This window comes from Pseudophryne corroboree, chromosome 4 (genome assembly GCF_028390025.1).
Source record: "Pseudophryne corroboree isolate aPseCor3 chromosome 4, aPseCor3.hap2, whole genome shotgun sequence".
NCBI classification, from domain to species: Eukaryota; Metazoa; Chordata; class Amphibia; order Anura; family Myobatrachidae; genus Pseudophryne; species Pseudophryne corroboree.
The window spans coordinates 663,338,535-663,410,623 of NC_086447.1; the positions used below are offsets into that span (position 1 = coordinate 663,338,535).

The window sequence follows — 72,089 nt, forward strand, 5'->3', positions numbered from 1 at the left end:
CGGTCCAGCAGGTTCCACTGAAACACCCTGGCATGGAACCTGCCATACGGAATGGCCTCGTAGGCCGCCACCATCTTCCCCAGCAACCGAGTGCAGTGAAGAACGGACACCTTTGCCGGTTTCAGAATCTGTTTTACCATGTTCTGTATTTCCAAAGCCTTTTCCACTGGAAGAAAAACGCTCTGTAATTCTGTATCCAGAATCATACCCAGGAACGACAGCCGTGTCATTGGATCCAACTATGATTTTGGCATATTTAGGAGCCAACCGTGTTGTTGCAGAATCGTCAGTGAAAGGTCAACATTCTTCAACAATTGCTCCTTGGACCTCGCCTTATGAGGAGATCGTCCAAGTACGGGATAATTGTGATTCCCTGCTTGCGCAGGAGAACCATAATTTCCGCCATTACTTTGGTCTGTCCACGGCTCCGAGGATTTTCACCAAACGGCAACGTCTGAAATTGGTAATGACAATCCTGCACAGCAAATCTCAGGTAAGCCTGATATGGAGGATATATGGGGACATGTAAGTAGGCATCTTTTATGTCGACAGACACCATAAAATCCCCCTCCTCCAGACTGGAGATCACTGCTCGTAGGGACTCCATCTTGAACTTGAATTTTTTTAGAAAGAAATTAAGGGATTTTAGGTTTAGAATCGGTCTGACTGAGCCATCCGGCTTCGGGACCATGAACAGGCTCGAATAAAACCCTTCCCCCTGGTGAGACGGGGTACAGTGACAATTACTTGATTTTGACACAACTTTAGTATCGCAACGCTTACTATCTCCCTGTCCGGAAGAGAAGCTGGTAAGGCTGATTTGAAAAACCGGTGAGGGGGCACATCTTGAAACTCTAACTTGTACCCTTGGGATACTATGTCTACTATCCAAGGATCCAGGTCCGAGTGCACCCAGACCTGACTGAAGAGCTTGAGACGTGCCCCGACTGGTGCGGACTCCCGCAACGGAGCCCCAGCATCATGCGGTGGATTTGGTAGAAGCCCGAGAGGACTTCTGCTCCTGGGAACTTGCCACAGCTTGTGACCTTTTTCCTCTTCCTCTCCCCCTCGCAGCAAGGAAGGAGGCCCCACGTCCTTTAATTTGTTGAGCCGAAAGGACTGCATCTGATAGTGAGACGATTTCTTCTGCTGTGCAGGAACCTAAGGTAAAAAAGATGACTTACCCGCTGTAGCCACAGAGACCAGGTCAGTGAGTCCGTCACCAAATAAGACCTTACCGTTAAACGGTAAAGACTCCATCGCCTTCTTAGAATCTGCATCAGTATTCCATTGATGAATCCACAATGCTCTCCTAACAGAGACTGCCATGGAATTGGCCCTTGATCCCAAAAGGCCAATATCCCTTACTGCTTCTTTTAAATACGCTGCAGCGTCCTTGATATGACCCAAGGTCAAAAGCACACTATCCCTGTCTAGGGAATCTACCTCCGATGACAAGTTATCTGCCCACTTTTCAATAGCGCTACTCACCCATGCCGCAGCAACAGCGGGTCTGAGTAGCGACCCTGTAGTGACATAAATGGACTTCAGGGTATTTTCCTGCTTACGATTCGCAGGATCCTTCAGGGCTGCCGTGTCGGGACGAAAGCGCTACCTTTTTGGATAAACGCGACAAAGCTTTATCTACCGTGGGGATTGACTCCCAGCTGTCCCTGTCCCCAGAGGGAAACGGATAAGCCATTGGAATTCTTTTGGGAACATGTACCCTTTTGTTGGGATTTTCCCAAACTTTTTCAAAAAGTGCATTCAGTTCATGAGAGGGAGGAAACGTTACCGTAGGTTTCTTGCCTTTAAACACACAGACCCTCGTATCAGGAACAGCAGGGTCCTCAGTGATACGCCACAATCATGTACTGAATACTCTTAGCCAGTTTTGGATGTAATCTGGCATCACCATAGTCGACACTAGAATCAGAATCCGTGTCGGTATCCGTATCTGCCATTTGGGCAAATGCACGTTTCTGAGACCCCAAAGGGGTCTGGACCTGTGATAAAGCATCCTCCATGACTGGTTCTTAGACTCAGATTCATCAAACCTCTTAGCCAACTTAGTTACATTCGTATTTAAAACACTCAGCATATTGACCCAATTATCTGTCGGCGGTGCCGACACTGTCACAGAACTGTCAGTCCCCACGCCAGCCTCCTCCTGGGAAGAGCATTCAGCCTCAGACATGTCAACACACACACGTACCGACAGCCACAAACACACTGGGCTATAGGGGACAGACCCACAGCACAGCCTGTTAGAGAGACACAGAGAGAGTTCTGCCAGCTCACACCCAGCGCCTATCCCGGTTCTGAATAATACTGTCCAGACCTGCTAGCGCTTTTATCAATATATATAATTCACCAATTATGAGTGCCCCCCCCCCCCCCCCCCTGCACAGCAGTGTGGAGGATCAGGGCCAGCGTCTCTGCAGCCTTCTGTGACGAGAAAAAATGGAGCTGGTGAGAGCTATGCGGCTAAGTAAGCCCCGCCCCCGACATGGCGCGCTTAGGTCCTGCTCAAAAATCTTTATACTGGCGGGGGTCCCTAACAAGTGCCTGCGGAACTGTTATATTGCTTGCCAGTGTATTTGCGGCCCCCCCATGCTGCCCGCCCTGCACCGCCGTGAACTGTGTGGGAGCATGGCGCGCAGCACGGCCGCTGCGTGGTACCTCAAGCCGTCTTCTGCTGTCACTGAAGTCTTCTGATCTTCTCATACTCACCCGGCTTCTATCTTCAGGCTTTGTGAGGGGGGTGACGGCGTGGCTCCGGGAACAAGCAGCTAGGCGTACCATAGTGATCGAACCCTCTGGAGCTAATGGTGTCTAGTAGCCTAAGAAGCAGAGCCCTTGAACTCTAAAGAAGTAGGTCTGCTTCTCTCCCCTCACTCCCACGCTGCAGTGAGCCTGTAGCCAGCAGGTCTCCCTAAAAATAAAAACCTAAATAAAGTATTTTTCTGAGAAACTCAGAAGAGCTCCTCAGCGTGCCTCTAGTCTCACTGGGCACAGAATCTAACTGGAGTCTGGAGGAGAGGCATAGAGGGAGGAGCCAGTTCACACCCATTCAAAGTCTTATAGTGTGCCCATGTCTCCTGCAGATCCCGTCTATACCCCATGGTTCTTGAAGCATCCCCAGCATCCTCTAGGACGTATGAGAAAATAGCATTAACGTGTCAGGAGTTTGAGGTGTGGACAAAGTGGAAGGAATAGATTGGACATAAATGGCTAATTCGAAGATATGAAAGCATGTTTTGGGAAGGTCAAATGTTTCCTGCAAAGTCAAAACTGTAGACCCCCTAGATAAAATACATCAGCAGTAGATTGAATCCCTTTTAGATTTTAATCTAATGTATTATTTTTCAGAGCTGGATATAAAAAGGATTCCCCCCAGAATGTAATATGTGAAGGTTTGGGATTCCAATCTTTTATTAATAGCCCACCAAGCAAAATAAGTGTTTTGAAACAAGATCCAAAATATGTGTTTGCATCATTTTTCAGGGCGTGTTACAGAACCCTAGGAGAGTACGGGATTAACAATTTACAATCAAGCTCATAGTTCGTATACATACTGCGAGAGAAACCAGTCTGCTATGTAGCAAAAGTGTACTTTCTGTGTAAAACTTGTCAGGTCTGGAAGGCGAAAGACCCCCCCCCCCCCATCTTCCCGGAGCTGTGATTTTGACTTGAACAATACGAGGTTGACAGCAAAACTACATCAGAAGTTACCAACATTTGAATTGTGTAAGAGCTTGGGAAAAATAAAAAGGATGGCTTAAGATAAGTAGCAAAAACAACAATGCAGCAATTCTATTTCTTCAGCTATAACTTGGCTACATTGACCTAAAGCACTGCTTTGTCAGCTCCTACCTGCATGTAGTGCAAGTATCACAACTGTTATTGCACCCGTAATGTATACTGTTATAACATGGAAACTACTAACAAGGGGACTTATGGAATAGGAGAGTTGGTTAAAAAACGAAAAACAAACCAAACCCTTACACCAAAGCTACTTACTGCCTGAAACATCAATAAAAATGGTAAGCATGCCAAACATTAGTAGCAATGAGTCATGAGTAACCGAATAGAATGCTAAAATATAACTTAAGCTGCTGATGTTTTCCATTTTATTAACTAGAAACAATTCAATTCTTGACTCTTAATGTAGTAAAAATAAAGTAAGATTTTATAGAAGTCATTTAGACTATATATTATAATTATACTCTTGGATATCGTTCTCCTTTATAAAGCCACTTGCTTGTGTATTCATCTGAAAGGGATGAAATGCACAGCAGAAAGTCCCATGTTCCTTTTCCTCTTCACTAGAAACTATTTTAGTATAGCCAGGTCAAAAAGTCAGATTTAAAAATGATCTCTGTGCAAGTTGCTTGCAGTCCATGAATGTGATTGCTGGATTATGACTGATCACTTTTGTAGCCGTCTTGTGTAACAGGTTTAATATCTGTTCCTTCATAGAGGATCTGCTTTTTAATACCATCTTGTAATATTCGTTGTTGAATCCTCATCTTTGCATGGTTGTATCTACAGTATATCCTAAAAAAAGTTACAGAGAAAGTAAAACCACTATTTGAGATTAGTTTTAATCAAAGCATATGCATTCAGTAGGTAATAATATAGAAACATGCTAAAAGATTGCTGTTGCAAGATATAGATCTCGCTGTTACTGCTTGAATGTGAGAGCAGAAATCAGCCTACTGTAATTGTGATTACTGCAGCACGATCTATCATGTAATTGAATCTTACCCATAGTGTGAGAAAACTGGGCTACTGGTTTGTCTTGTGCATATGTATTCCCTGCCCACGCAGTCACTAAATGACTTGATCAGCTTTGCCGTTTTAAGTTTTCCTAAACAAGTGTTATTGCTCTTTCCCATTGCAGTGAAAGGTCAGGATAAAACGTTCAGTAAAACGTTAAGTGCTCCAAACTTAGCACTTCTTTGAAAGACATGAATCACAAAATGTAAATATAAAAGTGTAATTTGCCTGTTAGAGGGTCAATGGAGCAGTACAATTTTGTGCTTCCCTGTCATTTTAAAGGGAATGTGTTTAAGTTTTTATTTGTGAATAAATAAGGTTCACAAATCAATTACCTACATGGAAGGTGTACATAAAATAAATAAGTAATGGGCCCTACACATTGACAGATCCGCTGCCCGACGGTGGATACGGCAGCAGGGGGAGTGAAGTTTCTTCACTCCCCCCGTCACCCGGCTCCATAGCACTGCATGCTAATATGGACAATCTTGTCCATATTGGCCTGCATGCATAAGCGACGGGGTACCAACGATTAACGAGCGCGGGGCCACACATCGTTAATCGTTGGTGCCTACACACTGCACGATATGAACGAATTCTCGTTCATTAATGAACAAGAATGTTCATATCGTGCATGTTATCTGCCAGTGTGTAGGGCCCTTAAGGGGAAACACCCAGCAACAGTCTTGTAGCATGCAATATCCATGCACCTTTAGATGTTCTTCAAACAAAGCCAACTAATAAGACTTAAAGGGGTTTTATTTAGGAAGAGTTGGGTTGTAAGAGCCGTCACTTCGGATTGTGTTGCTGCCCGGTATTTAAAACGGTATTGTTTCTACTAGCAAGACATGGCTAGTAGAAGCATTCCCCTTTTAAATATCCGGTACAATCTATCTGAAATGATGGATTTTACAACCCGACTCTTCACAAATAAACCCAAAGTTCTTGGATAAAAAAAAACTGATTGGAATTACAGAATTGTGTCTGGCAGCACAATGGTACTGTACTGACATATACTAATTGAACAGCATAAATAAATACGGGAATACCTGTAAATGTTTTACAAACTCAGCTAAGAATTTCTACTTAAAATAACTTTAGCTCTTATGTCACTATTAGTCTTTACGAAAGAACCTTACCAACTGCCCAGTGTACTAAGAATGAATCCTCCAAAAGCCAAGTCGCAAGAACGTCTGACTCTGCCTGCAATCGCAAAAAAAAGTATTCAGATTAATAACTTCCATACCAGCACAATATCAGCATTAACAGTAAAAAAAGCAAATGAATAAAAATAATCAAAAGTATATAAAATTGGAGATGGCAATACTTTTAATAAGTTATATGTACAATGTATAGTAGAAATACAGGCTAACACTATGGTGAATTAACTGTTCAATAAATAAATAAATAAAAAAAAGAGTCCTATGGGGAGTTTTGTGACTACACCTTCATGTACCCACACAATATATCACATTTTGGATGTAAGTACATTAAAAGGAAATGCGATATTTCTTGCCATTAGGGATGACAACATATCTGAGCTCATCTTCTATTGTATCCAAGAACATTTAAAACAGCTGGCTACACAGGCTGATCCTGTTGCTCGACTCTCTACTATACATATATTATTCACATAAATGTATACCTATATTGGCCTCACTTGTGTACTACAGTATATGGTAATGAATGAGAAACCACTACACATTTTGGGGTCGATTGTATTTATACTCGCCTCGGGAGCCTGTGCGGCTGTAATAGCCATAAATCTGACTAGGCTGAAGCCTATGAGCTCCACAATGACATGGGGCCCGTATATTGTTTTTGCTGAGACATTGTTACCCGTGCCCTGGAGCAATGGTTAAAGCGTAGCAAGACACTCCCTTAGTCAGCTGAGGTTTGTCTTGACACCATGGGAGAAAGGGGTGGGGGGTGCGGGTTTGGGGCACGACACAACGGACTAATAGCACACTAACGCTATTTCAAAAGAGTAAACACCTGAAAGCCTAGGGGCCCAGCCAAGGGTTAATACAGCCCTGTATATGCCGCTCTTAAGGTAGCTCCGGACTCCGATTTTTTTTCCCCCAACCCCCATTAGTCATGAGTCTAGGCCATTAGGGGGAGAGATGAGGTATTTTTGCTATAGAATTAGGAAAGCGTGAGTAGGATAATAGCTCATAAAATTGGAAACAACTAAAAAAGAAAATATGTGTGCAGTCTGGGAAGTTTAAAGTGCAGCTTTAGCTCCATCTAAAACGACAAAACTGCTTTTAAAATGGATCTGTAATTTATTTTCTTTCTGTAGGAAAATAACTTCGCACAAGGTGGAAAGCTGCTCAATCAGATTGTAATGTCACTCAGGTGCTAAAAGGGGAGGGGTAATTCTGTGTAGGAAAAAAACTGTGTTCCCTAATGCACACCGAGTGAATAATATTGCTATATAATAATGGTCCCATACCTAGTATTAGAGACCCCCAGTGACGGAGAAGCCTTGTCGATCGGCCTGGGGGCTTAACCCTATATCTGCAGATATACGCAACTAAGATCTCCGTATTATCTGACCATTATTATATAGCAATATTATTCACTCGGTGTGCATTAGGGAACACAGTTTTTTTCCTACACAGAATTACCCCTCCCCTTTTAGCACCTGAGTGACATTACAATCTGATTGAGCAGCTTTCCACCTTGTGTATTGTATATAGAGAGGCACAAATGGGTCAGCATTAGGAGGGATTGCTGACTCTAGTAGTGCCATAGGGGAAGCCAGGGGTATCCCCAGGTAAGCTGGCTCTCAGATGCTGTAGGTGCCATTACCATGTGGCCTTACACTGGGAATTTAACCCAGATATATATATGTAATTATTTATGGGGTGGGTGTGGGGTGCAGTGGCCCCTGTGTCGGTATGGGTGGGCTGCTGCAGGTCGGCACACCCTAACACTTTATTAACACTTATTATTTTTCCTATCACTTTGTATATATTATTTTAATCACACCACTTACACAGCACTTCTGTGCTTCTTATTAACCCCTATTAATTTTCACCTGTGTGCTGACCTGGGGTGGCCGACCTGTGCCGACATTGTGGGGTCCTGCGCCCCGGGCCCATACCTAGTATTAGAGACCCCCAGTGACGGAGAAGCCTTGTCGATCGGCCTGGGGGCTTAACCCTATATCTGCAGATATACGCAACTAAGATCTCCGTATTATCTGACCATTATTATATAGCAATATTATTCACTCGGTGTGCATTAGGGAACACAGTTTTTTTCCTACACGGAAAATAACTTCGGTAAGCTTATTTGTCATTTCATTTCTGCACAAAATACTCTGTGAATTGTAATAATATTAGCCAAAAATTAGTGAGTAGGCCAAAGAATAGTGTAAAGGGGGGGTACACAAGTAGAGATGTGTGCTGAGCAATCTATCACAGACCGCTCAGCAATCATCTCTCCCACCACTCAGCGCGATGTGTGCTGAGCGCAGGGGATGGGTGGGGGGCTTGGGGGGGGGGGGGACGCTCACTTCACACAGCGGTGAAGTGAGCGACCTACTAGGTTGCATAGGCACAATCGAGAACCGGCGATAGCGACGCGCGGGGCTACGCATCGCTATCGGCATACACACGGAGAGATCTGTGCTTAATTTCTAAGCAATCTAGTCAGGGGTGTGGTATGGTATGCCGGCGGTCGGGCTCCTGGCGACCAGCATACCGGCGCCGGGAGCCCGAACGCCGGCTTACCGAGAGTGTGGCGAGCGCAAATGAGACCCTTGCGGGCTCGCTGCGCTCGCCACACTGCAGGCACGGTGGCGCGCTACGTTATTTTATTCTCCCTCCAGGGGGGTCGTGGACCCCCACGAGGGAGAATAAGTGTCGGTATGCCGGCTGTCGGGATTCCGGCGCCGGTATACTGTGCGCCGGGATCCCGACAGCCGGCATACTGAAAACCACCCCTAGTCAGATTGCTTAGAAATTAAGCAAGGATCTCTCCGTGTGTACCCACCTTAAGATTTTTGCATATTATCACTTACTTGTTGCTAAAAAATGGCTGATACCAATCACTAAAGACCCAACAGACCCATAAAGAACAGATTCACGTGCACATGGAGTCTTTTTTACATCAAGAATCCACAACAACTTGAAAGACTAAAAGGGACAAAACAACAGAATGCAAGGATTAATATAATTTATCACAAAAAAAAAAAATCTAAATGATCTACCTATATACATTATTAGACACACACTGACTCAACACTGCATTAAAACTTGCCTATATAAAAGATGTTAATATAAAAATGACCTTCATAATGTGATATTTATTATTGTATTTTAAGTTTAGTGGTTCTTTACCTCAATAGATATTATAAGGTGATGTCCAATTAGCCATGGTAATTTACCACAGCTACAGTGCCTTTCTAAAGTATTCACCCCCCTTGGCTTTTTACCTATTTTGTTACATTACAACCTGTAATGTATTTTATTTTTTAATCTGAATTTTGTGTGATAGATATGCAAGAGGGGCCAGAAAATATACTTTATGGTAAGAACTTACAGTTGATAACAGTATTTCTCCTACGTCCACAGGATAACAATGGGATATGATGAAGCAACAGCGGATTTGCACCAATCGGTCAAAGCTTTTCCAGCCTCCCAGCATGCAACGGGCCCATCCATATATTCCCGGCTCCTGGCTCAGGCAAATCAGTTGTATTCCAAAGCTCAAGGCAGGAGCATCATAGATAGCCCTAATCAGGCGATAAGAACACACATGCAAACCAGATGTTAGTGAGTAAAAGGATCCCTCAAATCTGGTGCGTCAAGGTGGGATCGCTGTGGACTTAGGAGAAATACCGTTAGCAACGGTAAGTGCTAACCATAACATATATTTCTCCGGCTGGGTCCACGGGTTATCCACAGGATAACAATGGGATTTCCCAAAGCAATTTTGTGGTGGGTACGCTCCTGACTGGACAGGAGAATCCTTCGCCTGAATTCAGCCTCATGAGAGGCAAAGGTTTCCAAGGCATAATGTCTAATGAATGTGTTAATGGAAGACCATGTGGCTGCCTTACATATCTGTTCTGCTGAAGCACCACGTTGTGCTGCCCATGATGGACCTACCTTACGAGTAGAGTGAGCAGAGACTTTAGCCGGAACAGGGAGATCAGCCTGAGAATATGCTTCTGAAATAGTCATCCGAAGCCATCTTGCCAGTGTCTGCTTATCAGCAGGCCATCCTCTCTTGTGAAATCCGTAGAGAATGAAGAGAGAATCTGTCTTTCTGATGGCACTGGTACGATCCACGTAGATCCTTAATGCATGGACCACGTCCAGCGATGCATCTCCCGCAGAAAGTCCCGGTACCTGAAAAGCCGGGACTACAATTTCTTCATTAAGATGGAATTTAGACACCACCTTTGAAAGATACCCAGCTCTAGTTCTGAGAACTGCTTTATCTGGATTAAAAATAAAAAAAATCAGAAATGGGGAATGACACGATAATGCCCCTAAATCGGATACTCTTCTAGCGGACGCCATAGCCAGTAGAAAGAGAACTTTAGCTGTCAACCATTTAAGATCCACTTTATTAAGTGGTTCAAACGGAGCAAGTTGAAGGGCTTTCAGGACTAGAATTAAGTCCCAAGGCACTGTAGGAGGAAGAAAAGGAGGTTGAATGCGTAGCATTCCCTGGAAAAAATAAGCACATCCTGTAAATTGGCAATTTTCTTTTGGAACTACACAGTCAATGCCAACACTTGCACTCTCAAGGAAGCCACCCTCAAACCTTTATCCATTCCTGCCTGAAGGAATGCTAAGACCCTGGAAACTCTGTAAGACTTGGGGTCCATTTTCCGTTCACTGCACCAATGAATATAGGTTTGCCATATTCGTTGATAAATGCGAGCTGTGGAAGGTTTCCTTGCTCTGATCATAGTTTGAATTACCTATTGCGAGAATCCTCTTGACTTCAGGATAGAGGTTTCAAGAGCCACGCCGTCAAAGACAGTCGATCCAGATGTCTGTGATAACAAGGACCCTGCATTAGTAGATCTGGACGTTGAGGGAGCAGAAGTGGAACATCGATCGACATCCTCTGCAGATCTGTGTACCAATGCCTTCTGGGCCAAGCCGGAGCTATTAGTATCACGGCACCTTTTCCTTGCTTTATCTTTCTCACCCTATTACCCAGGGTGGTGATTAGGGGAAACACGTAAGCCAGATGAAAGTCCCATCTCACCGACAGGGCATCCTCAAAGATCACTCTGGGATCCTTTGTTCGTATGTGAGCACTTTGTTGTTCAGACGGGACGCCATGAGATCTATCTCTGGCAAACCCCACTTGTCTACTAGAGTCTGGAAGACCTCCAGGTGTAGAGCCCATTCGCTTGCCTGAATGGCATGTCGACTGAGAAAGTCCGCTTCCTAGTTTAGGACTCCCGGAACGAACACTGCGGACAAGGCTAGATGATGAAGTTCTGCCCACTTTAGTATGCGACTTACCTCCTTCATCGCTTTTCGGTTGTGAGTTCGTCCCTGATGGTTGAGGTACGCTACTGCAGTCGCATTGTCCGAGCGGATCTGGACTGGTTTTCCCCGAAGAATGTCCTTTGCCCGAATCAGTTCCATGTATATGGCCCGAAGATCCAATATACACTGCTCAAAAAAATTAAGGGAACACTTAAACAACACAATGTAACTCCAAGTCAATCACACTTCTGTGAAATCAAACTGTCCACTTAGGAAGCAACACTGATTGACAATCAATTTCACATGCTGTTGTGCAAATGGAATAGACAACAGGTGGAAATTATAGGCAATTAGCAAGACACCCCCAATAAAGGAGTTGTTCTGCAGGTGGTGACCACAGACCACTTCTCAGCTCCTATGCGCTCTGGCTGATGTTTTGGTCACTTTTGAAAGCTGGCGGTGCTTTCACTCTAGTGGTAGCATGAGACGGAGTCTACAACCCACACAAGTGGCTCAGGTAGTGCAGCTCATCCAGGATGGCACATCAATGCGAGCTGTGGCAAGAAGGTTTGCTGTGTCTGTCAGCGTAGTGTCCGGAGCATGGAGGCGCTACCAGGAGACAGGCCAGTACATCAGCAGACGTGGAGGAGGCCGTAGGAGGGCAACAACCCAGCAGCAGGACCGCTACCTCCGCCTTTGTGCAAGGAGGAACACTGCCAGAGCCCTGCAAAATGACCTCCAGCAAGCCACAAATGTGCATGTGTCTACTCAAACGATCAGAAACAGACTCCATGAGGGTGGTATGAGGGCCCAACGTCCACAGGTGGGGGTTGTGCTTACAGCCCAACACCGTGTAGGACGTTTGGCATTTGCCAGAGAACACCAAGATTGTCAAATTCGCCACTGGCGCCCTGTGCTCTTCACAGATGAAAGCAGGTTCTCACTGAGCACATGTGACAGACGTGAGTCTGGAGATGCCAAGGAGAACGTTCTGCTGCCTGCAACATCCTCCAGCATGACCGATTTGGCAGTGGGTCCGTAATGGTGTGGGGTGGCATTTCTTTGGGGGGCCGCACAGCCCTCAATGTGCTCGCCAGAGGTAGCCTGACTGCCATTAGGTACCGAGATGAGATCCTCAGACCCCTTGTGAGACCATATGCTGGTGCGGTCGGCCCTGGGTTCCTCCTAATGCAAGACAATGCTAGACCTCATGTGGCTGGAGTGTGTCAGCAGTTCCTGCAAGACGAAGGCATTGATGCTATGGACTGGCCCGCCCGTTCCCCAGACCTGAATCCAATTGAGCACATCTAGGACATCATGTCTCGCTCCATCCACTACAGACTGTCCAGGAGTTGGCGTATGCTTTAGTCGAGGTCTGGGAGGAGATCCCTCAGGAGACCATCCGCCACCTCATCAGGAGCATGCCCAGGCGTTGTAGGGAGGTCATACAGGCACGTGGAGGCCACACACACTACTGAGCCTCATTTTGACTTGTTTTAAGGACATTACATCAAAGTTGGATCAGCCTGTAGTGTGTTTTTCCACTTTAATTTTGAGTGACTCCAAATCCAGACCTCCATGGGTTAATAAATTTGATTTCCATTGATAATGTTTGTGTGATTTTGTTGTCAGCACATTCAACTATGTAATGAACAAAGTATTTAATAAGAATATTTCATTCATTCAGATCTAGGATGTGTTATTTTAGTGTTCCCTTTATTTTTTTGAGCAATGTATTTATTGGCAGGCAACTTTCTTCCTTGGTTCATTGCCCCTGAAAACACAACCTTGCTGACACTGCTCCCCAGCCCTGGAGACTGGCATCTGTCGTCAGAATTTCCCAATCTGATATCCAAAAGGGCATCCCCTTGTCCAGATGGGATGTCTGTAGCCACCAGGCTAATGACCTTCTTACTTCTAACGTAAGAACCATAGTCTGTGTTTTTATCGTCTGATGCAACGCATTCCATTTGGCAAGAATCAGACGATGCAAAGGCCTTGAATGTAATTGTGCATACTCCACCATGTCGAATGTTGACACCATCAAACCCGTCACGCGCATTGCTGCGTGAATGGATACCTTTTGACTGTGTAACAAGTCCTGAATCCTTGACTGAACCTTGGATATCTTGTTCAGAGGTAAAATTACTCTCTGAAACCTTGAATCCAGTACAGCCCCCAAATGAGTCCTCCGCTGTGACGGAACCAGAGACGATTTTGCCCAATTTATGAGCCACCCGTGGTTCTGCAGACACGTTATTGTCTGTTGCAGATGACATAAGATCAATTCCTGCATCAGATCGTTGAGGTATGGAAATATTCTTATCCCCTGCTGGCGGAGATAAGCTGCCATTACCACCATAATCTTGGTAAATACTCTGGGGGCTATGGCTAACCCAAAAGGTAGGGCCTGGAACTGAAAATGCTGTTGGAGGATAGCAAACCTGAGATAGCACTGATGGGACAGTACTATCGGAACATGTAAGTAAACATCCTGTATATCCAGGGATACCATATAATCCCCTGGCTCCATGGCCAAAATGATGGAACGTAATGTCTCCATGTGAAACCGAGGTACCCAAATGTATTTGTTCAGCATTTTGAGATTGAGAATGGGCCAAAAAAAAGACCCATTTGGCTTCTGAACTAAAAACAGATTGGAGTAAAAACCCTTTCCTCATTGTGCAGGAGGAACTGGAAAGAGTACTCCTGACTGAAGCAATCTCTGGACTGCCTCTAACAAAGCCCTGGCCTTCGTCTCTACCCGAGATGGGCTGGTACAAAAAAAAACCTTTCAGGAGGGTGCTTTTTGAAGGCAAACGCATAACCTAGAGATACCGCTTCCTGCACTGAGGCATCTGTTGTAGACTGCTGCCAGATCTGGGCAAAGTGAAGAAGTCGGCACCCCACCGTGGGGTCCCCCAGGTGGAGGCCTGCACCATCTGGCTGACAGCTTATTATGTTATGTTTTCTCAACTGGTCATCTGGTAGCCCAATGCTTTTTAGTCTTACCAGACTTGTTGTATTGAGGCTGCTTGCCATCACTTTTTCCTTTAGCTTTTCCTGGAGACCAAAAGGGCTGAAAAGCTGGAACATTAGGTTTGAAATTTTATGTGGAAGGAAACTTGACCTTCTTGGAGTCTGCTTCTGATTCCAGAATATCTGTCAATTCTTAACCAAAAAGAATATCTCCAGAAAAGGGCAAAGATTCCAAAACCTTCTTAGATTCTGAATCAGCTTTCCACGTACGTAGCCAAACTGCTCTGCGAGCAGCTATTGTTGAAGCTATTGTTGGAGGCAATAGTACCCATATCCAATCTGCTTCTTCCAAGAACATTGCAGCCTGTTTTATATGTGCCATACGGGGATTTTTGTTCTCTAGAAGCTATTGAAAAATCTCCCTACAATGCATCAGCCCAGGCAGCCACTACCTTTGCCATCCAAGCTGAAGCCATGGCTGGTCTTATGACTGCCCCAGACAGGGAAAAAATGTTTTTTAGAAAACCATCCACTCTCCTATCCTTGACATCATTTAACGATGTTGAAGGCAAAGTTAATGTAGATTTTCGCACTAATCGAATTACATGCGTATCTACTTTAGGAGCCGCCTCTCTTTTTAAACAATCCTCAGCTGGAAGAGGATAATTGGAATCCCATTTCTTAGGAATTCTAAACTTCTTATTGGGCATAGCCCAAGCCTCTTTCATGATTTACCTCAGCTGAACTGACCCTGGAAACTCAGTCTTAACTGTTTTGGGACGTTTAAAAACACAGGTGCCTTGGTTTTTTAACACAGGCTCTGCTGAATCCTCTACCTTTAATTAACTTAGCTATATCCACTGAGCTGAGACCTTCCTCCTCTTCGTATGCCGAAGTAGAATGAATTGAGCTTTCATTTTCTAATGAATAATCATCTAAATCATGTGTAGCCTGTGAGGGTGAAGATTTACTTACCACCGGCATATCAGCTTGTTTCTTTTGAAAGTCTGCTGCTGGAAGTGATACACCATAGGTGGGGAGCTGCATGTAAGGGTTAATAGTGTAACCTCTCTCTGGTACAGGAGTTGGAGGAATTATCCGTTCACCTATACTGGATAAAGTCTGTGCAAACACAGCCCAAGGTGGATCCATCTGCACCTACCTTGTATTTTTCAATAACCCCTGGTGAAAGCCAAAACAATTTGCACACAAACCATCCTGAACCAGATCCTGAGAGGATAACACAGCTTTGCAAGAAAAACATGATATGAGTGTTGCTGTGAGTGTACCTTCCTCACCTTTGCCGCTCTTAGACATGATAAATAATCAACACTTCCACAATGTGCTACGCAATTTGTGACTGTAATCACTTTAAGTTCTTAATGTGACATACAATCCGACCCTACCCATGCACCAGCATTGAGGATCGGAATAAACACAACTGACAGAAATATAGTAAAGTCAGCAATCACACTAGCAGTCAGTCACATATTATACATTCGTATAATAAGCACTATGAGCACATCATCATCTACAACTACATTTTAAATATGTAGGAGAACATATTACTCCATCATGTTTAAACAGATCCAACGTATTCTGATGCATTGCTAAAGAAACAACAGTAAATGTATACAGACTCATATGCAATAGGCACTTATCTAACTATTCGTACTCAAAAGGGTAGAGACTTAGTGCTGTATTACCCGTACTCAGTAGAGTGGGATACAGGGAAACTCACCTCGCTTCTAGGACCGATCAATACATTAGCGAACGCCGAGTGGATCCAAATGCTACTAGTGTACATTGCCGCTCCATGAAAATATAGTGAACACAGGCAGTCACACAGCCGCCAATGCTGCAACTGGGTCCCCTTCGTGTACAGCATCTGAGACAGAAGCAGGAAAGAGTTCATGGCGGGAGACTTGGAGGAAACTGGTCATGAACCAGGGGGGAGGGGTGACCAGGAGAGCGTCTGACTTCCCACTGCTGACATCAACCCTAGGGATCGCGGCCTCATACTATTCCTGGAGCCTCTGATCGTTAAGGCCTAGCGCTGGTGCACCTGGGGTGGCAGCAGCGTCAGCGACTGTTTCGTAGTCTCCTCCCAAAAGAGTGCGGCTGTGTCTGTATTCCCCCACTAAGCGGAGCCAATAGCTTGCCTTCTCCCCGTGCTCCGGCCGCAGCCTGGTAACATCTGCTGGACCTTCTAGTATATCCGACACAGACGCCCGCCGAAAACAGCACTGTAAGCGTTGTCATGACCCGGCGGGGAGTTGTTGGAGTGACTCTTTCTAAGGTACGTATAAGACACTGTTTAAAAAGATCACTCAAGAAAAAATAGTAAGACTATAAAAATAAAATAAGAAAGCTTAGGGCTGCTAAAAACCATGGTCCGGATCCTGCGGCACCAAACAAAAAACTGTTTTGCCTGAGCCAGGAGGCAGGGCTATATGGACGGGCCCGTTGCATGCTGGGAGGCCGGAAAAGACTTGACCAATTGGTGCAAATCCGCTGTCGCTTAATCATATCCCATTGTCATCCCTTGAAAAACCTGTGGACCCTGCCGGAGAAAAAGCAATTACTTAGTGTTAAAAATAAGAAGGCACGTTTTGAGTTTGCCAAAAGGTATGCGGATAACTGCCCAAATGTATGGAGGAAGGTGCTCTAGTCAGAGGAGACTAAAATTTTACTTTTCGGCCACCAAGGAAAACGCTATGTCTGGCGCAAACCCAACACATCCCTTCACCCCAAGAACACCATCCCCACAGTGAAACATGGTGGTGGCAGCATCATGCTGTGGGGATGTTTTTCAGCAGCAGGGACTGGTAAACGTTTTCGAGTCGAGGGAAAGATGGTGATATACAGGGATATTCTTGAGCAAAACCTGTTTCAGTCTGCCTGTGATTTGTGACTGGGACGGAGGTTCACCTTCCAGCAGGACAATAATCCGAAGCATACTGCTAAAGCAACACTCGAGTAGTTTAAGGGGAAACATTTAAATGTGTTGGAATGGCTTAGTTAAAACCCAGATCTCAATCCAATTGAAAATCTGTGGTTAGACTTGAAGATTGCTGTTCAGAAGCGGAAACCATCCAACATGAAGGAGCTGGAGCAGTTTTGCCTTGAGGAATGGGCAAAAATCCCAGCGGCAAGATGTGTCAAGCTCATAGAGACTTATCCAAAGCAACATGCAGCTGTAATTGCTGCAAAAGCTGGCTCTACAAAGTACTGACTTTAGGGGGGTGAATAGTTATGCACGCTGACGTTTTCTGTTATTTTGTCCTATTTGTTGTTTGCTTCACAATTAAAAAAAAATAAAAAATCTTCAAAGTTGTAGGCATGTTCTGTGAATAAAATGATACAAACCTTCAAACAATCCATTTTAATTCCAGGTTGTGAAGCATCAAAACATGAAAAATGCAAAGGAGGGGGAGGAGGGTGCATACTTTAGCAAGGCACTGTAATTTACCCGCCTGGGCTATACAATTAGCGCCGAAGTAATAAAGCATGCATTTATTCCCGATCGCGCTGTTTTTGCACGAAAATGTAACATTGTTTGGACAGAAAAATTAGGGGCTAATGGAATAGCCAGAAAATGGGATTTTAAATTACCTATGGGTAAATCCTTTTCTCGTAGTCCGTAGAGGATGCTGGGGTCCACATTAGTACCATGGGGTATAGACGGGTCCCTTGGGAGCCATGGGCACTTTAAGAGGTTAAGTGTGTGGGCTGGCTCCTACCAGACTCAGTATAGAAACCGTGCCCGAGGAGACAGACAACTTCGAGAGAAGGAATTTACACAGATAGTGGTGAGATTCACACCAGCTCACACATACACGGCAAACCAAGCGAAACAGCTTGAATACTCAGCAACGGCTGAACAACATTACTTAACCAAGTAACAACACAGTACTAAACCAAGAACAAAGCAGTACTGAAGTAACCACTGCAGGGTAACGAAGCGCTGGGCGGGGGCCCAGCATCCTCTACAGACTACGAAAAAGGATTTACCGATAGGTAATTAAAATCCTATTTTCTCTTACGTCCTAGAGAATGCTGGGGTCCACATTAGTACCATGGGGATGTACCAAAGCTCCCAGAACGGGAGGGAGAGCGCTGAGGCTCCTGCAGAACCAATTGACCAAACCTTAGGTCCTCAGAGGCCAAAGTATCGAACTTGTAGAACTTAGCAAATGCGTTCAACCCTGACCAAGTAGCCGCTCAGCAAAGTTGTAAAGCCGAGACACCCCGGGCAGCCGCCCAGAAAGAACCCACCTTACGAGTAGAATGGGCCTGAACAGATTTTGGACACGGCAAGCCTGCCGTAGAATAAGCATGCTGAATAGTAAACCTGATCCAGCGAGAAATCGTCTGCTTAGAAGCAGGATACCCAACCTTGGGGGTCATTCGGAGTTGTTCACTCGTTGCCGATTTTCGCTATACTGCGATTAGTCGCTTACTGCGCATGCGCGAGGTTCACAGAGCGCATGCGCTTAGTTATTTTACACAGAAGTTAGGTATTTTACTCACGGCATAACAAGGATTTTTCATCGTTCTGGTGATCGGAGTGTGATTGACAGGAAGTGGGTGTTTCCGGGCGGAAACTGGCAGTTTTCTGGGAGTGGGCGAAAAAACGCTGGCGTTTCTGGGAAAAACGAGGGAGTGTCTGAAGAAACGGGGGGAGTGTCTGGGCGAACGCTGGATGTGTTGGTGACGTCAAACCAGGAACGAAACTGACTGAACTGATCGCAATGTAGGAGTAAGTCTAGAGCTACTCAAACTGCTAAGAAATTTCTATTCGCAATTCTGCTAATCTTTCGTTCGCAATTCTGCTAAGCTAAGATACACTCCCAGAGTGTGCAATGCTGCTAAAAGCAGCTAGCGAGCGAACAACTCGGAATGAGGGCCCTTGTTGGGATCATAAAAATAATAAGAATTTACTCACCGGTAATTCTATTTCTCGTAGTCCGTAGTGGATGCTGGGTACTCCGTAAGGACCATGGAGAATAGATGGGCTCCGCAGGAGACTGGGCACTCTTAAAAGAAAGATTAGGTACTATATCTGGTGTGCACTGGCTCCTCCCTCTATGCCCCTCCTCCAGACCTCAGTTAGGGAAACTGTGCCCAGAAGAGCTGACATTACTAGGAAAGGATTTGGAATCCAGGGTAAGACTCATACCAGCCACACCAATCACACCGTACAACTTGTGATAACTATACCCAGTTAACAGTATTAACAACAACTGAGCCTCATTTAACAGATGGCTCATAACAATAACCCTTTAGTTAAGCAATAACTATATACATGTATTGCAGAGAGTCCGCACTTGGGACGGGCTCCCAGCATCCACTACGGACTACGAGAAATAGAATTACCGGTGAGTAAATTCTTATTTTCTCTGACGTCCTAGTGGATGCTGGGTACTCTGTAAGGACCATGGGGATTATACCAAAGCTCCCAAACGGGCGGGAGAGTGCGGATGACTCTGCAGCACCGAATGAGCAAACTCAAGGTCCTCCTCAGCCAGGATATCAAACTTGTAGAATTTGGCAAAAGTGTTTAAACACGACCAAGTAGCAGCTCGGCAAAGTTGTAAAGCAGAGACCCCTCGGGCAGCCGCCCAAGAAGAGCCCACCTTCCTCGTGGAATGGGCTTTTACTGATTTAGGATGCGGCAGTCCAGCCGCATAATGTGCAAGCTGAATCGTGCTACAGACCTAGCGAGCAATAGTCTGCTTTGAAGCAGGATCACCCAGCTTGTTGGGTGCATGCAGGATAAATAGAGAGTTTTTGACTCTAGCCGTCCTGGAAACGTAGATTTTCAGGGCCCGGACTACGTCCAGCAACTTGGAATCCTCCAAGTCCCGAGTAGCCGCAGGCACCACAATAGGTTGGTTCAAATGAAACGCTGATACCACCTTTGGGAGAAATTGGGGACGAGTCCTCAATTCTGCCCTGTCCATATGGAACATCAGATATGGGCTTTTACATGACAAAGCCGCCAATTCTGACACACGCCTAGCTGAGGCCAAGGCCAACAGCATGACTACCTTCCACGTGAGATACTTCAACTCCACGGTCTGAAGTGGCTCAAACCAATGTGATTTCAGGAAATCCAACACAACGTTGAGACCCCAAGGTGCCACTGGAGGCACAAAAGGGGGCTGAATATGCAGCACTCCCTTAACAAACGTCTGAACTTCAGGCAGTGAAGCCAGTTCTTTTTGAAAGAAAATAGACAGGGCTGAAATCTGGACTTTTATGGATCCCAATTTTAGGCCCATAGTCACTCCTGACTGTAGGAAGTGCAGAAAATCGACCCAGCTGGAATTCCTCTGTTGGGGCCTTCCTGGCCTCACACCAAGCAACATATTTTCACCATATGCGGTGATAATGTTTTGCTGTCACATCCTTCCTAGCTTTTATCAGCGTAGGAATCACTTCATCTGGAATGCCCTTTTCCGTTAGGATCCGGCGTTCAACCGCCATGCCGTCAAACGCAGCCGCGGTAAGTCTTGGAACAGACAGGGCCCCTGCTGCAGCAGGTGCTGTCGGAGCGGCAGAGGCCATGGGTCCTCTGAGATCATTTCTTGTAGTTCTGGGTACCAAGTTCTTCTTGGCCAATCCGGAACGATGAGTATAGTTCTTACTCCTCTCTTTCTTATTATCCTCAGTACCTTGGGTATGAGAGGAAGAGGAGGGAACACATAAACCGACTGGTACACCCACGGTGTCACTAGGGCGTCCACAGCTATCGCCTGAGGGTCCCTTGACCTGGCGCAATATCTTTTTAGCTTTTTGTTGAGGCGGGACGCCATCATGTCCACCTGTGGCCGTTCCCAACGATTTACAATCAGCTTGAAGACTTCTGGATGAAGTCCCCACTCTCCCGGGTGGAGGTCGTGCCTGCTGAGGAAGTCTGCTTCCCAATTGTCCACTCCCGGAATGAACACTGCTGACAGTGCTAGCACGTGATTCTCCGCCCATCGAAGAATCCTTGTGGCTTCTGCCATTGCCATCCTGCTTCTTGTGCCGCCCTGGCGATTTACATGGGCGACCGCCGTGATGTTGTCTGACTGAATCAGCACCGGTTGGTTTTGAAGCAGGGGTACTGCTTGACTCAGGGCGTTGTAAATGGCCCTTAGTTCCAGAATATTTATGTGTAGGGAAGTCTCCTGACTTGACCACTGTCCTTGGAAGTTTCTTCCCTGAGTGACTGCCCCCCAACCTCGGAGGCTTGCATCTGTGGTCACCAGGACCCAGTCCTGTATGCCGAATCTGCGGCCCTCGAGAAGATGAGCACTCTGCAGCCACCACAGTAGCGACACCCTGGCCCTCGGGGACAGGGTGATAAACCGATGCATCTGAAGATGCGATCCGGACCACTTGTCTAACAGATCCCACTGAAAGATCCTTGCATGGAACCTGCCGAAAGGAATTGCTTCGTAAGAAGCTACCAACTTTCCCAGGACTCGCGTGCAGTGATGCACCGACACCTGTTTTGGATTCAGGAGGTCCCTGACCAGAGATGACAATTCCTGGGCCTTTTCCACCGGGAGAAACACCTTCTTCTGTTCTGTGTCCAGAATCATGCCCAAGAACAGCAGACGCGTCGCAGGAATCAGCTGCGACTTTGGGATATTCAGAATCCAGCCGTGCTGTTGTAGCACTTCCCGAGATAGTGCTACGCTGACTAACAACTGCTCTTTGGACCTCGCCTTTATAAGGAGATCGTCCAAGTACGGGATAATTATAACTCCCTTCTTCCGAAGGAGTATCATCATTTCGGCCATTACCTTGGTAAATACCCCGGGTGCCGTGGACAGACCAAACGGCAACGTCTGGAATTGGTAATGACAGTCCTGTACCACAAACCTGAGGTACTCCTGGTGAGGTGGGTAAATGGGGACATGCAGGTAAGCATCCTTGATGTCCAGCGACACCATAAAATCCCCCTCTTCCAGGCTTGCAATAACCGCCCTGAGCGATTCCATCTTGAACTTGAACTTCCTTACATAAGTGTTCAAGGATTTTAAATTTAGAATGGGTCTCACCGAACCGTCTGGTTTCGGTACCACAAACATTGTGGAATAGTAACCCCGTCCCTGTTGAAGGAGGGGAACCTTGATTATCACCTGCTGAAGGTACAGCTTGTGAATAGCCGCCAGTACTACCTCCCTTTCCCTGGGAGCAGCTGGCAAGGCTGATTTGAGGTAACGGCGAGGGGGAGTGGCCTCGAACTCCAGCTTGTATCCCTGAGATACCACTAGTAGCACCCAGAGATCCACCTGTGAGCGAACCCACTGGTCGCTGAAGTGCCGGAGACGCGCCCCCACCGCACCTGGCTCCACCTGTGGAGCCCCAGTGTCATGCGGTGGACTTAGTGGAAGCAGGGGAGGATTTTTGTTCCTGGGAACTGGCTGTCTGATGCAGCTTTTTTCCTCTACCCCTGCCTCTGGGCAGAAAGGATGCGCCTCTGACCCGCTTGCCTTTCTGAGGCCGAAAGGACTGTACTTGATAATACGGTGCTTTCTTAGGCTGTGAGGGAACCTGAGGTAAAAAAGTCGACTTCCCAGCTGTTGCTGTGGATACGAGGTCCGAGAGACCGTCTTCAAACAATTCCTCACCTTTATAAGGCAAAACCTCCATGTGCCTTTTAGAATCAGCATCACCTGTCCACTGCCGAGTCCATAATACTCTCCTGGCAGAAATGGACATTGCATTAATTCTAGATGCCAGCCGGCAAATGTCCCTCTGTGCATCCCTCATATATAAGACGACGTCTTTTATATGCTCTATGGTTAGCAAAATAGTATCCCTGTCGAGGGAATCAATGTTGTCTGACAGGGTATCCGACCATGCTGCTGCAGCACTACACATCCATGCTGAAGCAATTGCAGGTCTCAGTATAGTACCTGAGTGTGTATATACAGACTTCAGGATAGCCTCTATCTGCAGGCTCCTTTAGGGCGGCCGTATCCTGAGACGGCAGTGCCACCCTTTTAGATAAGCGTGTGAGCGCCTTGTCCACCCTAAAATGTCTCCCAACGCAACCTATCCATTGGCGGGAAAGGGTACGCCATCAGTAACCTCTTAGAAATCACTAGTTTCTTATCAGGGGAACACCACGCTTCTTCACACAATTCATTTAACTCATCAGATGGGGGAAAAGTCACTGGCTGCTTTTTCTCCCCAAACATAATACCCTTTTTAGTGGTAACCGGGTTAATGTCAGAAATGTGCAACACATTTTTCATTGCCGTAATCATGCATCGGATGGCCCTTGTGGACTGTACATTTGTCTCATCCTCGTCTACACTGGAGTCAGACTCCGTGTCGACATCTGTGTCTGCCATCTGAGGTAGCGGGCGTTTTTGAGCCCCTGATGGCCTCTGAGACGCCTGGGCAGGCGCGGCTTGAGATGCCGGCTGTCCCAAAGCTGTTACGTCATCTAACCTTTTATGTAAGGAGTTGACACTGTCGGTTAATACCTTCCACATATCCATCCACTCTGGTGTCGGCCCCGTAGGGGGCGACATCACACTTATCGGCTCCTGCTCCGCCTCCACGTAAGCCTCCTCATCAAACATGTCGACACAGCCGTACCGACACACCGCACACACACAGGGAATGCTCTGACTGAGGACAGGACCCCACCAAGTCCTTTGGGGAGACAGAGAGAGAGTATGCCAGCACACACCACAGCGCTATAGATCACAGGGATTTACACTGTACTGAGTGATTTTTCCCAATAGCTGCTATTATACACAATTTTGCGCCTAAATTTATGTGCCCCCCCTCTCTTTTTTACCCTTGTTGTATGGATACTGCAGGGGAGAGCCTGGGGAGCGTCCTTCCAGCGGAGCTGTGAAGAGAAAATGGCGCTGGTGTGCTGAGGAAGATAGCCCCGCCCCTTCAGCGGCGGGCTTCTCCCGCTTTTTATAATGTTAATGGCGGGGTTTTTTGCACATATACAGTGTTATACACTGTATTATGTGCTAATTGTGCCAAAAGGTAATCTAATTGCTGCCCAGGGCGCCGCCGCCCCCCCCCCCCCCCCCCACCCCCACCCAGCGCCCTGCACCCAACATTGACCGGAGTGTGTGGTGTGCTATGGGAGCAATGGCGCACAGCTGCAGTGCTGTGCGCTACCTTAATGAAGACAGGAGTCTTCAGCCGCCGTTTTACGTCTTTTTTTTAAATTTTTTTTAGTAAGCTCAGGAGAGCCCACTAGGTGCATCCAGCTCTGGCCGGGCACAGATTCTAACTGAGGTCTGGAGGAGGGGCATAGAGGGAGGAGCCAGTGCACACCAGATATAGTACCTAATCTTTCTTTTAAGAGTGCCCAGTCTCCTGCGGAGCCCGTCGATTCCCCATGGTCCTTAGAGTACCCAGCATCCACTAGGACGTCAGAGAAATACAAAAAAATAAAGCTCAGTAAAATGACCCAAAAATCTAAATCAAAATCGTCTGCGGAGAAGCGTAAACTTGCCAATGTGCCATTTACGACACGGAGTGGCAAGGAACGGCTGAGGCCCTGGCCTATGTTCAAGGCTAGTGGTTCAGCTTCACCTGAGGATGGAAGCAGTCATCCTCCTGCTAGAAAACTTAAAAGAGTTAAGCTGGCAAAAGCACAGCAAAGAACTGTGCGTTCTTCTAAATCACAAATCCCCAAGGAGAGTCCAATTTTGTCGGTTGCGATGCCTGACCTTCCCAACACTGGACGGGAAGAGGTTGCGCCTTCCACCATTTGCACGTCCCCTGCAATTGCTGGAAGGAGCACCCGCAGTCCAGTTCCTGATAATCAAATTGAAGAGGTCACTGCTGAAGTACACCAGGATGAGGATATGGGTGTTGCTGGCGCTGCGGAGGAAATTGACAAGGAGGATTCTGATGGTGAGGTGGTTTGTTTAAGTCAGGCACCCGGGGAGACACCTGTTGTCCGTGGGACGAATATGGCCATTGACATGCCTGGTCAAATTACAAAAAAAATCACCTCTTCGGTGTGGAATTATTTCAACAGAAATGCGGACAACTGGTGTCTAGGCGTGTGTCGCCTTTGTCAAGCTGTAATAAGTAGGGGTAAGGACGTTAATCACCTAGGAACATCCTCCCTTATACGTCACCTGGACCGCATTCATCAGAAGTCAGTGACAAGTTTAAAAACTTTGGATGAAAGCGGAAGCAGTCCACTGACCACTAAATCCCTTCCTCTTGTAACCAAGCTCCTGCAAACCACACCACCAACTCCCTCAGTGTCAATTTCCTCCTTACACAGGAAAGCCAATAGTCCTGCAGGCCATGTCACTGGCAAGTCTGACGAGTCCTCTCCTGCCTGGGATTCCTCCGATGCATCCTTGAGTGTAACGCCTACTGCTGCTGGTGCTGCTGTTGTTGCTGCTGCTGGGAGTCGATCGTCATCCCAGAGGGGAAGTCGGAAGACCACTTGTACTACTTCCAGTAAGCAATTGACTGTCCAACAGTACTTTGCGAGGAAGATGAAATATCACAGCAGTCATCCGGCTGCAAAGCGGATAACTCAGGCCTTGGCAGCCTGGGCGGTGAGAAACGTGTGTCCGGTATCCACCGTTAATTCACAGGCAACTAGAGACTTGATTGAGGTACTGTGTCCCCGGTACCAAATACCATCTAGGTTCCATTTCTCCAGGCAGGCAATAACGAAAATGTACACAGACGTCAGAAAAAGAGTCACCAGTGTCCTAAAAAATGCAGTTGTACCCAATGTCCACTTAACCACGGACAAGTGGAGCAGGGCAGACTCAGGACTATATGACTGACAGCCGACTGGGTAGATGTATTGCCTCTCGCAGCAAGAACAGCAGCGGCGGCACCAGTAGCAGCATCTCGCAAACGCCAACTCGTTCCTAGGCAGGCTACGCTTTGTATCACCGCTTTCCAGAAGAGGCACACAGCTGACAACCTCTTACGGAAACTGAGGAACATCATTGGCTTACCCCAATTGGACTCTCCTGGGGATTTGTGACATCGGACAACGCCACCAAAATTGTGCGTGCATTACATCTGGGCAAATTCCAGCACGTCCCATGTTTTGCACATACATTGAATTTGGTGGTGCAGAATTATTTGAAAAACGACAGGGGCATGCAAGAGATGCCCGAAGAGTTGCGGGACACTTTCGGCATTCAGCCATCGCGTGCCGAAGACTGGAGCACCAGCAAACAGTCCTGAACCTGCCCTGCCATCATCTGAAGCAAGAGGTGGTAACGAGGTGGAATTCAACCCTCTATATCAGGGCTGGCCAAACCAGTCCTCGAGATCTACCAACAGTTCACATTTTCCAGACCACCTAACTGGTGCACAGGTGTAGTCATTACTAATTAAGATGTGCTGCATTCATTCCTAACTGACAATTCTACAGATCTCCAGGAGGCCTGGAAAACATGAACTGTTGGTAGATCTCGAGGACCGGTTTGGCCAGCCCTGCTCTATATGCTTCAGGGGATGGAGGAGCAGCAAAAGGCCATTTAAGCCTATACATCTGCCTACGATATAGGCAAAGGAGGGGGAATACACCTGACTCAAGCGCAGTGGAGAATGATTTCAACGTTGTGCAAGGTTCTGCAACCCTTTGAACTTGCCACACATGAAGTCAGTTCAGACACTGCCAGCCTGAGTCAGGTCATTCCCCTCATCAGGCTTTTGCAGAAGAAGCTGGAGACATTGAAGGAGGAGCTAAAACAGAGCGATTCCGCTAGGCATGTGGGACTTGTGGATGGAGCCCTTAATTTGCTTAACCAGGATTCATGGGTGGTCAATCTGTTGAAATCAGAGCACTACATTTTGGCCACCGTGCTCGATCCTAGATTTAAAACCTACGTTGTATCTCTCTTTCCAGCAGACACAAGTCTGCAGAGGTTCAAAGACCTGCTGGTGAGAAAATTGTCAAGTCAAGCGGAACGTGATCCGTCAACAGCTCCTCCTTCACATTCTCCCGCAACTGGGGCTGCGAGGAAAAGGCTAAGAATTCCGAGCCCACCCGCTGGCGGTGATGCAGGGCAGTCTGGAGCGAGTGCGGACATCTGGTCCGGACTGAAGGACCTGCCAATGATTACTGACATGTCGTCTACTGTCACTGCATATGATTCTGTCACCATTGAAAGAATGGTGGAGGATTATATGAGTGACTGCATCCAAGTAGGCACGTCAGACAGTCCGTACGTATACTGGCAGGAAAAAGAGGCAATTTGGGGGCCCTTGCAGAAACTGGCTTTATTTTACCTAAGTTGCCCCCCCTCCAGTGTGTACTCCGAAAGAGTGTTTAGTGCAGCCGCTCACCTTGTCAGCAATCGGCGTACGAGGTTACTTCCAGAAAATGTGGAGAAGATGATGTTCATCAAAATGAATTATAATCAATTCCTGCGTGGAAACATTCACCAGCAATTGCCTCCAGAAAGTACACAGGGACCTGAGATGGTGGATTCCAGTGGGGACGAATTAATAATCTGCGAGGAGGGCGATGTACACCGTGAAAGGGGTGAGGAATCGGACGATGAGGAGGAGGTGGACATCTTGCCTCTGTAGAGCCAGTTTGTGCAAGGAGAGATTGATTGCTTCTTTTTTGATGGGGGCCCAAACCAACCAGTCATTTCAGTCACAGTCGTGTGGCAGACCCTGTGGCTGAAATGATGGGTTTGTTAAAGTGTGCATGTCCTGTTTATACAACATAAGGGTGGGTGGGAGGGCCCAAGGACAATTCCATCTTGCACCTCATTTTTCTTTGCATCATGTGCTGTTTGGGGACTATTTTTTTGAAGTGCCATCCTGCCTGACACTGCAGTGCCACTCCTAGATAGGCCAGGTGTTTGTGTCGGCCACTTGTGTCGCTTAGCTTAGTCATCCAGCGACCTCGGTGCAAATTTTAGGACTAAAAATAATATTGTGAGGTGTTCAGAATAGACTGAAAATTAGTGGAAATTATGGTTATTGAGGTTAATAATACTATGGGATCAAAATTACCCCCAAATTCTATGATTTAAGCTGTTTTTGAGGGGGTTTTGTAAAAAAAAAAAAATACACATAACCAAAACACAACCAAATCCGACAAAAAAATTTCAGGGAGGTTTTGCCAAAACGCGTCCGAATCCAAAACAAAACCCGAAAAATGTCCGGTGCACATCACTACTTTCCATACAGCTCTCATTTCCCTGTGGTTTGAAGACGATCTTTGCTCTTGCCGGCTCCATCTTCCTTGGCAGTTCTGCTGCAACAGGTGTGCCCCCCAACCAACTGCACTTGCATCTGCCGTTAAAATGAGGAAGTGACGATCAGACAAAGTCGTCTTCCTGTCGACCAGTTCCGCCTCCATCCACCAGTCTAGGGAGCGTCTTGCCCTTTGACCTAACCTTATGCGATAATTCAGGGAATAACGTCTTCGACAATGACCTAGGATCTCTAGCTGAAGATCCCTCATCCGCCATCTCGCCCAAGGGACCACGTCTATGGAGGAGGCCATCATCCCTAAAAGACGCATCCCCTGGCGCAGAGTCACGTTGTTGCACTCTTTTAGTAGAGAAGCCAGATCCCGAATCTTTGAGCATCTTTCCTCTGAAAGACCTATTGTATAATTGGTAGTATCCACCTGTACTCCGAGAAACTGGATCTTTTGCCTTGGTTCTAGTTGGCTTTTTCCCAATATAGCAACCAGCCATGCTCTTGCAGGATCTGCAGCGTCACCTCCAACGCCCCCTCTACATTCTGACTCGACTCTCCGCACACCAGTAGGTCATCTAGATATCACCAAATTGCTATCCTTTGTCCTCTTATTATGGTCACCAGTACCGACAGCACCTTGGTAAATATCCTTGGAGACGTCTTCAGACCGAAAATGCTTGCCTATGACGCAAAACCTTAGGTACTTTCTGTGCCACTTGTGTACAGGCACATGAAAGTAAGCATCCTTTAGGTCTATGGATGCTAAAAAATCCTCTTTCCTTACACCCGACAGGATGGATTTCATCGTCTCCATACGAAATTTTATTGTTTTTATATATTCATTGAGCTGTCTGAAATCCCGACGCCTTTCTTATCAGAAATATTCTGGAATAGAATCCGCTCTTTCTGAAGGCGGGACAGACTCTACTGCATTTGCCCTGATGAACTTCTAAACTGTCCTCCAGGGCCTTTAATTCCAGACTTACAGCTGGGCTTCTCGAGCTTACGAATTTGTCCTTTCTTGGAACTTAGGAGAATTCTATCCGGTATCCCTGAGATCTCACATCCAGTACCCACGCATCTTGAATTGAATACTGCCAATGACTGACAAACTTCTGGAGCCTGGCTCCCACCGGAAAGGATACCGGAACTCTGCGATAGTCATTGTCTTCGTCCACCTCTCCTGTAAGCCTGACGAAAGGACTACCTATTTGTCCCCGAGGAATACCTCCTTCCCATATAAGCTCGTCCTGGCCTTTAACTTCTTGCCTCCTTAACCTGCTGTTTAGGGGAAGGAAACAGAAATGTATTTCTTTTGTCCTGAGGTAACTTCGCTGACTTACCCCCTGACATTTTTGTATAACGGCCTCTATCTTATTTCCAAATAATAGAGAACCCTCGTACGGTAAGGACACCAGCCAGTTTTTGGAATGCATATCCGCTGACCACGAACTAAGCCATAGAGCCCTTCTAGCCATTACACCTGCCGCCATTGACTTTGATGCAAAATCTAGCACATCCAAAGAGGCTTCGCACAGATACTCTGTGCCTTTGAGCATGATACCTAGACTTCTCTGCAAATATTGCCTCGAGATCTTCTCCTCAATATCTGTGGACAACACTGATCCCCAAACTCTCAATGCTCTGGAAACAGATGCAACGGCCACGCCAGACCTTAAAGACACTCCTGAGGACACGTGTAATTTCTTTAGCGCACTCTCCATACGCTTATCCATGCCATCCTTCAGGACAGCTCTGTCCTCTAACAAAATAGTAGTTTTAGACACCATTTCTGCCACTGCCGCATCAATTTTAGGCACTGTACACCAGCCTACAAATTGCTCATCCTCTACCGGGAACATACGATCCACTCGTTTAATTCTGCCAAGTCTTTTATCAATGTTTTTCGACTCCTTAGACACTACATCCTTCAACGCTTTGTGAACCGGAAAACATCTGTTCTTTTTGGATTTGTCCCTAAACAGAACATCCTTATCTTCATCTCCTTTATCCATCTGCTTATAATTCATAGTCTTAAATATATTCTTTAAGAGACTGTCAACAAGATCCAAATTAAATTCTCTATCTTCCGCTTTCTCTTCTGACCCCAAACTAGAGGAAGCCCGATAATCAGCATAATTGCAAATAGAGGCTGACTCGTCCTGAGAATCAATACTAGCCAGGGATCTAGATCTTTCATTTCCCTGCAAATCAGCCAGCTGTTCTTTAGTAACAAAGGACCTCTTCATCCAGTCTTTCAATTCCTGTATCTGACTGGACTGACTAGCCTACTGAATATCACTCTGTGTACAGTCCTCACAGAACTTCACATTCTCAGGTGGAGGAAAAGATCTTATCACAGGCTGCACAATGTACATCAATATGCCTCTTCTAACATAGTCTCTTCTTAGATGGAGACACACTACAAAATTAACAGCAGCAAAATATATGAAAAAAACCCATAACTACTCAAAGAAATCCAAACCTAAGAAAAGGAACATGTCCTCTAGGAGGACTTACCTCTTTAGGGCACTGACTGGCTTCTAGGGAGAAGGCTCTTTATCCATCTTGCTGGTAAGCACAAATCCTGCCCAGCTTATAGGAGTCTCTCACTCCTAGTGTGCAGCGCCATTTATTTAAACCAACACAAAATCATAGAGAAGTGGCGCTGAGCAGACCATCCCACAGCTGACCGGAAGGCCGCTCCAGCACTTCCGCCAGCCGCCGCCTCTCACACAGCGCTTCCGCCCGCCAGCCGCACATCCCCTTCGCTCCACTCCCCTTCCGGCCACCCAAACTGCCAGTCCCGTGGGCGCCGCGGCAAGCGGAGAAACCTGCATCCGGGGAGACGGCTCCAGACAGCGGCGGGGGGAGAGGGACCAGTAGGAACTACTGAGCAGGCGGACACCTTAAGCCGAAATCAGGGACTTACAGAACCGCCCCAAGCACACTTTGCCTTCTCCAGGGAGCCACCCTCCTCCAGTACGGCTACACTGAGGTGTATTACTGGGAACAGAGGTAAATTCCTAGTAGAAAAATAACACAATACCCTGTCAAGCTAGGAGACAGGAAAAAAAGACTAATGGAGGAAGGGGAGGAGCAGGGCTATATACCCAAAGTGGGTGGTCCTAAGGTTAAGGAAAAAATTTCCTGCCTAAAGTTAGGAATGGGATACAATCCCAAGAGTAAGGGCTGCCATAAGGGCTAGTGTAGGAGAAATAATATTACATTCCTGAGTACATGGAATGGATTCCACTGGTGAAGATACATACTCTGCCGCACAAGACACAGAGTCCCTGGACATGGCTATGTGATAATCAGCATACACACACACACACACATAGGAAAATGTCAGTCACAGTTCCCCCCCCAAGTACCTTGAGAGAGACACAGAGTTAATGGAGCCAGCACACACAGCGCCCTAGAAGACAGTTATAAAAAATAAATGTCTGGCACTGACTGTGTACCCTTAACAGACTACACAGATATAAAGCACTCCCCCCCCCCCCCCCCCACCACCACTCTAACAAACAGTACCACACAGGATGACTGGAGTTATGTGGAGGGTCACTGTTCCCTGTCAGCGTTGCTGTGTGATCTCTGCAGGGAGAAAATGGCGCTGGAGAGCTGCTGGATCCGCTCTGAAGAGAAGCTTTACCCCCGAAAATGGCACATCTTCCCGCCCTTTACATTCTTTATACTCGCCTGAGGTATTATTTCTAGCAGCAGTCAGAGACCCTAATAGATGTAGTGACAAATGTACGGGTATTGCGCTGGCCCAGGGCGCCCCACCGTAGTACCACTGAGCCTCCGGAGCACAGCTTCAGTACTGTGCTCCCACACTGTTGCCACCATTCCCACCGGCTCCCCGCTTATAGGGTCACCGGTGACTTACTCACCACTGTTAACTTCTGGCTGTTAGGGGGTGGCGGCATGTTGCGGGAGTGAGGGGTCACTTTGGGGGGTTAACGATCATCACCCTAAGGAGCTTAATGTCCTGTCAGCGGAGATAGTGGCCATTAACATCAGAGGGTTGGACACTACTCCCCCCCCCCCTAAGTCCCACGAAGCAGGAAGGCTGTTGCCAGCAGCCTTCCTGTACCTAACTCTAATAAAAATAAGAAAACTAGAAAAACTCCTATGGAGCTTCCCTAGCTGTGACCGGCTCCTCCGGGCACATTTTCTAAACTGAGTCTGGTAGGAGGGGCATAGAGGGAGGAGCCAGCCCACACTATTAAACTCTTAAAGTGCCCATGGCTCCCAAGGGACCCGTCTATAACCCATGGTACTAATGTGGACACCAGCATCCTCTAGGACGTAAGAGAGCAAAAAAAAAAAAAAAAAAGAAGGATTAAAAAAAAATGCTGGTTTTTGCAGCCGAAAAAATGTCCGATCTAATTGGATACCACCCATAATCTCCTTAGATGTCCGTCTCCAAACTTGATCTGAGGGGAGGCCACACCAAACTCGCATCTTTCTGTAGCTGCTGCTAGGGAGGCACTGAGCAGGATGGAGGTTTGTAACTTCCTATCATAGCCCAGAGCCGATACTACCACCAATGATAAATGCCCCCGTCAAGATGATGGAGATGGAAGGTGGACAACAATGAGACAGAGAAGTGGGGGGCTCGATGTAAGAGATAGGATGTAGATAAGGGTGAAAGACGATAGGAAAGATATAGGTGAAATAGATGCATATTAGGGGGGGGACAGATATGTAAGAGATAGGAGGGGGCAGTGAAGAGAGAGACAAGGGAATAGAGGTAGGAATGACCATCGGTAGTTAGAAACCATCAATGGCTACCCACCGATAGCTGTAGGTTTTACAGATATTCAGATAGTTTCTCTCCATTGATGGTGGCCGTGGATCCGATGGGCTTTTTTTTTTTTTTTTTTTTTACACGCCATCAAACAAAGTGCTGTAGCTACACTGGCTTTTAGCCAGCATCCCTACACCCTCCCTCCCCCCCCCCCCCCCGACTTAAACATACAACATGGTGTGTGTGCTGGGATGGGCTGGCTTGCCTCATTGACTTGAAGGGATGGGCTCAGCTGTTAGTCAGCAGTTCAGCTCTGTGCCCCACTCATACAGAGCAGAGACAGTGCAGGGATGGATGAACAGTGTAGTTCAAAACAAATGAATTGTCAGCCACCGCACATTCGCAAAGGAAACTTGTTCCACTCATTCTGTCTCTGACATCCGTGCAGGCTAAGAGGTCTATTCAAGAAGCAGTGATAAGAATGGAGAATTGAGCCAGTGGAGAAGTTGCCCATGGCAACCAATCAACTGCTATGTACAATTTTATAAAATGCACTGTATAAATGTTACCTCTATACTGATTGGTTGCCATGGACAAATTCTTCACTCTTTTCACTGCTTCATGAATAGACCCCTAAAGGTGTGTTCAAACGGTGTGATATGCACTTAACTTTTCTTACGATTTTGACTATTTAGTCAAAATCGTATGGAAAGTTAATGCATATTGCACCGTGTTTACACAGCGTGCGATGCCAAAGCGCGGTCCCGCGGGATCAGCATCGCAAGCAAAAATAGACTGCAGACAAGTCAATTTTGACTATCTTGTGTAAAAGATAGTCAAAATTGTCACTTAGCCAAAATTGGTATTGCAAGCACAGTCATCTTTGCTTGTGATACTGACCACAGTCCATGTCTCATAGTCAGAATCGGGCATAGCCCAAATCTCTCGCCGTGTGTATGGACCTTTAGTCTCTATGCATGTGCGAACCTCTGAGGAGTAAAACCATTGATGGTACGGCATCACATAGTTTAGGACACAGGTCTGCAAACTCGGTCCTCATTACCCCACACAGTGCATGTTTTGCGGGTAACCCAGCAGGCGCACAGGTGTATTAATTACTCACAGACACATTTTAAAAGGTCCGCAGGTGGAGTTATTTCACTTGTGTTTCTGTGAGGAGACCTGCAAAACATGCAGTGTGGGGTAATGAGGACCAAGTTTGCAGACCTATGGTTTAGGACCATTGAGGTGAAAGAGGGGTGTGGTATGCTAGATAGAATAGACTTAGGTCGACAGTAAGTAGGTCAACATGGTTTCTAAGTCGATATGAAAAAAGGTCGACATGAGTTTTATACATTTTTTTTGGTGTTGTTTTCTTCGTAGAGTGACCGGGAACCCCAATTAGTGCCCCGTGTCTGCTAGCCATGCTTCAGGCAAGTTACCGTTCCCAATTGTAGTCCATGTGGATCGTAAAGTATAAAAAAGTAAAAAAAAAAAAACAAGCGGAAAAAAAAAAAAAAAAGAATTTACTCACCGGTAATTCTATTTCTCGTAGTCCGTAGTGGATGCTGGGACTCCGTAAGGACCATGGGGAATAGTGGCTCCGCAGGAGACAGGGCACAACTATAAAGAAAGCTTTAGACTACTGGTGTGCACTGGCTCCTCCCACTATGACCCTCCTCCAGACTTCAGTTAGGATACTGTGCCCGGAAGAGCTGACACAATAAGGAAGGATTTTGAATCCCGGGTAAGACTCATACCAGCCACACCAATCACACCGTATAACTCGTGATACAATACCCAGTTAACAGTATGATAACAACTGAGCCTCTCAACAGATGGCTCAACAATAACCCTTTAGTTAAGCAATAACTATATACAAGTATTGCAGACAATCCGCACTTGGGATGGGCGCCCAGCATCCACTACGGACTACGAGAAATAGAATTACCGGTGAGTAAATTCTTATTTTCTCTGACGTCCTAAGTGGATGCTGGGACTCCGTAAGGACCATGGGGATTATACCAAAGCTCCCAAACGGGCGGGAGAGTGCGGATGACTCTGCAGCACCGAATGGGCAAACTCTAGGTCCTCCTCAGCCAGGGTGTCAAACTTGTAGAATTTAGCAAATGTGTTTGACCCCGACCAAGTAGCTGCTCGGCAAAGTTGAAGAGCCGAGACCCCTCGGGCAGCCGCCCAAGAAGAGCCCACCTTCCTCGTGGAATGGGCTTTCACTGATTTAGGATGCGGCAGTCCAGCCGCAGAATGTGCAAGCTGAATCGTACTACAGATCCAGCGAGCAATAGTCTGCTTTGAAGCAGGTGCACCCAACTTGTTGGGCGCATACAGGATAAAGAGCGAGTCAGTCTTTCTGACTCCAGCTGTCCTGGAAACATAGATTTTCAGGGCCCTGACTACGTCCAACAACTTGGAAGCCTCCAAGTCTTTTGTAGCCGCAGGCACCACGATAGGTTGGTTCAGATGAAAAGCTGAAACCACTTTGGGGAGAAACTGGGGACGAGTCCTCAATTCTGCCCTATCCATATGGAAAATCAGATAAGGGCTTTTACATGACAAAGCCGCCAATTCTGATACACGCCTGGCCGAAGCTAAGGCCAACAACATGACCACTTTCCACGTGAGATATTTCAAATCCACGGTTTTCAGTGGCTCAAACCAATGTGACTTTAGGAAATCCAACACCACGTTGAGATCCCAAGGTGCCACTGGAGGCACAAAAGGGGGCTGAATATGCAGCACTCCCTTAACAAAAGTCTGAACTTCAGGTAGTGAAGCCAGTTCTCTCTGGAAGAAAATCGATAGGGACGAAATCTGGACCTTAATGGAACCCAATTTAAGGCCCATAGTCACCCCTGACTGTAGGAAGTGCAGGAAACGGCCCAGCTGAAATTCCTCCGTTGAGGCCTTCCTGGCCTCACACCACGCAACATATTTTCGCCATATGCGGTGATAATGGTTTGCGGTTACTTCTTTCCTAGCTTTAATCAGCGTAGGAATTACTTCCTCCGGAATGCCCTTTTCCTTCAGGATCCGGTGTTCAACCGCCATGCCGTCAAACGCAGCCGCGGTAAGTCTTGGAACAGACAGGGCCCCTGCTGCAGCAGGTCTTGTCTGAGCGGTAGAGGCCATGGGTCCTCTGAGATCATTTCTTGAAGTTCCGGGTACCAAGCTCTTCTTGGCCAATCCGGAACAATGAGTATAGTTCTTACTCCTCTTCTCCTTATTCTCCTCAGTACCTTTGGTATGAGAGGAAGAGGAGGGAACACATAAACCGACCGGTACACCCACGGTGTCACTAGAGCGTCCACAGCTATCGCCTGCGGGTCTCTTGACCTGGCGCAATACTTTTCTAGCTTTTTGTTTAGGCGGGACGCCATCATGTCCACCTGTGGCCTTTCCCAACGGTTTACAATCATTTGAAAGACTTCTGGATGAAGTTCCCACTCTCCCGGGTGGAGGTCGTGCCTGCTGAGGAAGTCTGCTTCCCAGTTGTCCACTCCCGGAATGAACACTGCTGACAGTGCTAACACGTGATTTTCCGCCCATCGGAGAATCCTTGTGGCTTCTGCCATCGCCGTCCTGCTTCTTGTGCCGCCCTGTCGGTTTACATGGGCGACCGCCGTGATGTTGTCTGACTGGATCAGTACCGGCTGGTTTTGAAGCAGGGGTTTTGCCTGACTTAGGGCATTGTAAATGGCCCTTAGTTCCAAAATATTTATGTGCAGGGAAGTCTCCTGACTTGACCATAGTCCTTGGAAGTTTCTTCCCTGTGTGACTGCCCCCCAGCCTCGAAGGCTGGCATCCGTGGTCACCAGGACCCAGTCCTGTATGCCGAATCTGCGGCCCTCTTGAAGATGAGCACTCTGCAGCCACCACAGCAGAGACACCCTTGTCCTTGGAGACAGGGTTATCAGCCGATGCATCTGAAGATGCGATCCGGACCACTTGTCCAACAGGTCCCACTGAAAGGTTCTTGCATGAAACCTGCCGAATGGAATCGCTTCGTAGGATCCGCGTGCAGTGATGCACCGACACCTGTTTTGGTTTTAGGAGGCCTCTGACTAGAGATAACAGCTCCTTGGCCTTCTCCTCCGGGAGAAACACTTTTTTCTGTTCTGTGTCCAGAACCATCCCCAGGAACAGTAGACGTGTCGTAGGGACCAGCTGTGACTTTGGAATGTTTAGAATTCAGCCGTGCTGTTGTAGCACCTCCCGAGATAGTGCTACCCCGACCAACAACTGCTCTCTGGACCTCGCCTTTATCAGGAGATCGTCCAAGTACGGGATAATTAAAACTCCCTTCTTTCGAAGGAGTATCATCATTTCGGCCATTACCTTGGTAAAGACCCTCGGAGCCGTGGATAGACCGAACGGCAACGTCTGGAATTGGTAATGACAATCCTGTACCACAAATCTGAGGTACTCCTGGTGAGGATGGTAAATGGGGACATGCAGGTAAGCATCCTTGATCCCCCTCGTAATCCCCCTCGTCCAGGCTTGCAATAACCGCCCTGAGCAATTCCATCTTGAACTTGAATTTTTTTTTATATACGTGTTCAAGGATTTCAAATTTAAAATGGGTCTCACCGAACCGTCCGGTTTCGGTACCACAAATATTGTGGAATAGTAACCCCGTCCTTGTTGAAGTAGGGGTACCTTTACTATCACCTGTTGTGAATACAGCTTGTGAATTGCCTGTAACACTGCCTCCCTGCCTGAGGGAGTGGTTGGCAAGGCAGATTTGCGGAAACGGCGGGGGGGGGGAGACGTCTCGAATTCCAGCTTGTACCCCTGAGATACTATCTGAAAAATCCAGGGATCCACCCGTGAGCGAGCCCACTGATTGCTGAAATATTTGAGACGGGCCCCCTCCGTACCTGGCTCCGCCTGTGGAGCCCCAGCGTCATGCTGTGGACTTAGAGGAAGCGGGGGAGGACTTTTGCTCCTGGGAACTGGCTGTATGCTGCAGCTTTTTTCCCCTACCTCTGCCTCTGGGCAGAAAGGACGCGCCTTTAACCCGCTTGCCCCTATTGGGCCGAAAGGACTGTACCTGATAATACGGTGCTTTCTTTGGCTGTGAGGGAACATGGGGTAAAAATGTAGACTTCCCAGCTGTTGCTGTGGAAACGAGGTCCGAGAGACCATCCCCGAACAACTCCTCACCCTTATAAGGCAGAACTTCCATGTGCCTTTTGGAATCTGCATCTCCTGTCCACTGCCGAGTCCATAACCCTCTCCTGGCAGAAATGGACATTGCACTAATTTTGGATGCCAGCCGGCAAATATCCCTCTGTGCATCCCTCATGTATAAAAGTGCGTCTTTTATATGCTCTACGGTTAGCAATATAGTGTCCCTGTCTATGGTATCAATATTTTCTGACAGGGAATCTGACCATGCAGCTGCAGCACTGCACATCCATGCTGAAGCAATAGCTGGTCTCAGTATAACACCTGTGTGTGTATATATAGATTTCAGGATAGCTTTCTGATTTCTATCAGCAGATTCCTTCAGGGCGGCCGTATCCGGAGACGGTAGTGCCACCTTCTTTGACAAGCGTGTGAGCGCTTTATCCACTCTAGGGGATGTTTCCCAATGTGACCTATCCTCTGGCGGGAAAGGGTACGCCATTAGTAACCTCTTAGAAATTACCAGCTTCTTATCAGGGGAAGCCCACGCTTCTTCACACACTTCATTTAACTCCTCAGATGGAGGAAAAGCTACTGGTAGTTTTTTCTCTCCAAACATAATACCCTTTTTTGTGGTACCGGGGGTAACATCAGAAATGTGCAACACATTTTTCATTGCCTCAATCATGTAACGTGTGGCCCTACTGGAAGTTACATTAGTCTCATCGTCGTCGACACTGGAGTCAGTATCCGTGTCGACATCTGTGTCTGCCATCTGAGGTAGCGGGCGTTTTAGAGCCCCTGATGGCTTTTGAGATGCCTGGGCAGGCACAGGCTGAGAAGCCGGCTGTCCCACATTTGGTATGTTGTCAAACCTTTTATGCAAGGAGTCGACACTGTCGCGTAATTCCTTCCACAGCACCATCCACTCAGGTGTCGACCCCGCAGGGGGTGACATCACATTTACAGGCATCTGCTCCGCCTCCACATAAGCCTCCTCATCAAACATGTCGACACAGCCGTACCGACACACCGCAAACACACAGGGAATGCTCTGACAGAGGACAGGACCCCACAAAGCCCTTTGGGGAGAAAGAGTGAGTATGCCAGCACACACCAGAGCGCTATATAACACAGGGATCCCACTATAAATGAGGGTTTTCCCTTATAGCTAAATGAGGTGTACATGAGGAGCAATGGCGCACAGCTGCAGTGCTGTGCGCTACCTTGGTGAAGACCGAAGTCTTCTGCCGCCGATTTTCCGGACCTCTTCATGCTTCTGTAAGGGGGGCGGCGGCGCGGCTCCGGGAACGAACACAAAGGTCGGGTCCTGCGGTCGATCCCTCTGGAGCTAATGGTGTCCAGTAGCCTAAGAAGCCCAAACTACCACCTGTTAGGTAGGTTCGCTTCTTCTCCCCTTAGTCCCTCGCTGCAGTGAGTCTGTTCCCAGCAGATCTCACTGTAAAATAAAAAACCTAAATATACTTTCTTTCTAGGAGCTCAGGAGAGCCCCTAGTGTGCATCCAGCTCAGCCGGGCACAAGATTCTAACTGAAGTCTGGAGGAGGGTCATAGTGGGAGGAGCCAGTGCACACCAGTAGTCTAAAGCTTTCTTTATAGTTGTGCCCAGTCTCCTGCGGAGCCGCTATTCCCCATGGTCCTTACGGAGTCCCAGCATCCACTTAGGACGGCAGAGAAAAAAGTGTGAAAAACTCATGTCATGTCGATCTAGAGTCCATGTTGACATAGAAACCATGTCGACCTACTTACTGTCGACCAATAGTGGTCAACCTAAGTCTTGTCAACCTAGAGACCGGATCCCGTGAAGGAGATACAGATGGAGAAAGCGGGGGCAGTTGAGAAAGACACAGATTAGGGGGTGGGGAGATGGCACAGAGCTAATGACCCTCAGAGAATAACAGGTCCACACTGCTAGTCATTAACTACATTTTAGGGGTGATATTCATGTGGCCAGCGGTCGGTAGACCAACGGTCACATGAGCTCCACCGACATCCCGCCCCCTCACTATCCCGATGGTCGGCAAGCCGACCAACAGGGACTATTTCCACTCGTAGGTGTCCACAACACCCATAGAGTGGGAATAGCGTGGCGAGCCCGCAAGGGGCTTGCTGCACTCGCCCCTCACCGCCGGGATCCTGGCGTCGGTATGCTGACCAGCGGTCAGACATACTACACCCACATTTTAGACTTAAAATGGGAATAAGGAGTTTTTCTGGTTAAACTAAAAATCCTTCACCCTTTGGTGCCTTCCCATAGTTGAAACGATTTTATTTACACCTCTGAAGTAGCATATGAACACTGCAAACTGCTCAGATCTCTAATTGAAGCTTTAGGGTGAAAGCTATGACAGGGTTACCTGTTCTGATGTGGTTCTCCTGTCTCTGTAAGGTCAGATAAGCACATTGTAGCCAAATCAGGCAAGACTGGAAGAAGCATCTTAATAATGCAACATCCTGTGAATGCACAAAGCATTTTACACCAATGCTACTTCAAAGGAACATAAACCCACTGTTTTGTATTATAATAATATGCACAACAGCCTCTTAAAATAAGCACAGGCCACTAATGCTATTAATCAGGAACAGACTAAGTACAATGTAAGTGTAAGTTACTGTATGTTGGGTGATTGTGGCTAACTACAAGTCTCACCATACACTGCAAGCACGCTGCGACACGTGCACTGTAGAATGGGAACTGCAACACCCTGGAGTATACAGCATTACTGACACTTTATACATCTGCAAAACTAAATTATGCTACATGAGAACCACAGGCAAGGCAATCATTAATGTAACGTCACCCAAAAACGCATGTACTCCATTTATAAAATCTTTACTTAATAATAACAATAATAATAATAGCTTATGTCACCTCCTCTTTTCCTGCATCTCCTTCCCCATCCGCCATGTTGGTTGGCGCGATCCAATCGACCTTCAGCGGGCGCCAGTCCCTCCAAGTACAACAAAGAATAGAATGAAAGTAGAGCGTCTCTGTGTGCAGCACGCTCTAGATAGCTGTGAATACTCGGTGGTCAGCACTCACTATAAAGATGGCGGTAGGAGGAGGACTGCCGGCGCCATGTTAGAGCTTTGACTTTGTCTGGGTGGGATGGTGCCGGCAGCACTGACTCCATAAAATGTAGGGTTATTTCACCTTCTATTCAGATGGCCGTATAAACAGTACTGTGTAAATGGCCACTATGCACTGTAACTCTGGTCTAATTCATAGTGGCCACTCTCGGGAACGAATATTTAAAGTCATTGGATATATAACGTAACTAACCCTTGAACTTTGGGGCATATGATCTAAACAACTTTGGAGAGAGATCAAGTGGGGAAGTGGTGTATACTAAAGCACTGGAAAGAGATATAAAGTAGACGGAGATAAAGTATCAACCAATCAGTTCCTGTCCGTTTTCAAATACGTCATGAAACGGGGCAGGAGCTGATTGCTACTTTATTTCCTTTATCTCTCCAAATACATAGTACACTACACAGCTCCCTTTATCTTCCTCTTAGTATATCTGACAATGAATCTTTTATTTTAGGCTGGGTACACACTGGAGAGACTTTAATGAAGGACGGTACAATCATGTTCCGTCCTCCATTAGCATAGGACGTCACGCTAGCAATATTGTACATAAATGATGATGTCACTAGCGGCCGCAGGAACCCGCGTAGTGGCATACACAGTGCCCGATATGTGCCAAAATGAGGGATAAGTCGTTTTAGCTGGTGGATTGGACCGACATCGCTCAGTGTGTACCCAGTTCTAGACCCAAATCTTCCTGTTATTCTTACAAGTCTGGTGCAGAGATCAGGGTAATAAAGCATTATATCTATACACCTTTATGTTGGCAAATGTTTGTCTAGTATCCTGTATGAAAATGTGTTCCAAGTAACCTAAGATTTCCCAGACTCACATAGATGTACTATAGCGGCACTTATCGTGTTGCTACAGCTCGTCCTTCTTTGCCTCTTATCAAGGTGAAGCAGGAAGCAATATTGATGAGATTTGTTCACTTCTCGGCTGCTGGAGTGGGGGAATGAAAACTTTCCCCTTCAGCAATCCCTGCCAGAGCCCACAGTGCATCAACCTAATGCTTATGCGCTACACAAAGAGAGGGTTAAAGCGCTTGCTGGTCATATAAGAGAGAAGAGTGGTCACATTAAAAATCACACATTTATTTGAATAATAAAATAAAATAAAAATGATTTAAAAAGTACAATAAGAATAAAAATTGGAGAACACAATGTGTGTTGAATCTCATGAAAAGCTGTGCCCCTCTCGATCTCAATGAGAGTTGGTGGGAAACATTCAAACCTGTTCCAATATACAGTCCCCTAATATTAAACTCAGAGTGTCCCGTTAGTAATCCATCGTGTATATATTTACCACCAGCAGTTATCCAAGGTGTTTTAAGCGGTTGGCATCCGCAAGAGGCTGTCCCTTGTATGGCTGTGTAAAAGTTCCACGGTGGAGAGATGTCCTTCTAACGGGATCCACAATTGAAGGCAGTGATGGGGACCTGGTCCAGGTGAGAGTTCCTCAGGAGATGGAGTGATGAACACTGGGCACGCACAGCAGCAATCACCAACGCGTTTCGTTGCGTTCACGCAACTTTTTCAAGGTATTGATAGTGCTGCTAACCAGGGTTTTTATACCCTTACCAATATGGTTGCTCATTTGCATATGTGAATGACAGTGACCAAATCCTCTCATTATATGACCAAATAATGACAGACAGAGTATACAGAATGTTGAGTAATCTACATAATTAATCATGTGTATTATATACTTTATTATTCATAACTACAGATAGATTTGTTTCTCTAAATAGCAAATCACATGACTAGCATGGTATAATGGGAAAGCGGAATGATGTTAAACCCGAAATGGAATAGAAACAAACTCCCTGTGGTCCCTTAGTAATCAGACTGGGAGTCATTATCCATTTATTGCACAAATCCGACTGAGGACAGGTGTGGAGATTACCTCTTAATGTGGGGCCTGTACCCGGCGTGAATTCTGCACGTCATAGATCCGCGCCAGAGGGTCCGGGCGACGGCATGTGAGCGTCCTCAGCAAGGCGCATCACTAGCCGCCGCTTCCGGTTTACTGACGTGCTGGTCAAATCCGGTCTACGTCAATGGTGCGCGGCCGGGGGTAATGCGTCATCTCAACGCAACCATAGGGACTGGTGAGCATAGGGGTTACCATGGCCACGGACACCGCAGTGAGCGTCTCCTAGGTGACGCGCACCACACTGACCGGCCCCACAGCAAACGGGAACAAGTATACAGGAACAATAGCAGAATATTCAAACCTCAAAAGTGTGTGAAGTAATCACAATCTGTGATATGGATTAGATTGGGAAAATAGAAGAGTGAAACTGAAGGGTTCGATGTTTGTGAATGATAATCTTCTGTAGTACACAATACTAAAAAAAATATATACTGATATTGGTATATATTGTAGAATGACAAATAAATACATGTGCAATAAAAAATATATATATATAATGGATGTCAATACGTAGAATCTGGGCATCATAAGAAAGCCAATAATAAAAACAGAACAAAGAAGAGAAAACGGAATATAACAGTAGGTAAATGCATGCATAGCATATACATCTCTATCGGGGGTAATTCTATGAAAGAGTGGATGCAAACCCAGGGCTTATTCTAAATGCAGCAGGGAGAAAAGAATTAAGTGTTTACATCACTAGATTCAGTTCAACCTGTTCATTCAGACCAGAGGGATGTAACGTATTCAGCCTGAACATCCAATAAAGTTCTTGTTTACATAATGCTTTATAACGATCTCCACCTCTCTCTGTTTTCACGATATGTTCAATGGCTACTACACTAAGGAGACTCGGATCACTATCATGACAGTCTCTAAAATGCCTAGAAACACTATGTGTTGGTAATTTGTTGATAATGTTCCGACGGTGTTCCATAAACCGGACTTTGATACTTCTTATCGTCCGTCCCACATATCTTTTATTACAGGCACATGTCAGCATATATATGACATAATTAGTGTCACAATTCATGAAGTTGGTCAAAGTAATGCTTATGCGCTGTCTCGACTCCTGGTTGGCTCCACTGGGTATATGAGAGTCCTCACAACCATCGCAAGATCTCTCATGCAGCCAAAGCTGCCAGGCACCCCTAGGATACTGTCGCAGGTCAGCACACATACCTGTAGGTAATACCTGTTGATATGTGGAAAAAAATGATAAGCCACGTGTGGTTATAATTTTTTAATACATCTTGGCCCTCATTCCGAGTTGATCGGTCGCAAGGCGAATTTAGCAGAGTTACACACGCTAAGCCTACGCCTACTGGGAGTGTATCTTAGCTTCTTAAAATTGCGACCGATGTATTCGCAATATTGCGATTACTAACTACTTAGCAGTTTCAGAGTAGCTCCAGACTTACTCTGCCTGTGCGATCATTTCAGTGCTTGTCGTTCCTGGTTGACGTCACAAACACACCCAGCGTTCGCCCAGGCACTCCCACCGTTTCTCCGGCCACTCCTGCGTTTTTTACGGAAACGGTAGCGTTTTCTGCCACACGCCCCTGAAACGCCGTGTTTCCGCCCAGTAACACCCATTTCCTGTCAATCACATTACGATCGCCGGAGCGAAGAAAAAGCCGTGAGTAAAAATACTTTCTTCATAGTAAAGTTACTTGGCGCAGTCGCAGTGCGAACATTGCGCATGCGTACTAAGCGGATTTTCACTGCGATGCGATGAAAAAGAACGAGCGAACAACTCGGAATGAGGGCCCTTATTCCATCACCATACAATTGTATATAGTCAAACAGCAGGAGAATGGGTTCATACTTGAGATGCCATAGGATTCAAACATTTCGGAAAATTTGCCGTGGTTCTGCCCTGCTAGAGTTGCCCCAGCTAACGAAGTATGTTATAGTGAATTTCTCTGACGTCCTAGTGGATGCTGGGAACTCCGTAAGGACCATGGGGAATAGCAGCTCCGCAGGAGACTGGGCACAAAAGTAAAAGCTTTAGGACTACCTGGTGTGCACTGGCTCCTCCCCCTATGACCCTCCTCCAAGCCCCAGTTAGATTTTTGTGCCCGGCCGAGAAGGGTGCACACTAGGGGCTCTCCTGAGCTTCTTAGTGAAAGTTTAGTTTTAGGTTTTTTATTTTCAGTGAGACCTGCTGGCAACAGGCTCACTGCATCGAGGGACTAAGGGGAGAAGAAGCGAACTCACCTGCGTGCAGAGTGGATTGGGCTTCTTAGGCTACTGGACACCATTAGCTCCAGAGGGACCGAACACAGGCCCAGCCTCGGAGCTCGGTCCCAGAGCCGCGCCGCCGGCCCCCTTACAGAGCCAGAAGCAAGAAGAGGTCCGGAAAAATCGGCGGCAGAAGACATCAGTCTTCAACAAGGTAGCGCACAGCACTGCAGCTGTGCGCCATTGTTACTCAGGCACACTTCACACTCCGGTCACTGAGGGTGCTGGGCGCTAGGGGGGGGCGCCCTGAGCAGCAATGTAAAACACCTTGGCTGGCATAAATACACCACATATAACCCCCAGGGCTATATGGATGTATTTTAACCCCTGCCAGAACTCACCAAAAAAGCGGGAGAAAAGGCAGCCGAGAAGGGGGTGGAGCCTAACTCCACAGCACACGGGCGCCATTTTCCATCACAGCTCCGCTGGAAGGACGTCTCCCTGACTCTCCCCTGCAGTCCTGCACTACAGAAAAGGGTAAAAAAGAGAGGGGGGCACTAATTTGGCGCAGTTTTGATACTAACAGCAGCTATAAAGGGAAAAGCACATTTCTCTAACGTCCTAAGTGGATGCTGGGGACTCCGAAAGGACCATGGGGAATAGCGGCTCCGCAGGAGACTGGGCACAAAAGTAAAAGCTTTAGGACTACCTGGTGTGCACTGGCTCCTCCCCCCATGACCCTCCTCCAAGCCTCAGTTAGTTTTTTGTGCCCGGCCGAGAAGGGTGCATTCTAGGACTCTCCTGAGTTTCTAAGAAAAAGTTTAGTTTTAGGATTTTTATTTTCAGTGAATCCTGCTGGCAACAGGTTCACTGCACCGAGGGACTAAGGGGAGAAGAAGCGAACTCACCTGCGTGCAGAGTGGATTGGGCTTCTTAGGCTACTGGACATTAGCTCCAGAGGGACGATCACAGGCCCAGCCATGGATGGGTCCCAGAGCCGCGCCGCCGCCCCCCTTACAGAGCCAGAAGACTGAAGAGGTCCGGAAAATCGGCGGCAGAAGACGTCCTGTCTTCAATAAGGTAGCGCACAGCACCGCAGCTGTGCGCCATTGCTGTCAGCACACTTCACACTCCGGTCACTGAGGGTGCAGGGCGCTGGGGGGGGCGCCCTGAGACGCAATAAAAACACCTTAGATGGCAAAAAATACATCACATATAGCTCCTGGGCTATATGGATGCATTTAACCCCTGCCAATTTTTCCTTAAAAAAGCGGGAGAAAGGCCGCCGAGAAGGGGGCGGAGCCTATCTCCTCAGCACACTGGCGCCATTTTCCCTCACAGCTCCGTTGGAGGGAAGCTTCCTGACTCTCCCCTGCAGTCCTGCACTACAGAAACAGGGTAAAACAAGAGAGGGGGGGCACTAAATTGGCAGATAAATCTATACAGCAGCTATATAAGGGAAAAACACTTATATAAGGTTATCCCTTTATATATATAGCGCTCTGGTGTGTGCTGGCAAACTCTCCCTCTGTCTCCCCAAAGGGCTAGTGGGGTCCTGTCCTCTATCAGAGCATTCCCTGTGTGTGTGCTGTGTGTCGGTACGTTGTGTCGACATGTATGAGGAGGAAAATGGTATGGAGGCGGAGCAATTGCCTGTAATAGTGATGTCACCCCCTAGGGAGTCGACACCTGACTGGATGGTCTTATGGAAGGAATTACGTGATAGTGTCAGCACTTTACAAAAGACTGTTGACGACATGAGACAGCCGGCAAATCAGTTATTACCTTTACAGGCGTCTCAAACACCGTCACGTTACCTCAGATGGTCGACACAGACCCAGACACGGACACTGACTCCAGTGTCGACGGTGAGGAAACAAACGTATTTTCCAGTAGGGCCACACGTTACATGATCACGGCAATGAAGGAGGTTTTGAACATTTCTGATACTACAAGTACCACAAAAAAGGGTATTATGTGGGGTGTGAAAAAACTACCTGTAGTTTTTCCTGAATCAGATGAATTAAATGAGGTGTGTGATGAAGCGTGGGTTTCCCCCGATAAAAAACTGCTAATTTCTAAAAAATTATTGGCATTATACCCTTTCCCGCCAGAGGTTAGGGCGCGTTGGGAAACACCCCCTAGGGTAGATAAGGCGCTCACACGCTTATCAAAACAAGTGGCGTTACCGTCTCCTGATACGGCCGCCCTCAAGGAACCAGCTGATAGGAAGCTGGAAAATATCCTAAAAAGTATATACACACATACTGGTATTATACTGCGACCAGCAATCGCCTCAGCCTGGATGTGCAGTGCTGGGGTGGCTTGGTCGGATTCCCTGACTGAAAATATTGATACCCTGGACAGGGACAATATATTATTGACTATAGAGCATTTAAAGGATGCATTTCTATATATGCGAGATGCACAGAGGGATATTTGCACTCTGGCATCAAGAGTAAGTGCGCTGTCCATTTCTGCCAGAAGAGGGTTATGGACGCGACAGTGGTCAGGTGATGCGGATTCCAAACGGCATATGGAAGTATTGCCGTATAAAGGGGAGGAGTTATTTGGGGTCGGTCTATCGGACCTGGTGGCCACGGCAACGGCTGGGAAATCCACCTTTTTACCCCAGGTCGCCTCTCAGCAGAAAAAGACACCGTCTTTTCAGGCTCAGTCCTTTCGTCCCCATAAGGGCAAGCGGGCAAAAGGCCACTCATATCTGCCCCGGGGCAGAGGAAGGGGAAAAAGACTGCAGCAGGCAGCCTCTTCCCAGGAACAGAAGCCCTCCCCCGCTTCTGCCAAGTCCTCAGCATGACGCTGGGGCCTTACAAGCGGACTCAGGCACGGTGGGGGCCCGTCTCAAGAATTTCAGCGCGCAGTGGGCTCACTCGCAAGTGGACCCCTGGATCCTGCAGGTAGTATCTCAGGGGTACAAATTGGAATTCGAGACGTCTCCCCCTCGCCGGTTCCTGAAGTCTGCCTTACCAACGTCTCCCTCCGACAGGGAGGCGGTATTGGAAGCCATTCACAAGCTGTATTCCCAGCAGGTGATACTCAAGGTACCCCTCCTACATCAGGGAAAGGGGTATTATTCCACGCTGTTTGTGGTACCGAAGCCGGACGGCTCGGTGAGACCTATTTTAAATCTGAAATCCTTGAACACTTACATACAAAGGTTCAAATTCAAGATGGAGTCACTCAGAGCAGTGATAGCGAACCTGGAAGAAGGGGACTATATGGTGTCTCTAGACATCAAGGATGCTTACCTCCATGTCCCAATTTGCCCTTCTCACCAAGGGTACCTCAGGTTTGTGGTACAGAACTGTCACTATCAGTTTCAGACGCTGCCGTTTGGATTGTCCACGGCACCCCGGGTCTTCACCAAGGTAATGGCCGAAATGATGATTCTTCTTCGAAGAAAAGGCGTCTTAATTATCCCTTACTTGGACGATCTCCTGATAAGGGCAAGGTCCAGAGAACAGTTAGAGGTCGGAGTAGCACTATCTCAAGTAGTACTACAACAGCACGGGTGGATTCTAAATATTCCAAAATCGCAGCTGATTCCGACGACACGTCTGCTGTTCCTAGGGATGATTCTGGACACAGTCCAGAAAAAGGTGTTTCTCCCGGAGGAGAAAGCCAGGGAGTTATCCGACCTAGTCAGGAACCTCCTAAAACCAGGCCAAGTGTCAGTGCATCAATGCACAAGGGTCCTGGGAAAAATGGTGGCTTCTTACGAAGCGATTCCATTCGGCAGATTCCACGCAAGAACTTTTCAGTGGGATCTGCTGGACAAATGGTCCGGATCGCATCTTCAAATGCATCAGCGGATAACCCTGTCTCCAAGGACAAGGGTGTCTCTCCTGTGGTGGTTGCAGAGTGCTCATCTTCTAGAGGGCCGCAGATTCGGCATTCAGGACTGGGTCCTGGTGACCACGGATGCCAGCCTGAGAGGCTGGGGAGCAGTCACACAGGGAAGAAATTTCCAGGGCTTGTGGTCAAGCATGGAAACGTCACTTCACATAAATATCCTGGAACTAAGGGCCATTTACAATGCCCTAAGTCAGGCAAGGCCTCTGCTTCAGGGTCAGCCGGTGTTGATCCAGTCGGACAACATCACGGCAGTCGCCCACGTAAACAGACAGGGCGGCACAAGAAGCAGGAGGGCAATGACGGAAGTTGCAAGGATTCTTCGCTGGGTCGGAAAATCATGTGATAGCACTGTCAGCAGTGTTCATTCCGGGAGTGGACAACTGGGAAGCAGACTTCCTCAGCAGACACGACCTCCACCCGGGAGAGTGGGGACTTCACCCAGAAGTCTTCCACATGATAGTGAACCGTTGGGAAAAACCAAAGGTGGACATGATGGCGTCCCGCCTCAACAAAAAACTGGACAGATATTGCGCCAGGTCAAGGGACCCTCAGGCAATAGCTGTGGACGCTCTGGTAACACCGTGGGTGTACCAGTCAGTGTATGTGTTCCCCCCTCTGCCTCTCATACCCAAGGTACTGAGAATCACAAGAAGGAAAGGGAGTAAGGACTATACTTGTAGCTCCAGATTGGCCAAGAAGGACTTGGTACCCGGAACTTCAAGAGATGCTCACGGAGGACCCGTGGCCTCTACCTCTAAGAAAGGACCTGCTCCAGCCCTTTCTGTTCCAAGACTTACCGCGGCTGCGTTTGACGGCATGGCGGTTGAACGCCGGATCCTGAAGGAAAAAGGCATTCCGGATGAAGTCATCCCTACCCTGATCAAAGCCAGGAAGGATGTAACTGTGCAACATTATCACCGTATTTGGCGTAAATATGTTGCGTGGTGTGAGGCCAGGAAGGCCCCTACAGAGGAATTTCAACTGGGTCGTTTCCTGCATTTCCTGCAAACAGGACTTTCTATGGGCCTAAAATTAGGGTCCATTAAGGTTCAAATTTCGGCCCTGTCGATATTCTTCCAGAAAGAACTAGCTTCAGTTCCTGAAGTTCAGACGTTTGTCAAGGGGGTACTGCATATACAGCCTCCTTTTGTGCCTCCAGTGGCACCTTGGGATCTCAATGTAGTTTTGGGGTTCCTAAAATCACATTGGTTTGAACCACTCACCACTGTGGACTTAAAATATCTCACATGGAAAGTGGTAATGCTGTTAGCCCTGGCTTCAGCCAGGCGTGTCTCAGAATTGGCGGCTTTATCCTATAAAAGCCCTTACCTAATTTTTCATACGGACAGGGCAGAATTGAGGACTCGTCCTCAATTTCTCCCTAAGGTGGTTTCAGCGTTTCACTTAAACCAGCCTATTGTGGTACCTGCGGCTACTATGGACTTGGAGGATTCCAAGTTACTGGACGTAGTCAGGGCCCTGAAAATATATGTTTCCAGGACGGCTGGAGTCAGAAAATCTGACTCGCTGTTTATCCTGTATGCACCCAACAAGCTGGGTGCTCCTGCTTCTAAGCAGACTATTGCTCGTTGGATTTGTAGTACAATTCAGCTTGCACATTCTGTGGCAGGCTTGCCACAGCCAAAATCTGTAAAAGCCCATTCCACAAGGAAGGTGGGCTCATCTTGGGCGGCTGCCCGAGGGGTCTCGGCTTTACAACTTTGCCGAGCAGCTACTTGGTCAGGGGCAAACACGTTTGCTAAATTCTACAAATTTGATACCCTGGCTGAGGAGGACCTGGAGTTCTCTCATTCGGTGCTGCAGAGTCATCCGCACTCTCCCGCCCGTTTGGGAGCTTTGGTATAATCCCCATGGTCCTTTCGGAGTCCCCAGCATCCACTTAGGACGTTAGAGAAAATAAGAATTTACTTACCGATAATTCTATTTCTCATAGTCCGTAGTGGATGCTGGGCGCCCATCCCAAGTGCGGATTGTCTGCAATACTTGTACATAGGCCCTCATTCCGAGTTGTTCGCACGGAGATTTTCATCGCATCGCAGTGAGAATTCTCTTAGTGCGCATGCGCAATGTTCGCACTGCGACTGCGCCAAGTAACTTTACTATGAAGAAAGTAAGTTTACTCACGGCTTTTTCATCGCTCCGACGTTCGCATTGTGATTGACAGGAAATGGGTGTTACTGGGCGGATGCACGGCGTTTTAGGGGCGTGTGGCTGAAAACGCTACCGTTTCCGGGAAAAACGCAGGAGTGGCCGGGGAAACGGTGGGTGTGCCTGGGCGAACGCTGGGTGTGTTTATGACGTCAGCCAGGAACGACAAGCACTGAACTGATCGCACAGGCAGAGTAAGTCTGAAGCTACTCAAAAACTGCTAACTCGTTTGTGATAGCAATATTGCGAATACATCGGTCGCACATTTAAGAAGCTAAGATTCACTCCCAGTAGGCGGCGGCTTAGCGTGTGTAACTCTGCTACATTCGCCTTGCGAGCGAACAACTCGGAATGAGGGCCATAGTTATTGTTACAAAAATCGGGTTATTATTGTTGTGAGCCATCTTTCAGAGGCTCCTCTGTTATCATGCTGTTAACTGGGTTCAGATCACAAGTTGTACGGTGTGATTGGTGTGGCTGGTATGAGTCTTACCCGGGATTCAAAATCCTTCCTTATTGTGTACGCTCGTCCGGGCACAGTATCCTAACTGAGGCTTGGAGGAGGGTCATGGGGGGAGGAGCCAGTGCACACCAGGTAGTCCTAAAGCTTTTACTTTTGTGCCCAGTCTCCTGCGGAGCCGCTATTACCCATGGTCCTTTCGGAGTCCCCAGCATCCACTACGGACTATGAGAAATAGAATTATCGGTAAGTAAATTCTTATTTTTATAGTGGTATTCCTGTCTATATATAGCGCTCTGGTGTGTGCTGGCATACTCTCCCTCTGTCTCCCCAAAGGGCTAGTGGGGTCCTGTCCTCTATCAGAGCATTCCCTGTGTGTGTGCGGTGTGTCGGTACGATTGTGTCGACATATTTGAGGAGGAAAATGAGATGGAGGCGGAGCAATTGCCTGTTATACAGTTGTCACCCCCTAGGGAGTCGACACCTGAGTGGATGACCTTATGGAAGGAATTGCGTGACAGTGTCAGCTCTTTACGACAGACAGTTGACGACATGAGACAGCCGGCTACTCAGCTTGTGCCTGTCCAGGGGTCTCAAACGCCATCAGGGGCTTTAAAACGCCCGTTACCTCAAATGGCAGACACAGACACGGATACTGACTCCAGTGTCGATGATGAGGAGACAAACGTGACTACCACTAGGGCCACACGTTACATGATTGAAGCAATGAAAAATGTATTGCATATCTCTGACAATACAAGTACCACTAAAAAGGGTATTATGTTTGGTGAGAAAAAACTGCCTGTAGTTTTTCCTGTATCCGAGGAATTAAATGAAGTGTGTGATGAGGCGTGGGTTTCCCCCGATAAAAAACTGATAATTCCTAAAAGGTTATTGGCATCGTACCCTTTCCCGCCAGAGGATAGGGCACGTTGGGAAACACCCCCTAGGGTGGATAAAGCGCTCACACACTTGTCTAAACAGGTAGCACTACCCTCTCCTGATACGGCCGCCCTAAAGGAACCTGCCGATAGAAAGCTGGAGAATATCCTAAAATGTATATACTCTCACACGTGTGTTATACTGCGACCAGCAATCGCCTCAGCCTGGATGTGCAGTGCGGGCCTGGCGTGGTCGGATTCCCTGACTGAAAATATTGATACCCTAGATAGGGACAGTATATTACTGACTATAGAGCATTTGAAGGATGCATTTCTATATATGCGTGATGCACAGAGGGATATTTGCCGACTGGCATCAAGAGTTAGCGCGCTGTCCATTTCTGCAAGAAGAGGTTTATGGACGCGGCAGTGGTCAGGTGATGCGGATTCTAAAAGGCACATGGAAGTATTGCCTTATAAGGGGGAGGAGTTATTTGGGGTAGGTCTAACAGACCTGGTAGCCACGGCAACTGCTGGAAAATCCACATTTCTCTATCGTCCTAAGTGGATGCTGGGGTTCCTGAAAGGACCATGGGGAATAGCGGCTCCGCAGGAGACAGGGCACAAAAAAGTAAAGCTTTACTAGGTCAGGTGGTGTGCACTGGCTCCTCCCCCTATGACCCTCCTCCAGACTCCAGTTAGATTTTGTGCCCGAACGAGAAGGGTGCAATCTAGGTGGCTCTCCTAAAGAGCTGCTTAGAGAAAGTTTAGTTTAGGTTTTTTTCTTTACAGTGAGTCCTGCTGGCAACAGGATCACTGCAACGTGGGACTTAGGGGGAAAGTAGTAAACTCACCTGCATGCAGAGTGGATTTGCTGCTTGGCTACTGGACACCATTAGCTCCAGAGGGATCGAACACAGGCCCAGCCGTGGAGTCCGGTCCCGGAGCCGCGCCGCCGACCCCCTTGCAGATGCTGAAGCGTGAAGAGGTCCGGAAACCGGCGGCTGAAGACTCCTCAGTCTTCATAAGGTAGCGCACAGCACTGCAGCTGTGCGCCATTTTCCTCTCAGCACACTTCACTGGGCAGTCACTGAGGGTGCAGAGCGCTGGGGGGGGGCGCTCTGAGAGGCAAATATAAACCTTATACAAGGCTAAAAATACCTCACATATAGCCCATAGGGGCTATATGGAGATATTTAACCCCTGCCTGACTGGAAAAATAGCGGGAGAAGAACCCGCCGAAAAAGGGGCGGGGCCTATCTCCTCAGCACACGGCGCCATTTTCTGTCACAGCTCCGCTGGTCAGAACGGCTCCCAGGTCTCTCCCCTGCACTGCACTACAGAAACAGGGTAAAACAGAGAGGGGGGGCACATTAATGGCTATATATATATATATTAAAGCAGCTATAAGGGAGCACTTAATATAAGGATATCCCTTGTATATATAGCGCTTTGTGGTGTGTGCTGGCAGACTCTCCCTCTGTCTCCCCAAAAGGGCTAGTGGGTCCTGTCTTCATTAGAGCATTCCCTGTGAGTTTGCGGTGTGTGTCGGTACGTGGTGTCGACATGTATGAGGACGATATTGGTGTGGAGGCGGAGCAATTGCCAAATATGCAGATGTCACCCCCCAGGGGGTCGACACCAGAATGGATGCCTTTATTTGTGGAATTACGTGATGGTTTATCTTCCCTTAAACAGTCAGTTGAGGACATGAGGCGGCCGGACAATCAATTAATGCCTGTCCAGGCGCCTCAAACACCGTCAGGGGCTGTAAAACGCCCTTTGCCTCAGTCGGTCGACACAGACCCAGACACGGGCACTGATTCCAGTGACGACGGTAGAAATTCAAACGTATTTTCCAGTAGGGCCACACGTTATATGATTTTGGCAATGAAGGAGACGTTACATTTAGCTGATACTACAGATACCGTAAAACAGGGTATTATGTATGGTGTGAAAAAACTACAAACAGTTTTTCCTGAATCAGAAGAATTAAATGACGTGTGTGATGAAGCGTGGGTTGCTCCTGATAAAAAGTTGATAATTTCAAAAAAGTTATTGGCATTATACCCTTTCCCGCCAGAGGTTAGGGCGCGCTGGGAAACACCCCCTAAGGTGGACAAGGCGCTCACACGCTTATCCAAACAAGTGGCGTTACCCTCTCCTGAGACGGCCGCACTTAAGGATCCATCAGATAGAAAGATGGAAGTTATTCAAAAGAATATATACACACATGCAGGTGTTATACTACGACCAGCTATAGCAACTGCCTGGATGTGCAGTGCTGGAGTAGTTTGGTCAGAATCCCTGATTGAAAATATTGATACCCTAGATAGGGACAATGTTTTACTGTCGTTAGAACAAATAAAGGATGCATTTATCTATATGCGTGATGCACAGAGGGATATTTGCACACTGGCATCTCGGGTGAGTGCTATGTCCATTTCAGCCAGAAGAGCCTTATGGACACGACAGTGGACAGGCGATGCGGATTCAAAACGTCACATGGAGGTTTTGCCGTATAAAGGGGAGGAGTTATTTGGAGTTGGTCTATCAGACTTGGTGGCCACGGCTACTGCCGGGAAATCCACTTTTTTACCTCAAGTCACTCCCCAACAGAGAAAGGCACCGACCTTTCAACCGCAGCCTTTTCGCTCCTACAAAAATAAGAGAGCAAAGGGCTTGTCGTACCTGCCACGAGGCAGAGGAAGAGGGAAGAGACACCAACAGGCAGCTCCTTCCCAGGAACAGAAGCCCTCCCCGGCTCCTGCAAAAACCTCAGCATGACGCTGGGGCCTCTCAAGCGGACTCGGGGACAGTGGGGGGCCGTCTCAAAAATTACAGCGCGCAGTGGGCTCACTCGCAGGTAGACCCCTGGATCCTGCAGATAATATCTCAGGGGTACAGGTTGGAATTAGAGACGGATCCTCCTCATCGTTTCCTGAAGTCTGCCTTACCAACCGTCTCTTCCGAAAGGGAGAGGGTGTTGGAAGCCATTCACAAGCTGTACGCTCAGCAGGTGATAGTCAAAGTACCCCTATTACAACAAGGAAAGGGGTATTATTCCACTCTATTTGTGGTACCGAAGCCGGATGGCTCGGTAAGGCCTATTCTAAATCTGAAGTCCTTGAACCTCTACATAAAAAAGTTCAAGTTCAAGATGGAGTCACTCAGAGCAGTGATAGCGAACCTGGAAGAAGGGGACTTTATGGTATCCTTGGACATCAAGGATGCGTATCTACACGTTCCGATTTACCCCGCACACCAGGGGTACCTCAGGTTCATTGTTCAAAACTGTCACTATCAGTTTCAGACGCTGCCGTTCGGATTGTCCACGGCGCCTCGGGTCTTTACCAAGGTAATGGCCGAGATGATGATTCTTCTTCGAAGAAAAGGCGTATTAGTTATCCCATACTTGGACGATCTCCTAATAAGGGCAAGGTCCAGAGAACAGCTGGAGACAGCTTTAGCACTATCTCAAGAGGTGCTAAGACAACACGGGTGGATTCTGAATATTCCAAAATCCCATTTAATCCCGACAACTCGTCTGCTGTTCCTAGGAATGATTCTGGACACGGTTCAGAAAAAGGTTTTCCTTCCAGAGGAAAAAGCCAAGGAGTTATCCGATCTGGTCAGGAACCTCCTAAAACCAGGAAAAGTGTCAGTACATCAATGCACAAGAGTCCTGGGAAAAATGGTGGCTTCTTACGAAGCAATTCCATTCGGCAGATTCCATGCAAGAATATTCCAAAGGGATCTGTTGGACAAATGGTCAGGGTCGCATCTGCAGATGCACCTGCGAATAACCCTGTCACCAAAGACAAGGGTGTCACTTCTGTGGTGGTTGCAGAAGGCTCACCTATTAGAAGGCCGCAGATTCGGCATTCAGGATTGGATCCTGGTGACCACGGACGCCAGCCTGAGAGGCTGGGGAGCAGTCACACAAGGAAGAAACTTCCAGGGAGTATGGACGAGTCTGGAAAAGTCTCTTCACATAAACATTCTGGAACTAAGAGCAATCTACAATGCTCTAAGCCAGGCGGAACTTCTCCTGCAAGGAAAGCCGGTGTTGATTCAGTCGGACAACATCACGGCGGTCGCCCATGTAAACAGGCAGGGCGGCACAAGAAGCAGGAGTGCAATGGCAGAAGCTGCCAAGATTCTTCGCTGGGCGGAGAATCACGTGATAGCACTGTCAGCAGTGTTCATCCCGGGCGTGGACAACTGGGAAGCAGACTTCCTCAGCAGACACGATCTTCATCCGGGAGAGTGGGGTCTACATCCAGAAGTCTTCAACATGTTAATAGACCGTTGGGAAAGACCAATTGTAGACATGATGGCGTCTCGCCTCAACAAGAAACTGGACAAATATTGCGCCAGGTCAAGAGATCCACAGGCAATAGCTGTGGACGCACTGGTAACTCCTTGGGTGTACCAGTCAGTGTATGTGTTTCCTCCTCTGCCGCTCATACCAAAGGTATTGAAGATCATACGGCAAAGAAGAGTAAGAACAATACTAGTGGTTCCGGATTGGCCGAGAAGGACTTGGTATCCGGAACTTCAAGAGATGCTCACGGACGAACCGTGGCCTCTACCTCTGAGAAGGGACCTGCTACAGCAGGGTCCCTGTCTTTTTCAAGACTTACCGCGGCTGCGTTTGACGGCATGGCGGTTGAACGCCAGATCCTAAAAGGGAAAGGCATTCCAGAAGAAGTCATTCCTACCTTGATTAAGGCACGGAAGGAAGTCACCGTGAAACATTATCACCGCATTTGGCGAAAATATGTAGCGTGGTGCGAGGATCGGAGGGTTCCGACGGAGGAATTCCAACTGGGTCGTTTCCTACATTTCCTGCAATCAGGATTATCTATGGGTCTCAAATTGGGATCCATTAAGGTTCAAATTTCGGCCCTGTCAATATTCTTCCAAAAAGAATTGGCCTCTGTCCCTGAGGTCCAGACTTTTGTCAAGGGAGTACTGCATATACAGCCTCCTGTGGTGCCTCCGGTGGCACCGTGGGATCTAAATGTAGTTTTAGATTTCCTCAAATCCCATTGGTTTGAACCATTGAAAAAGGTGGATTTGAAATATCTCACATTGAAAGTGACTATGTTACTAGCCCTGGCCTCTGCCAGGAGAGTATCTGAATTGGCGGCTTTATCTTATAAAAGTCCTTATCTAATCTTCCATTCGGATAGGGCAGAACTGCGGACTCGTCCGCATTTTCTCCCTAAAGTGGTATCAGCATTTCATCTGAACCAACCTATTGTGGTGCCTGCGGCCACTAGCGACTTGGAGGACTCCAAGTTGTTGGACGTTGTCAGAGCCTTAAAAATATACATTGCAAGGACGGCTGGAGTCAGAAAATCTGACTCGCTGTTTATATTGTATGCACCCAACAAGTTGGGCGCACCTGCTTCTAAGCAGTCGATTGCTCGTTGGATTTGTAACACAATTCAACTTGCACATTCTGTGGCAGGCCTGCCACAGCCTAAAACTGTAAAAGCCCACTCCACAAGGAAGGTGGGCTCATCTTGGGCGGCTGCCCGAGGGGTCTCGGCATTACAACTCTGCCGAGCAGCTACGTGGTCGGGGGAGAACACGTTTGTAAAATTTTACAAATTTGATACCCTGGCAAAGGAGGACCTGGAGTTCTCTCATTCGGTGCTGCAGAGTCATCCGCACTCTCCCGCCCGTTTGGGAGCTTTGGTATAATCCCCATGGTCCTTTCAGGAACCCCAGCATCCACTTAGGACGATAGAGAAAATAAGAATTTACTTACCGATAATTCTATTTCTCGGAGTCCGTAGTGGATGCTGGGCGCCCATCCCAAGTGCGGATTATCTGCAATACTTGTACATAGTTATTGTTAACTAATTCGGGTTATTGTTAAGGAGCCATCTTTAAGAGGCCCTTTCTGTTGTCATACTGTTAACTGGGTTTAGATCACAAGTTGTACGGTGTGATTGGTGTGGCTGGTATGAGTCTTACCCGGGATTCAAAATGCCTCCCTTATTGTGTATGCTCGTCCGGGCACAGTACCTAACTGGAGTCTGGAGGAGGGTCATAGGGGGAGGAGCCAGTGCACACCACCTGACCTAGTAAAGCTTTACTTTTTTGTGCCCTGTCTCCTGCGGAGCCGCTATTCCCCATGGTCCTTTCAGGAACCCCAGCATCCACTACGGACTCCGAGAAATAGAATTATCGGTAAGTAAATTCTTATTTTTTACCCCAGGTAGCTTCTCAACCTAAGAAGACGCCGTATTATCAGGCGCAGTCCTTTCGGCCCCTTAAGGGCAAGCGGGCAAAAGGCGCCTAATTTCTGCCCCGTGGCAGAGGGAGAGGAAAAAGGCTGCAACAAACAGCCAGTTCCCAGGAACAAAAGCCCTCTCCCGCCTCCGCAAAGTCCTCAGCATGACGCTGGGGCTTTACAAGCAGACTCAGGCACGGTGGGGGCCCGTCTCAAGAAGTTCAGTGCGCAGTGGGCCCACTCGCAAGTGGACCCCTGGATCCTTCAAGTGGTATCTCAGGGGTACAAATTGGAATTCGAGACGTCTCCCCCTCGCCGTTTTCTAAAGTCTGCTTTACCGACGTCTCCCTCAGACAGGGAGGCAGTATTGGAAGCCATTCACAAGCTGTATTCCCAGCAGGTGATAATCAAGGTACCCCTCCTACAACAGGGAAAGGGGTACTATTCCACACTATTTGTGGTACTGAAGCCGGACGGCTCGGTGAGACCAATTTTAAACCTAAAATCCTTGAACACTTACATACAAAGGTTCAAATTCAAGATGGAGTCACTCAGAGCAGTGATTGCAAACCTGGAAGAAGGGGACTATATGGTGTCTCTGGACATAAAAGATGCTTACCTCCATGTCCCAATTTACCCTTCTCACCAAGGGTACCTCAGGTTTGTGGTACAGAACTGTCACTATCAGTTTCAGACGCTGCCGTTTGGATTGTCCACGGCACCCCGGGTCTTTACCAAGGTAATGGCCGAAATGATGATACTCCTTCGAAGGAAGGGAGTTTTAGTTATCCCTTACTTGGACGATCTCCTGATAAGGGCAAGATCCAGGGAACAGTTGGAAGTCGGGGTAGCACTATCTCAGATAGTGCTGCGCCAGCACGGTTGGATTCTCAATATTCCAAAATCACAGCTGATTCCGACGACACGACTTCTATTCCTAGGGATGATCCTGGACACAGTCCGGAAAAAGGTGTTTTCTCCCGGAGGAGAAAGCCAGGGGGTTATCCGAACTAGTCAGAAACCTCCTAAAACCAGGCCAAGTGTCAGTGGTGCACAAGGGTCCTGGGAAAAATGGTGGCTTCCTACGAAGAAATTCCATTCGGCAGATTCCACGCAAGAACTTTCCAGTGGGACCTGCTGGACAAATGGTCCGGATCGCATCTTCAGATGCATCAGCGGATAACCCTGTCACCAAAGACAAGGGTGTCTCTCCTGTGGTGGTTGCAGAGTGCTCATCTTCTAGAGGGCCGCAGATTCGGCATTCAGGACTGGGTCCTGGTGACCACGGATGCCAGCCTGAGAGGCTGGGGAGCAGTCACACAGGGAAAAAATTTCCAGGGCTTGTGGTCAAGCCTGGAGACATCACTTCACATAAATATTTTGGAGCTAAGGGCCATTTACAATGCCCTAAGCCAAGCAATACCTCTGCTTCAAGGTCAGCCGGTGCGGATCCTGTCGGACAATATCACGGCAGTCGCCCACGTAAACAGACAGGGCGGCACAAGAAGCAGGAGGGCAATGGCAGAAGCTGCAAGGATTTTTCGCTGGGCGGAAAATCATGTGATAGCACTGTCAGCAGTGTTCATTCCGGGAGTGGACAACTGGGAAGCAGACTTCCTCAGCAGGCACGACCTCCACCCGGGAGAGTGGGGACTTCACCCAGAAGTCTTCCACATGATTGTAAACCATTGGGAAAAACCAAAGGTGGACATGATGGCGTCCCGCCTAAACAAAAAATTGGACAGGTATTGCGCCAGGTCAAGGGACCCTCAGGCAATAGCTGTGGACGCTCTGGTAACACCGTGGGTGTACCAGTCAGTGTATGTGTTCCCTCCTCTTCCTCTCATACCAAAAGTACTGAGAATTATAAGACGGAGGGGAGTAAGAACTATACTCGTGGCTCCGGTTTGGCCAAGAAGGACTTGGTACCCCGAACTTCAAGAGATGCTCACGGAGGACCCGTGGCCTCTACCTCTAAGAAGGGACCTGCTCCAGCAAGGACCCTGTCTATTCCAAGACTTACCGCGGCTGCGTTTGACGGCAGGGCGGTTGAACGCCGGATCCTGAAGGAAAAAGGCATTCCGGATGAAGTCATCCCTACCCTGGTCAAGCCAGGAAGGATGTAACCGCAAAGCATTATCACCGCATTTGGCGAAAATATGTTGCGTGGTGCGAGGCCAGTAAGGCCCCGATGGAGGAATTTCAATTAGGTCGATTCCTGCATTTCCTGTAAACAGGAGTGTCTATGGGCCTAAAATTGGGGTCCATTAAGGTTCAAATTTCGGCCCTGTCGATTTTCTTTCAGAAAGAACTGGCTTCAGTTCCTGAAGTTCAGACGTTTGTCAAGGGGGTACTGCATATACAGCCTCCTTTTGTGCCTCCAGTGGCACCTTGGGATCTCAATGTAGTTTTGGGGTTCCTAAAATCACATTGGTTGAACCACTCACCACTGTGGACTTAAAATATCTCACATGGAAAGTGGTAATGCTGTTGGCCCTGGCTTCAGCCAGGCGTGTCTCAGAATTGGCGGCTTTATCCTATAAAAGCCCTTACCTAATTTTTCATACGGACAGGGCAGAATTGAGGACTCGTCCTCAATTTCTCCCTAAGGTGGTTTCAGCGTTTCACTTGAACCAGCCTATTGTGGTACCTGCGGCTACTAGGGACTTGGAGGACTCCAAGTTGCTGGACGTAGTCAGGGCCCTGAAAATATGTTTCCAGGACGGCTGGAGTCAGAAAATCTGACTCGCTGTTTATCCTGTATGCACCCAACAAGCTGGGTGCTCCTGCTTCTAAGCAGACTATTGCTCGTTGGATTTGTAGTACAATTCAGCTTGCACATTCTGTGGCAGGCCTGCCACAGCCAGAATCTGTAGAAGCCCATTCCACAAGGAAGGTGGGCTCATCTTGGGCGGCTGCCCGAGGGGTCTCGGCTTTACAACCTTGCCGAGCAGCTACTTGGTCAGGGGCAAACACGTTTGCTAAATTCTACAAATTTGATACCCTGGCTGAGGAGGACCTGGAGTTCTCTCATTCGGTGCTGCAGAGTCATCCGCACTCTCCCGCCCGTTTGGGAGCTTTGGTATAATCCCCATGGTCCTTACGGAGTTCCCAGCATCCACTAGGACGTCAGAGAAAATAAGAATTTACTTACCGATAATTCTATTTCTCGTAGTCCGTAGTGGATGCTGGGCGCCCATCCCAAGTGCGGATTGTCTGCAATACTTGTACATAGTTATTGTTACAAAAATCGGGTTATTATTGTTGTGAGCCATCTTTTCAGAGGCTCCTCTGTTATCATGCTGTTAACTGGGTTCAGATCACAGGTTGTACGGTGTGATTGGTGTGGCTGGTATGAGTCTTACCCGGGATTCAAAATCCTTCCTTATTGTGTACGCTCGTCCGGGCACAGTATCCTAACTGAGGCTTGGAGGAGGGTCATAGGGGGAGGAGCCAGTGCACACCAGGTAGTCCTAAAGCTTTTACTTTTGTGCCCAGTCTCCTGTGGAGCCGCTATTCCCCATGGTCCTTACGGAGTTCCCAGCATCCACTACGGACTACGAGAAATAGAATTATCGGTAAGTAAATTCTTATTTTTAAATATCTAGGTGCAACAACAGCTCAGCCATGAAGCAGTAGGTCACACATGCGCTGAATGGGATAGCACATAAAAAGCTCTCACCACTGAGCAGAGCTGGCCCTAGGCATAGGCAACTTAGGCAAATGCCTAGGGCATTTGGAATGTCTAGGGGCACAAGCAACTTCTGCTGATTTTAAATGATATGCAGCATGCCTATATTCTGTGTGTGACTGCAGCTCTATCTGCATATGAAATGCATTACTAATGTGCGGCATTATGTGTATTAAGGTGTACTACTTAGTGGCGTAACATATAGAAAGGGCACTACTGTGTGGTCTAATGTGAATAAAGAGCAATATGATGTGGCGTAATGTGAATAAGGGACACTACTGTTGAGTAACGTGGTACTCAGAGCCGTAACTACGTGTGTGCCAGGTGTGCCTGGCACACAACGCAGTCGCCCTGGGGGCGCAACTGGCACCATCCCCGTTAATTTACTCAGCGGCATTGTAATGAGTCAAACTGACTCATTACAAGCCGCCAGAGAGGAGCAGCAGCATCAGAGGCAGGAGAGAAGGATGTGGAGGGAGCCGCAGCAGCGCACTAATTGGTGGTGGCGCTGCTCACTCTGTGCGCCCCCTCCCTCTCCCCCTGTGCCTGCAGCATCGTCAGCGGCTCAGCGCCAAAACGGGGATTATGTGTGCTGGAGCCGGGCGGAGGAGATCGACGGAAGCAGCGGCAGCAGGAGCTGCCCAAACGATACAGAAGACGAAGAGCCAGGAGGAGGGGAGGTAACAGGGCTATTACAGTTTACAGGCTGGGGTGGAAGCGGGCGGCTCTTCATAGGGCTGTATAGAGAATGAATCCCTTCCTCTGCTGTGTTTATATATATATATATATATATATATTTCTCATACGTCCTAGAGGATGCTGGGGTCCACTTACTGACCATGGGATATAGACGGTTCCGCAGGAGCCATGGGCACTCTTAAGACTTTTCATGGGTGTGAACTGGCTCCTCCCTCTATGCCCCTCCTCCAGACTTTAGTTTTAGAAATGGTATTTGTTGCAGTTACCTGCGCACTGAGACCTAATGGTGGTCATTCCGAGTTGTTCGCTCGCAAGCTGCTTTTAGCAGCTTTGCACACGCTAAGCCGCCGCCTACTGGGAGTGAATCTTAGCTTATCAAAATTGCGAACGAAAGATTTGCAATATTGCGAAAAGTCTTCTCTGTGCAGTTTCTGAGTAGCTCGAGACTTACTCTTCCACTGCGATCAGTTCAGTGCTTGTCGTTCCTGGTTTGACGTCACAAACACACCCAGCGTTCGCCCAGACACTCCTCCGTTTCTCCAGCCACTCCCGCGTTTTTCCCAGAAACTGTAGCGTTTTCCTCTGACGTCCTAAGTGGATGCTGGGACTCCGTAAGGACCATGGGGAATAGCGGCTCCGCAGGAGACTGGGCACAACTAAAAGAAAGCTTTTGGTCTAACTGGTGTGCACTGGCTCCTCCCTCTATGACCCTCCTCCAGACCTCAGTTAGAATCTTGTGCCCGGCTGAGCTGGATGCACACTAGGGGCTCTCCTGAGCTCCTAGAAAAGAAAGTATATTTTAGGTTTTTTATTTTCAGTGAGATCGGCTGGCAACAGACTCACTGCTACGAGGGACTAAGGGGAGAAGAAGCGAACCTACCTGATTGGAGATAGTTTGGGCTTCTTAGGCTACTGGACACCATTAGCTCCAGAGGGATCGAACACAGGACCCGACCTCGATCGTTCGGTCCCGGAGCCACGCCGCCGTCCCCCTTACAGAGCCAGAAGCATGAAGATGGTCCTGAAAATCGGCGGCAGAAGACTTCGGTCTTCAACAAGGTAGCGCACAGCACTGCAGCTGTGCGCCATTGCTCCTCATGCACACCTCACACTCCGGTCACTGATGGGTGCAGGGCGCTGGGGGGGGGGCGCCCTGAGCAGCAATATTCATACCTTGGCTGGCAAAAAATCACAATATATAGTCCCAGAGGCTATATATGTGATAAATACCCCTGCCAGAATCCATAAAAAAAGCGGGAGAAAAGTCAGCCGAAAAAGGGGCGGGGCTATCTCCCTCAGCACACTGGCGCCATTTTTCCCTCACAGCTCCGCTGGAAGGATCGCTCCCTGGCTCTCCCCTGCAGTTTCAAGCTTCAAAAGGGTAAAAAAGAGAGGGGGGGGGGGGGGCACTAAATTTAGGCGCAGCAATATATATATAAGCAGCTATAAGGGAAAACACTCAGTTATAGTGTTAATCCCTGTGTTATATAGCGCTCTGGTGTGTGCTGGCATACTCTCTCTCTGTCTCCCCAAAGGGCTTTGTGGGGTCCTGTCCTCTGTCAGAGCATTCCCTGTGTGTGTGCGGTGTGTCGGTACGGCTGTGTCGACATGTTTGATGAGGAGGCTTACGTGGAGGCGGAGCAGATGCCGATAAATGTGATGTCACCCCCTGCGGGGTCGACACCTGAGTGGATGGTTATGTGGAAGGAATTACGCGACAGTGTCGACTCCTTACATAAAAGGTTTGACGACATACCAAATATGTGGGACAGCCGGCTTCTCAGCCTGTGCCTGCCCAGGCGTCTCAAAAGCCATCAGGGGCTCTAAAACGCCCGCTACCTCAGATGGCAGACACAGATGTCGACACGGATACTGACTCCAGTGTCGACGACGATGAGACTAATGTAACTTCCAATAGGGCCACACGTTACATGATTGAGGCAATGAAAAATGTGTTGCATATTTCTGATGTTACCCCAGGTACCACAAAAAAGGGTATTATATTTGGAGAGAAAAAACTACCAGTAGTTTTTCCTCCATCTGAGGAATTAAATGAAGTGTGTGAAGAAGCGTGGGCTTCCCCCGATAAGAAACTGGTAATTTCTAAAAGGTTACTAATGACGTACCCTTTCCCGCCAGAGGATAGGTCACGTTGGGAAACATCCCCTAGGGTGGATAAAGCGCTCACACGCTTGTCAAAGAAGGTGGCACTACCGTCTCCGGATACGACCGCCCTAAAGGAACCTGCTGATAGAAAGCAGGTGGCTATCCTGAAGTCTGTATATACACACACAGGTATTATACTGAGACCAGCTATTGCTTCAGCATGGATGTGCAGTGCTGCAGCTGCGTGGTCAGATTCCCTGTCGGAAAATATTGATACCCTAGACAGGGACACTATATTGCTAACCGTAGAGCATATAAAAGACGCAGTCTTATACATGAGAGATGCACAGAGGGATATTTGCCGGCTGGCATCTAAAATAAGTGCAATGTCCATTTCTGCCAGGAGAGGGTTATGGACTCGGCAGTGGACAGGTGATGCTGATTCTAAAAGGCACATGGAAGTTTTGCCTTATAAGGGTGAGGAGTTGTTCGGGGATGGTCTCTCGGACCTCGTTTCCACAGCAACAGCTGGGAAGTCTACATTTTTACCCCATGTTCCCTCACAGCCAAAGAAAGCACCGTATTATCAGGTACAGTCCTTTCGGCCCCATAAGGGCAAGCGGGTTAAAGGCGCGTCCTTTCTGCCCAGAGGCAGAGGTAGAGGGAAAAAGCTGCAGCATACAGCCAGTTCCCAGGAGCAAAAGTCCTCCCCCGCTTCCTCCAAGTCCACCGCATGACGCTGGGGCTCCACAGGCGGAGCCAGGTACGGTGGGGGCCCGTCTCAAAAACTTCAGCAATCAGTGGGCTCGCTCACGGGTGGATCCCTGGATCCTTCAAGTAGTATCTCAGGGGTACAAGCTGGAATTCGAGACGTCTCCCCCCCGCCGTTTCCTCAAATCTGCCTTGCCAACAACTCCCTCAGGCAGGGAGGCAGTGCTAGAGGCAATTCACAAGCTCTATTCCCAGCAGGTGATAGTCAAAGTGCCCCTACTTCAACAAGGACGGGGTTACTATTCCACAATGTTTGTGGTACCAAAACCGGACGGTTCGGTGAGACCCATTTTAAATTTGAAATCCTTGAACACATATATAAAAAAATTCAAGTTCAAGATGGAATCGCTCAGGGCGGTTATTGCAAGCCTGGACGAGGGGGATTACATGGTATCACTGGACATCAAGGATGCTTACCTGCATGTCCCCATTTACCATCCTCACCAGGAGTACCTCAGATTTGTGGTACAGGATTGTCATTACCAATTCCAGACGTTGCCGTTTGGTCTATCCACGGCTCCGAGGGTCTTTACCAAGGTAATGGCCGAAATGATGATACTCCTTCGAAAGAAGGGAGTTTTAATTATCCCGTACTTGGACGATCTCCTGATAAAGGCGAGGTCCAGGGAGCAGTTGTTGGTCGGGGTAGCACTATCTCGGGAGGTGCTACAACAGCACGGCTGGATTCTAAATATTCCAAGGTCACAGCTGGTCCCTACGACACGTCTACTGTTCCTGGGGATGGTTCTGGACACAGAACAGAAAAAAGTGTTTCTCCCGGAGGAGAAGGCCAAGGAGCTGTCATCTCTAGTCAGAGGCCTCCTAAAACCAAAACAGGTGTCGGTGCATCACTGCACGCGGATCCTGGGAAAGATGGTAGCTTCCTACGAAGCAATTCCATTCGACAGGTTCCATGCAAGAACTTTTCAGTGGGACCTGTTGGACAAGTGGTCCGGATCGCATCTTCAGATGCATCGGCTGATAACCCTGTCTCCAAGGACCAGGGTGTCTCTGCTGTGGTGGCTGCAAAGTGCTCATCTTCAAGAGGGCCGCAGATTCGGCATACAGGACTGGGTCCTGGTGACCACGGATGCCAGCCTTCGAGGCTGGGGGGCAGTCACACAGGGAAGAAACTTCCAAGGACTATGGTCAAGTCAGGAGACTTCCCTACACATAAATATTCTGGAACTGAAGGCCATTTTCAATGCCCTAAGTCAGGCAAAACCCCTGGTTCAAAACCAGCCGGTACTGATCCAGTCAGACAACATCACGGCAGTCGCCCATGTAAACCGACAGGGCGGCACAAGAAGCAGGACGGCGATGGCAGAAGCCACAAGGATTTTCCGATGGGCGGAAAATCACGTGTTAGCACTGTCAGCAGTGTTCATTCCGGGAGTGGACAACTGGGAAGCAGACTTCCTCAGCAGACACGACCTCCACCCGGGAGAGTGGGGACTTCACCCGGAAGTCTTTCAAATGATTGTAAACCGTTGGGAAAAGCCACAGGTGGACATGATGGCATCCTGCCTAAACAAAAAGCTAGAAAGATATTGCGCCAGGTCGAGAGACCCTCAGGCGATAGCTGTGGACGCTCTAGTGACACCGTGGGTGTGCCGGTCGGTTTATGTGTTCCCTCCTCTTCCTCTCATACCAAAGGTACTGAGGATTATAAGGAGAAGAGGAGTAAGAACTATACTCATTGTTCCGGATTGGCCAAGAAGAGCTTGGTACCCGGAACTTCAAGAAATGATCTCAGAGGACCCATGGCCTCTGCCGCTCAGACAGGACCTGCTGCAGCAGGGGCCCTGTCTGTTCCAAGACTTACCGCGGCTGCGTTTGACGGCATGGCGGTTGAACACCGGATCCTGAAGGAAAAGGGCATTCTGGAGGAAGTCATTCCTACGCTGATTAAAGCTAGGAAAGAAGTGACGGCAAACCATTGTCACCGCATTTGGCGAAAATATGTTGCGTGGTGTGAGGCCAGGAAGGCCCCAACAGAGGAATTTCAGCTGGGCCGTTTTCTGCACTTCCTACAGTCAGGGGTGACTATGGGCCTCAAATTGGGTTCCATTAAGGTCCAGATTTCGGCTCTATCGATTTTCTTCCAGAGAGAACTGGCTTCACTACCTGAAGTTCAGACTTTTGTTAAGGGGGTGCTGCATATTCAGCCCCCTTTTGTGCCTCCAGTGGCACCTTGGGATCTCAACGTGGTGTTGGATTTCCTAAAGTCACATTGGTTTGAGCCACTTAAAACCGTGGAATTGAAATATCTCACATGGAAAGTGGTCACGTTGTTGGCCTCGGCCATGCGTGTATCAGAATTGGCGGCTTTGTCATGTAAAAGCCCTTATCTGATTTTTCATATGTATAGGGCAGAATTGAGGACTCGTCCCCAGTTTCTCCCTAAGGTGGTATCAGCTTTTCATCTGAACCAACCTATCGTGGTGCCTGCGGCTACAAAAGACTTGGAGGCTTCCAAGTTGTTGGACTTAGTCAGGGCCCTGATAATTTATGTTTCCAGGACAGCTGGAGTCAGAAAGACTGACTCGCTATTTATCCTGTATGCGACCAACAAGTTGGGTGCACCTGCTTCAAAGCAGACTATTGCTCGCTGGATCTGTAGTACGATTCAGCTTGCACATTCTGCGGCTGGACTGCCGCATCCTAAATCAGTGAAAGCCCATTCCACGAGGAAGGTGGGCTCTTCTTGGGCGGCTGCCCGAGGGGTCTCGGCTCTACAACTTTGCAGAGCAGCTACTTGGTCGGGGTCAAACACATTTGCTAAATTCTACAAGTTTGACACCCTGGCTGAGGAGGACCTAGAGTTTGCCCATTCGGTGTTGCAGAGTCATCCGCACTCTCCCGCCCATTTGGGAGCTTTGGTATAATCCCCATGGTCCTTACGGAGTCCCAGCATCCACTTACAGATGTGTCCACTATTACCTTTCTGAAAAAAGTATCATGTCCTGCCGTTCATGGCACGAGATAAGCTTTCCTCTTAAGATATACACGGCAAGCCATGTGTATCTCCTCTGAAATATAGGCCCTCATTCCGAGTTGTTCGCTCGCAAGGCGATTTTAGCAGAGTTGCTCACGCTAAGCCGCCGCCTACTGGGAGTGAATCTTAGCATCTTAAAATTGCGAACGATGTATTCGCAATATTGCGATTACACACCTCGTAGCAGTTTCTGAGTAGCTTCAGACTTACTCGGCATCTGCGATCAGTTCAGTGCTTGGCGTTCCTGGTTTGACGTCACAAACACACCCAGCGTTCGCCCAGACACTCCTCCGTTTCTCCGGCCACTCCTGCGTTTTTTCCTGAAACGGTAGCGTTTTTTCCAACACGCCCATAAAACTGCCTGTTTCCGCCCAGAAACACCCATTTCCTGTCAATCACACTACGATCGCCTGAGCGAAGAAAAAGCCGTGAGTAAAAATCCTAACTTCATAGCAAATTTACTTGGCGCAGTCGCAGTGCGGACATTGCGCATGCGCACTAAGCGGAAAATCGCTGCGATGCGAAGATTTTTACCGAGCGAACAACTCGGAATGAGGGCCATAGTGCAGTACCACTTTTCAGACAGCAGGTGGCATTTTCAGAAACTGAGCAAGCAGAAAGTCTGATAAAGAGATTCTAGAGGGAGTAGTTCAGACCTGATTCTAGCAGCATTTTATTTGCAAATGGGCAAAACCATGGGGGTCATTCTGAAATGATCGCACGCTAGGTTGTTTTGCAGCATTGCGATCAGGTCGAAACTGCACATGCGTATGCACCTCAATGCGCATGTGCGTCGTACGGGTACAAAGCGGATCATTGCTGAGCAATGGATTAAAGAAGAATCGATTCGCACAGCAGATCGCAAGGAGATTGACAGGAAGAGGGCATTTGTGGGTGGCAACTGAACGCTTTCTGGGAGTGTTTGGAAAAACGCAGGCGTGTCCAAGCGTTTGCAGGGCAGGTGTCTGACGTCAATTCCGGACACGAACAGGCTAAAGTGTTTGCCCCGAATTTACATCAGACACCCACCCTGCAAACGCATAGACACTCCTGCGTTTTTCCAAACACTCCCAGAAAACGGTCAGTTGACATCCACAAATGTTTTCTTCCAGTCAATCTCCTTGCGATTGTCTGTGCGAATGGATTCTTCATTAAATCCATTGCTCAGCAACGATCCACTTTGTACCTGTGCGACGCGCCTGCGTATTGCGGGGCACACACATGCGCAGTTATGTCCTGATCGCAGCTCAGCAAAACAACCTAGCGTGCAATCAGGCCTGCATGACCCCCATGGTTTTGCCCATCTGCTAACAAAATTGCAGCTATGGGGGGGTCATTCCGAGTTGATCGTAGCCCTGCAAAATTTTGCAGGGCTACGATCAGGAACAGAGACATGCGGGGGATGCCCAGCACAGGGCCAGTCCGCCCCGCAGGTCAGTTACGCCCCCCCCCCCCTGCAGAAGTGCAAAAGTATTGCACAGCGGCGATGCTTTTGTACTTCAGGAGTAGCTCCCGGCCAGCGCAGCTTTAGCGTGCTGGCCGGGAGCTACTCATTACTACACGGCCCGCAGCGGCTGGTCAGCAGCAGCGATCGGGTCAGAATGACCCCCATGAGCCGTATGTGCAGGGCGATTTATCCATCATGCACATGGGAATATCAGCTGCAGCAGCTAATTGTGAAGTATTAATATTTTTCCAATACATCTCATACTAACTTCCAACATGTACCTGGCTCAATGTTGCCTATATGTTTAAAAAAATCTTTTTCCTTGTGATTGATAATGTGTTGATGAAGAGTTCATACAAACTCCACACAGAGATTCAATATAGAAATTATGATACTAACTAAAAGGCACTATTGATACTTGTCATTTTTTGCAATTGTTTGGTGGTTAAGGTGCGAGTAGAGAGAAGTTTTGGTATTTCAATACCACATATATTTCACTGGGATCCGGTCTGAAGATCGACAGTGTCTGCCATACAAGTGGGTGCTGCGTCTGTCTGCCACAAATCGGTCCAGCGCTGAGGCTGTGTTGCCGTAATAAGTCACTGGGTGCTCTGTCTGCCATACAAGTGGGTGCTGTGCCTGTCTGCCACAAATCAGTCCTGTGCTTGGGCTGTGCTCCATAAGTCAGTGGGTGCTCTGCCTGCCATACAAGTGGTTGAAGAAACATGAGACCCAGGGCCTGATCAGCCATAAGGCTGCAGCCTGGATAGCTGAGTCCTGGGGGGGCGCAGCACCGGCACAATAGATGCTTAGGCTCTACCTACTACTGGAAGCTGCAGATTCCATGCAGACAGCATGGAAGACGGCCCTTATAGGAGACAGATGCCAGGGGTATTACTAGACCATTACCCAGCGCTACCCAGAATGAGCATGTAACCCCCTGGCTCTAAGCATATAAACCCTATGGCAAAAAGCATATGTAACCCCTGGCAACGAGCATGTAACCCCTGGCAACGAGCATGTGACCGGGTCAGACTTCCGGTCAGCAGAATCAAGGATGCCGGTGGCTTCTCCTCCCACCTCTAGCCACCAACAGCACCGTGGGCAGCAACATGGACATCCATATGTGCAGGGCAATTTATCCATCAGGCACACGGGAATATCAGCAGCGGCAGCTAAT

At 48.0% G+C, this 72,089-nt stretch overlaps 1 protein-coding gene across 2 annotated transcripts; it reads right to left on the reverse strand.

The window, feature by feature from the left end:
- Positions 1 to 4,106: 4,106 nt before the first annotated feature.
- Positions 4,107 to 41,765, reverse strand: LOC134910132 (cytochrome c oxidase assembly protein COX20, mitochondrial). 2 transcript variants are annotated; one of them, XM_063917814.1, is made up of 4 exons: positions 41,224 to 41,765; positions 8,813 to 8,927; positions 5,922 to 5,985; positions 4,107 to 4,560 (listed from the first exon to the last, which is right to left on the reverse strand). In XM_063917814.1, exons 1-4 carry the CDS (start codon positions 41,257 to 41,259, stop codon positions 4,422 to 4,424), a joined length of 354 nt encoding a protein of 117 aa, XP_063773884.1. In that variant the 5' UTR covers positions 41,260 to 41,765; the 3' UTR covers positions 4,107 to 4,421. The 2 variants fall into 2 exon arrangements, with proteins under 2 accessions (XP_063773884.1, XP_063773883.1); XM_063917813.1 differs by lacking the exon at positions 41,224 to 41,765 and adding an exon at positions 9,334 to 9,499.
- Between the last annotated feature and the right edge of the window lie 30,324 nt (positions 41,766 to 72,089).

Bases quoted from the DNA above. Each gene is read 5' to 3' on its own strand.
- LOC134910132 (XM_063917813.1), bottom strand. From the start codon at position 9,438: ATGCTGGGAGGCTGGAAAAGCTTTGACCGATTGGTGCAAATCCGCTGT. The intron at 8,928-9,333 runs GTAAGTTCTTAC...TGTCCCTTTTAG, and splicing joins GAGAAATACTGTTATCAACT to TCTTTCAAGTTGTTGTGGAT. The intron at 5,986-8,812 runs GTAAGTGATAAT...TTGCGATTGCAG, and splicing joins CAGCCATTTTTTAGCAACAA to GCAGAGTCAGACGTTCTTGC.